The 72,089-nt window shown below is 33.5% G+C and overlaps 2 protein-coding genes across 3 annotated transcripts; one reads left to right on the plus strand and one right to left on the minus strand.

The window, feature by feature from the left end:
- Window positions 1-21,064: 21,064 nt before the first annotated feature.
- Window positions 21,065-35,955, plus strand: LOC107878430 (serine/threonine-protein kinase EDR1). Of its 2 annotated transcripts, XM_016725427.2 has the most exons (17): window positions 21,080-21,321; window positions 24,147-24,542; window positions 26,346-26,549; window positions 28,290-28,481; window positions 28,643-28,902; window positions 29,098-29,217; window positions 29,361-29,450; window positions 30,571-30,666; window positions 31,814-31,900; window positions 32,219-32,333; window positions 32,713-32,998; window positions 33,905-34,028; window positions 34,116-34,135; window positions 34,248-34,404; window positions 35,081-35,369; window positions 35,508-35,580; window positions 35,704-35,955. In XM_016725427.2, the coding sequence occupies exons 2-17, from the start codon at window positions 24,294-24,296 to the stop codon at window positions 35,784-35,786; spliced, it is 2,445 nt and encodes an 814-aa protein (XP_016580913.1). In that variant the 5' UTR covers window positions 21,080-21,321; window positions 24,147-24,293; the 3' UTR covers window positions 35,787-35,955. The 2 variants fall into 2 exon arrangements, with proteins under 2 accessions (XP_016580914.1, XP_016580913.1); XM_016725428.2 differs by lacking the exons at window positions 35,508-35,580; window positions 35,704-35,955 and having other exon boundaries at window positions 21,065-21,321; window positions 35,038-35,265.
- Window positions 35,956-36,034: 79 nt separating this feature from the next.
- On the minus strand, window positions 36,035-38,408 carry LOC107878431 (F-box/LRR-repeat MAX2 homolog A). Its single transcript, XM_016725429.2, has one exon. The coding sequence runs from the start codon at window positions 38,260-38,262 to the stop codon at window positions 36,145-36,147; it is 2,118 nt and encodes a 705-aa protein (XP_016580915.1). The 5' UTR covers window positions 38,263-38,408; the 3' UTR covers window positions 36,035-36,144.
- Window positions 38,409-72,089: the final 33,681 nt, after the last annotated feature.

The following is a 72,089-nucleotide window of genomic DNA, read 5'->3' on the forward strand; positions in this document are numbered from 1 at the left end:
GTTAGTGAGGAACAAAACTAACACTTAAAGACAACAAATACAAGTAAAAATCTCGGTCAAGACACAAAAAAAATACAATTTTCGGCCAAGAACACAAAATGGACAGATTGCTCACTTTTCTGAAATTTTCAATTTTCAACTTTTTAATTTTTATTTTTCAACTCTCAAGCCCAAGATTGATCTTGTTAGAACAAAATCAAAGATGGCTTTGATACCAAATGATACAAGAAAGACCAAGAACACACAAAACACACACTCAAAACAGTCCACGAGTTCAAGAGAGTCGAAGACCCTTTGAATGACCCCTCTCAGATTCAAGATCTACAACAAGAACATAATGTAATGAGGTGATTAACACTTATTTTCAGCGGACAACAAACTAGATTAACAACACGATAATGAAGAACACAAATAACAATAACAATATTATTAAGAACAACAAACACATGGCTACAAGAAACAAAGGGATAGATAGATAGACTACACAAAGATGTAATCTTAAGAACCCAAGAGTCTCTTCCACTCTTGGATCCTTAACACTATACACAATGATTCACCTATCTCTTATGTTGAAACAAGAGGGACCTCGATCCCCCAAGCATCCAATATTTTCAAGCTTGAATCCAACACGAGTGAATCCACACTCAAGTTGATTTCCCTAGTTACTATGTTCGGCCAAGAGGCCATTCTCCCAAGAGAGGGTGTTGCAATGTTACAACTTTCAATATTCTCAAAAACTAAGTAGTAAATGACCTAACATATTCTATTTATAGTAGGTTACAAAAATAGTGTGAAATGTCCAAAAGACCCCTTAGTTAAATGCTTCACTTTTGGCGCCCTTGGAATGTAGAATGTGAACTATTTTTGGAGCCTATTTAGGCCCTCCTTTGCACTTCATTTGAACACTCCAAGTCTCGGGTTCAATACATCTCATATATGTCCACCTTCGTGGTCGTACTCATATCAAAATGCCTCTTACATGTAATAAGAACTTCTAATGTATAACATATTGAAATATATATCAGAAGACTTATATTATACATTAAAATAAGTATGAGGGCAACTTATACATTTAAAAAATAAACTGCAGTAATATATAATGTAATACTACACATCTAAATTTTTCACATTAAACATGTATGACCTATAAGCTTGACAGAAGGTATAATGAAAACTTATACAAAAGTAAGACTTTCTAACTGTATAATACAACATAAAACATAAAAATGCTTATTATATGTAATAAGAACTTCTAATGCAAAACATATTGAAAATATATATCATAAGACTTACATTATACATTAGTCTTCCAAAATAACTAATGTATAATACCTGATATATTATATCTTATACTCTCAAATAAAAACTCAAGAATGTATAATATTACACCATACATATAAAAATATTAACATTATACATTATACATTATTTATCTATAAACTTGTCAGAATGTATAATGTAACCTTATACAAAATTGATAGATTCTAATTGTATAATTCGACTAAATACAAAAACAGTCTCTTCTATGTATATAAAAACTTATATTATACATAAGTGTGTTAAATAAAGTAATGTATAATGTATAAAATCTACACCTTTGAAAGTCGTGGTCATCCGGAATCATCAAGCCTCTTCTTACTAGTCAATTTTGAAGCTGACTTCTTCGAACTAGAACTGACCACTTCTTTCAATTTCTTCATGATTATCGGATCGTTTCGGTCCTTTGAATGATTCTCTACGAAATTGAGTTCTTCAAAATCAAATGTACCGGGAACAAAACCAACAACGGAAATATTTTGTGCTTGAGTATCTAACTGACTAAGTCCTAAACTAAAACTAGGATGTGAATTCATTACCAAATTTATACTATCTTGCTTAAGAACTAACAACTATAAAACAAAAAATACAAAGATCTGACTTTTAATATATGGAAAAACACGAAACAATATAACAATCAAACTAGAATGTAATTACAAAAGCAATTAGTTTCATAAAAACAAACATGCAACCAAAAAAGCATTGAAAAATTTTCTGATTTGATAAAGTTCAAAAAAAATATTCAAAAATTAATAAATAAAATCAGTAAGTTCAATTAATGTTTGAAAACTTACAATATGGTAATCTCTAAGTACACGATTACTTGATTTTAGGCGTGAAAAAAGGATTCAATAATGGAGGATAACCTGATTTGTTATGGGAGAGAAAAAAGGGAGGAAAAGGCGGCCTTTTTGGATGTCTAATATTAAAGAGAGAGAAAGTAAAAATTAGGAGATTTTAGTAATTAATTTGGGATTTATGTAATTAGTTTATCAATACGGGATTTATTGTAATAAGGTAAAGTTTCCTTGTGTATATATGTAAATTTTAGAATTTTTATTTCTCTTGGGCTCTTTTTTAATGAAGAAAACCTTCTATTATAGGAAAAATTATTTCTAGTTTTCTCTAAAAGATAGATATTTCATATTTTGATAGTTATTAAATAGATCTTGTCTATATTCTTGATAGACATTCACTATAATGTAAATACATTTATAACACTCCCCCTTGAATGTCTAATTGATAGATGATACACCTCGTTAAAACCTTGAAAAGATTTAGTAAAAAAAATCTAGTGAAGGAAAAAAGTACACATCTCTAACAATACGCATATAGGCTACCTCATTAAAAACCTTACCCAATGGGGCAAAACCTCGTAAGAAAAAAAGAGTACAACGCGTATTAACTAGCCCTAATGAGAACATCCTTGAACATTTGCATCCTGGTCTTGTGCACTATCTTCTTGAAAGTTACATTGGAAGATACTTGGTGAATAAATCAACCACATTATCACTTGAATGAATCTGTTGTACGTTAATATAACCATTCTTTTAGAGCTCACGTATATAGAAAAGCTTTAATGAATCGTGCTTCGTTCTATCTCCTTTTATGAATCCTCCCTTAAGTTATGCTATTCATGCTGCATTATTTTTATATAAAATTGTGAGTACATTGTCACATTTCAAACAACACTTTTTTTGAATGAGATGTATCATGGACCTCAATTATACACATTCTTAGCTTGCTTCATAAATAACTATTATCTCGACATGGTTCGATGAGGTTGCTACGATAGATTGCTTTGTAGATCTCCGAGATATGGTAGTACCCCAACATATGAACACAGCCTGTTTGAGACCAAGCTTTATGTGGATCAGATAAATACCCAACATCAGCATAACCAACAAGATCGGGACTGCAATCTTTAGAATAAAATAAAATCATATGTTTGATCCCATTTTGATGTCTCCTAGTAGTAGCAGAACTATATCTTGCTAACAATTTAATCGAAAAAGGTTATATCAGGCCTTGTAGTATTTGCATGATACGTGAGTGCACCAATTGTACTAAGACATGGTATTTCGTAACTAATCCAATTGATATATTCTCATTTCAACAAATAATCTATTGCTTTTGAAAACTCTCCAAGAGTTCTAATAATTTTCAAGCTATAAGCTTATACAACATAAGGATTATAAATTAGATTTCCAGAAACTTTTATATGCTTCAAACATTTTGAATCCTTAAAAAAGTTTTCATATAAATTTTGTCAATTGACAATATTCAATATTTCATGTGTGACATCTTCAAGTATCTGGACCGCAAATCAAATAAGTTTTATGCTTATCAAGATGCATCATTTCACGTCACTTGATAAATATTTCTACGTCAGCATGCTTAAATAAATGTAGAATTCAAATCCTCATAATCTTTAACAATATTGTGTCAATATTGTATCAAAGATATTGATGATATATCATTTCTTATCGGTTCACAATGTAACATAACATTTTGAGATCTCATCACTTCATTATTTTCAAGTATCTGAATCTCTCATAAGGTTTCATGAATATGTTGTAGGCTTTTCAAGAGCACATTGCCTTCTTATTATGATTATTTTCTCCTTATCCTTTTCAAGGATTATTTCATTGGAACAGATTGGTCTACCATGCTTCATGCATGCATAAATTTTGTCCTTCAGGAACACAAAATAGGAGCACTTGCAGCTTAATATGAGATGCTTTAGACATTGACTTGAATTATATTTTGAATGAGGATCTGATAATAATTCCTAACATATTTCATAGTTGCTTGTAATCTCCCCCTTATGTTAGGAAAACTAACATTGCTTGTGATCTCCCCCTTATGTTAGGAAAACTAACCTGCATCCTCCATCTTTTTTGAGAAATCCATCTTTGTGCATTATAATACATTTATTAGTCGTATACCGCACATCAAAACTATTTAGATGGACAATGCGTTGTTCCTGACTCAGAACCAATCTTGATGGAAAATTAATCATAATTTATTGATTTGATGCATACTAGTACTTTTGTATATAATACTTAGGGATCGTTTGGTGTGAGGTATTAAGACAAATTATTCCGGGATAAAATAATAGTCCCGAGATAAATTTTTTAATACATCATTTGATTTGGCCATACTCGGAATAACTTATTAGTTCCAGGATAAGTTATACCACATATTTGGTGGTATAAGTTATCCCACCTTAATTTATCCTTGGATAAAATTATAAAATGACAAAAATACCCCCAAATCCATTACAAACACATTGCTCCATTTTTTTTCATCTCCTCTTAGTTCTTCAATCTCTAATTATTACTTTAGAAATTGAAAAAAGATTATTGATATCTACTTGATTATCTAAAACACGTTATTTATGACAAATTAAAAAGGCTAAAATATCTTATTTTGGAACGGCGGAAATACATGACTAAGAAAAATTAACCTCTTATTAATTGAACTTTGCATTTTTTTTCACCCCATTGCTTGTGAATTTTATAAACTTATACACTATTTCTTATATAAAGGATCAAAATGCACAATTAACAAATTAAAAATCAAAATATGTTAGATTCATACATAATAAGGATCAAAACTAGGTACTATAATTTTTTATATATCCGACAAAATGTAGGTACTATAATTTTTTAAGCATAGAAAAACGAAATTCAACATCAACTTTTTCCTTCCAAGTGTTATTTTTGTGAATTGACAATACAAAAAAGTTTTTACTACACAATGAAAAGATTAATTAAAATAAGTAGATTTTATAATAATAATTACCATTCACTGGTAATCTGTAAAATATTTTAGCAACTACAAAGGTATTGCCTAGTTTTAATACACATCAGCGTTTCACAATCGACTTCATTGTTCAATTACATATTTTAAATTAAATAACTTTTTAATCACTTGAAAATTAGTGACATTCATGTCAACTAAGAGAGAAGAAGACTTTTGAGGTGTTTACTATTTTTTTACTAAAAAGTGATAGTTGAGTGATATTGTGATCATAAATAAAACATAAGTGATATTTGAAGAAAAATTATAAAACTTAGCTGACTATTTAGGAAATTCACCCCTAAAACTCTATTTTCATACAATAATTTTCATATTCATTTAAAAAAAAATCATAAAATCGAACTAGATAAAAAATAAATAAAATAATTTAATTTAATTTCTCAAAATATGTACAAAGTATAAACTATACTACATAATTAAAAGTTGAACTAAAATTAAACAACTACAAACGTAAAAAAGAAAAAATATAACTAACAATTAATAAATAAATTTATACTAATTAATTTTTATTTTCTTAATTACACATTACTACATTTGACAATTATTTAACTATGTAATTGTCAATTAAGAAAATTATTATAAATAGAATACATAAATTGTCTATTTTCATGTATTGGGATAGTTTTTAATGTATTGGAAAATGTTATAATAAATAAAGTAATGTTAGAAATTCAAATTTAGAATGAAAAGGGTAAAAAATGTCATAAAACTAACTAGTTTATAGCGTCAAATTTTATGACCAAAAAAATTTTTCCGATCAATTAATATGAAAGAAATTGTAGCAATCAACCGAACTCGTAAATTGCGTAGTGTGGATTTGGACCCGTTCAACATGAGTTGCCTTTCTTTGATTTCGAAAGTCAAAACAAGAAAATTGAGTTAAGCCCTATTTGGTGAACAACGAGGCTTCTAATTGTTCGCGTTTTGTTCTTTTTAAAACATATTTTTGACTTCAACCCCATTTGGCTACTTGTTCATGTCGGTCCATAGTTTAGCAAAGTTTGTTTTCCTAGGTAATAGCCACTTGGAAGAAATTGACAAACAATTAATTTATTGTTGGACCACTCATGACTAATCAAATTGTAGTTAAAAGTTTCAAAATTATTACTCCCTTTGTTTTCGTTTCATATTAATTGATCACCTTACTAAAGCTAGAAATAGCCACTTGAAAGAAATTGACAAGCACTTAATTTGTTGGACCACTAATGACTAATCAAATTTTAGTCAAAAGTTTTAAAATTATTACTCCCGTTGTTTCATATTAATTGATCATCTTACTAAAGCAAAAAAAATATTAATTAATTTTTTATCATATTAACTCGAAATTAATTCATTTGAAAGCATTAACACTTATTTGTGAAATTCTCAACAACAAAAAAAAATGTAAGGGACGAATTAGTAAAATTTCTTTTTTTATTTATGACTTCTTAATCACCATGTATAAGAGAATGCAAAAAGGGCAGCCTGGTGTGCTAAAGCTACCGCTATACGAGGTGTTCGGGGAAGGACCTCACCACAAGAGTGTATCGTACGCAGTCTTACCGTGCATTTCTGCCAGAGGCTGTTTCCAAGGCTTAAACTCGTGACCTCCTGGTCACATGACAACAACTTTACTCCAAGGCTCCCCTTCATATATAAGAGAATGTGTCCATCTAATATATGAGATGAAGAAAATAAGTGTTAGGTATTCTTAGGTTGAACATTGGAAAAATCTAGGAATGTATATCAGTTTGAATCTCATGAATTGTACATGAAGTTTGAATTGCTCTTGATGAATTATTCGTGGAATTAGAAAGTTAGATAATTTTTTACATTTAAAATATGACAGTTTGAACTTTTGTAAATCATTTCTACGATTTAAATTGATAAAGCTTTGAATTTCATAAATTGTTCTTGGAGTTTGAGCTTTTAAAAGATTGAGCTTAATAAATCATTAGTGAAATTTGGAACTAGGAATTTTTTCACGCATAAAATTGTGAAAATTTGAACTCTGCTGACCACTCTAAGGGCCCGTTTGGCCATGGATATTTTTCTCTTTTTTCTGAAAAAAAATTGTGGAGTTGAAAATTATGGTGTTTGGCCATAAAACTTTGAAAAATAATTCCGGAATAAAATTCTGAAAATGGAAAACAACCTTTTTTTGTTTTCCCTTTTTTTCACTTCTAATTTCAACTTTCATTATTATTACATATAACCTCAATCTTTAAATTTTTATACAAACCTTTCTTATTAACTAAATTTCGTAATTTTTTAAAAAAGATCAAATTCAATAAAATAATTAATTCAAGTGAAAATAATTAAGAATTTTCATCAACAAATTTAAGAATATATAAAATATATTTATATCTATCAATCATATTTATCAAAATATATTTTTCTCTATTTAATCGATTATGGTTAGATAAACTTATTTAGTTGATGCTTGTGATATTTTTATTCAAATTTTAGAAGAATAACAATCATAATAATTAGTTTGTTGTTAATTATTTTATCAATTGAAGACATATAAATTATTTTCTCAATATTTGGTTGTATGTTAGTAGGTAAATTAGTAATTGGGTGATTTTGATAATTTTTAAAAGTTGAGGGCATAAAATCATATTTAAAAAAGTTTTTTCAAAAGTCTAAAAAAAAAATTCAAAGATATAGCCAAACACAACTCCAACTCCAACTTCATTTTCAACTCCAACTCTAACTTCGAAAAAAAATAATTTTCATAGCCAAACGGCTACTAACATTTGAATAAGCAAATCTTATTTTGGTGTTCTTGAAGTTCATATTTTTGTCTTAAGCCCCATTTGACTACTTGTTCATGTCGGTCCATGGTTTAGCAAAGTTTATTTCCTAGGTAATAGCCACTTGGGAGAAATTCACAAATAATACTTGTCATTACAACAACAACAAATCCAACCCAGTGTATTCCACATAGTGGGGCCTGAGGAGGGTAAGATGTACGCAGTTTATATCACTACCTTCGGAGAAGTAAAAAAGTTGTTTCCGATAGACCCCCGGCTCAAGACAAGGACTTGTCATTAATTTATTAATTTATTTTTTGTTTTTACTTATTATTTTGGACAATTTAAGAATTTTTTTCTATCTTTTGGCTTTGGTGTCAGTTGTTTTTTCTCCAAATTAATTTTAAGATACAATAGTAAACATCATTTAATAAGAGGAGTACTATGCTAAAATAACTATGTCAATTACTGTTTTTCTTAATGGAGATGTTAAGTTAAAATATGACAAATAAATATAAACGGAGAAAATAACAATATTGATCACTGATAAGAATTTGACAAATACTAATAACTATATTTCTTCGTGACCGCTAATCAAATTTTTTTAGTTGACTTTTCAATATTATTTGGTGTTTAGCTACTTTTTAATATGGAAAGGAAAAGTATTTAATTTAAACACAAAAAAATCTAGGAATATTTATCAATTTGGATCTATGAATTTTTCTTCAAGTTTGAAATATTAAAGGATTGAATCATTAGTGGAATTTGAAACTCCAACAATTTTTCACACTTAAAATTTATTAACCGCTAGCTAAATTTGGTTATCATCTAAAAAATTATTTATCTTTCCTTATATTTATTATTGGTGGGCGCCCGAAAATTATTTGATTGAAATTTAAAAAAGACTAAATTTATTTTTTTTCTGGTAAACTGGACATATATATATAGAGAGAGAGAGAGAGAGTAGCATTACAAAGCAAGGGGCACTATTGGTAGAGGACCCTAGAGTAGCAGAATTACAACTAAAAACAGTAGTAGTAGTAGTGGGCTTAACATTATACTATTTACATAGGATAAACAGACTGATTTTCTAAACATAGTAGCTTATTATACATCTATCATGACACTAAACGATTACAAAAAAACATCATTAGTATTGTTGAGCAGATGAGAAGCGGCATCAAGAGGTGGAGAGTGCAAAAAGTTGATGTTTTTTGGCTGGGTTAGTCTGGAACCTATTCTTGACAAACACTCAGCTACCTTATTTGTTTCCCGAAAGTTACGTTGTACCACTGAATTCTCCATGTTCTTCAACAATAACCTGCATTGATTAATAATATCTCTAAAGGGCATGATGGGATAACGTATAAGCTGAATGACTTCTACCGAGTCGGTCTCAATTATAAGGGCAGTTAAATTTTGACAAAGAGCAAGCTCAAGCCCATTTTTAAGAGCTTCGATTTCTATCATAGTATGCCAGTGATTGTTGCTCGTAGCATAATAGCCAACAATCCAAGTGCCTAAGTAATTATGGATAACCTCACCTTTCCACATTGACCATTAGTCCTTAGAAAAGGCTCATCTATGTTTAATTTATAGGTACCTTGGGGAGGAAGGAACCATCTAACCTTGATAGGAATAGAACCAGTATGGTTACTAGGGGTAAGAACATAGCTGGTATATTCAAGAGTTTTATCACGTACCAAAGCAATATCAAGAAAATTGGTTTTTTATTAAAAACATTGTTGTTACGATTGAGCCAGATATACTAGATAGCAAAAGAAAAAAAGGTCATCCAATCTAGAGACTCATCATGGAAAAGAGGGGATTGAGATTTCAGAGAGTTTAGCAGTGATGATTTGTGGTGTCAATTTGGGAGATGTAAAATTCTATGTCCAAACAGAATTTTGAACCGCAAAACATCGAGTAAAGATATGCGCAGGTGTTTCAGGTTATAGATGGCAGATTGGACATGAAGGATGTGGAGAAATGCTAATGTAATAAAGATAAGCCGCCGTAGGGAGCCTGCCATTATAGTAGAGCCACAGTAAATGTTTGATTTTTGCCAAGGTATTCAAATTTCAAATCCAAGTAAAGGCATAGTTGTTGGGCGAATCTCGATCAATAAACTTATAAATGGATTTTGAAGAAAAAAGATCATTGGTGGTGTATGCCCCGTAAGGTTTATCCCAAAGGCCAAGATAGGGGTTAGGTGGGATACAATTTGCTTTCTAAGTGAAAATTGGGGAATTTCAAAGGATAATTACCCCAATCCTACTGATAACCTGTCTAGATATCCGAGAGACATAAGTCATCTTCATTTTTTGCTAAAGGATCATGAAGAATATGCCTGAGAATAGGAAGATTGGGAACCCAATAATGCATCCAAAGGCTAATAGAATTGTCCAAAGCTGGGGACCAGGCCGTAGCTTGAGTGCAAAGAGTCCTCCCAAATAGAACATTCTTCCAAATAAAGAAGGTAGAGGGTCTGTGACAAATATGATTGTATTTATGGAGAAGAGTCGTTGCGCAAAGAGAAGTAGAGTTAGTAAATAGTCTCCAAGCCAGGCTCATAATAAGGGATTGATTTTAGCATCGTCCTTATGAAGACCTAGGCCCCCATAATTTTTTGAAGAAGCGACTTTATCCTAGCTTATATAATGGAGTTTATGTTTTTGATCAGTTTAACCCCCAAAGGAAATCTCTTTGAATATTATCAATGGTAATACAAGTTTTTGGGGAAGCTTAAAATATTGCATTGTATAGGCTGAAATTGCATCCAAAGTAGACTTGATCAGGACAAGTCTACCTGTCGGAGAAAGAAATTTTGATTTCTAGTAAGCAAGCTTTCTACGTATATTATCTATAAGGAACTAAAAATCTGCATGTCTAGGTTTACGATTTAAAATGAAAAGGCCTAAATATTTATCAAAGTTGTTTGATAGGAAAATATCAAAAAGATCTTTTATTAGAACCCGAATATCGATTGGGAAAGAAGAAGATAAGATAGCCTTAGATTAAAAGAATGTTAAAACTATTCATACAATCATGAATATTGCGAATAGATTTAGTGTTAGCCTGAGCAGTAAGAGTTAAATCGTCGGCAAAAAATAAGTGAGAAAAAGAAGGGCCATTTCTACTAAGAGTAATCGAATCCCAACACAGGGTATCTACATGATGAGTAATATAATTTGAAAGGAGGTCCATACAAAGAATAAAGATATATGATACATATGATCACCTTATCGAATACCTCAAGAAGGAGAGAAATAGTTAGTTTGGGTACCGTTTACTAGGACAACGATATTACTAGTGGAGATACACCTCATAATGAGAGTTGTAATTTTTTGGGGAAACCTAAAGAATATGAGGGTTCGATAGACAAAAGACCATTCATGACGATCGAAGGCTTTTTTCAAATCATGTTTAAGGATAAAACTAGCAGCTTTATTTTTAGACTTAGTAATACGAGTAACAAGTTCCTGCACCAGAATAACATTATCACAAACACGTTATCCTTTAAGAAACTGGCTTGATAAGGGCTAATGATGTTAGAGAGGCATGGTTTAATACGGTTGGCAATAATTTTTGTATAAAATTTGTAAGTTATGTTACGAAGACTAATAGGCCGAAAATTCTTTAAATGATTTGCATTTGAGAATTTCGGAATGAGGCACGGGAGAGTGTCATTCATGGAATTAGGAAGAGTTTGAGTAGAAAAAATCAAATGATATATGTTTTTAACCGAAGGTTCAACAATACTCCACTGTGATTGAAAAAAGTAAGGGTGAAACCCATCTGATCCCGGGGCTTTAAAAGGCTTCAAAGAAAACAAAACTCCTGAAGTGGATTGTCCAAATTCGAGAGGTCAAGCTTATGAAAACTAGTATGGGACTTTCGTAAATGGAACCAATCGGTAGAAGTATGATCAGTAGTAAAGCACTTAGAGAAATAGGTAAGAACATGGGTTGAAAGCTTAGCAGGATCAGTTATCCAAATATCATTAGAGACCTTAAAGTAAGAAATCTTATTTCTATGATGCTTATTGAGAACAGACAGGTGGAAATATTTGGTGTCCGTATCTCTTTTGCTAAGCCAGTTAATACGATAACGTATTTTTCAATAGTCCTCCTCCTTCTTAAAGATATCATTAAAATCCGTTTGAAGCCTACATTCTAGATTTTGAAGGAAAACATTAAAGCATACTTAGGGAAATTTTGAATCACTGCGAAATGGGCAAGGATACATTTCTTAGTATGAAAAATATTATCGAAACATGATTACTCCAGTGTAAAATTATTTTCCGGAAGGCAAGAATAACATGAGTGAGATCATTAGTATTCCAACTTTGATTGATAATAGTACTAAACTCCGGGTGATCCATCTAATACTTTTTCAACCTAAAGGGTCTTCTCCAATTACCAGAGTATCTATTAGTGAGGGAAATAAAAAGAGGGTTGTGGTCAAAATAGGTTTTCGAAAGATGAGTAACATGAGCATTCGGCTAATTTTCAACCCAATTATTAGTGACAAAAACCCTATCAAGTCTTTCCAAAATAATGTATTAACTTTTTACTATGGTTTGACCAAGTATATTTGCTACCTTTATAACCTAAATCCATAAAGTGACAGGAGCTGATGCAGTCTCAAAAATTAGAAATTCTAGAAATATTTATAGATCAACCCCCCCCTATCATTCTGGGAAAGAATTTCATTAAAGTCTCCAGCCACCAACCAAGGACCAGTAATAGCGTGAGCATAACTAATAAAGTTTTACCAAAGAATTCAATGATTACAATAACCAGTGCTAGAATAAATAGTAGAAAAATGCCAAGTTAAGTTATAGGGGCTAACCTTAATCATAACATGGAGTTCCTGGAGGGTTTGTAGTTTTCAAGTAACACTGACAAAGTTAGTATGCCAAAGTAGTACTATACCACCCGATCTTTCCATAGCAGGAATTTCTTAATAATCATCAAAACCAAACTCATGCATGAGCCCTAAGTGATCACATAGCTTAGTTTCCAACAACGCAATAAAACACGGGTTGTGAGAGTTGAAAAGATCTCTAAAATTTCTCCTAAAGTTTTCATTGTTGACTCCCCGAGTGTTTTAAATAATACATGTATCTTGATACATAGGAGAGAAAAAGTTAAGAGGAGGTTGGGAATTATCGCCAGGAGGAAACTAACTACACCAAAGTGTTGGAATCATAACAACCGCAAACTTCGCCAAGGCATTGTTTATGACAGGTTGTAGGTCGAAAGAGCTCTTTAGGAGTGACAAAGATGGATATATTTTTTGTCCTCATCTTTGGAAAAAATTATGAGTGTCGCATTTTTGAAGTTTGAGATTTTCATGAATAAAGTTGTCCTCTCTAACATGATCCCTAGTTCTCCTAATCCTGAAGGTATTGACGTGTGGAGGTTCAAAAACTGACCGCGATGGACAAGGATCAAATTCCATGAAAAGAAAAGTGGATTCACATTGACTATCTCCTGAGGAGTAAAGAACAGTGTTTGAGCAATTTCGTTCATGTTGGAAATTGATTCAGTAAGTGTTGAAGGTTCCACTGAGACTACAAGGTGTGGATGAACTGTGGAGTCGTGGACTGCACTAATGGATCCATAACATTGGATAGCTACATTTGATTCACAAAGTAATCGATCATTTTTTTCATGCCCTTCGAAATCAATTGGGCTAAGAAGTTTTGATTTTGGAGAACAACAAGTGTCTCTACTCCGTTGATATCCATAAAAAAGAGAGTTGCATGTCCTTGTATTGCTCTTTCGATCCAAGTTAAGGGCTGATGGAGGGGATGCGTAGGTTGAGTGACATATACTAATGGATGGTGAGCTGCTTGCAGCGAAACTGGAGAAAGTGAATTCATTGGTGTATGGTTGAATGGACGAGTTAGAGAAAATAGTCGTACCTTTTGGCGTAGAGGGAGGGGATGAGCTCTGTTCATTTTCTAAGTATAGAGACTTATTTATCTCAGGTGGGGAAGAGCAGAGAAGTGTTGGAGTAGGTTTAGAATTTAATGCAGTAAGTGTTGCAGTGGAAATATAATCATTGTGATTTATTAGAAGTTCAGAGGAAATATGTAAAAGATCTGAGATTAGATTTTTCATAGCATGCATGTCATTAACGTATGACAAGTGTCTTGCCAACTGGAGAGTTTGTCCTTATTTTTGGGGAGAGAAAGTAAAGGGGAAGACAACTTAGCCCTAGAGTAAGAAGAAGTAATTAAAAAATTGGTAGAATTGATTCCACGTCATTTAAAAACTCAGTATTAAGTGTCAAAAGGAGAAAGTTGAGTTTGCAGAGGAAGTCCACAAGTAAGATTATTTTTAATAAAAGGGTTTGACTATTTTCCTTTTTTTTCTTCGGAGCTTACTTTAGTGCAGTGCTGCACTTCCGAAATAGTAGAGTGAGAAACAGAAGTATTTGCATTCAAACTATTAAATTTATTGGGGTGAAGAGGTAAGGAGATCCCCCCATTAGTTATATGAATTAGGACTAGTGGTGTTGGTAGAGACTTTTTTAGTACCAAAAACAAACTGAGAAGTAAAATTAAAGGGGGTGGAGGCATACCTATTGTTGAACCAAATTGAGGGTTTATCTGAACACCTTTTGCAGGAGGTGTATCTGTCTTGACTGGGTCCAAAACGAAAGGTGTTACTGAACCAATTGAGAATTTACCATAACAACTTTTACAGGGGATTTATCTGTCTTGACTAGGTCTGAATCGGAGGGAAAAGATGGAGGTCGGTTAATTTTTTTCAATTTATTATTTTTCCTTCTAGGCGGAAACTTGACGGTGTGCCATTCCTGTTGAGGCGGAAGAGGAGTAACCGATGTACCGTAGGGATCTTGAGTTCGTGGCTTCGTTTGGGAATTATATTATTGATATGAATAATCTTTGTTTACATGGCCAAAACGACCACAACTTGTACACAAATAACTATCTCCCTCATAAAAAAATTCTTCCTGTGAGTACCTATTTGGATGGTACTAAGAACTGGTTCGTCTATTGCAATTTGTACACAAAAACGAACATATCTACCATGTAAAGTTGAACTGGTACAAGCATCTACTTTCAATAACTTGCCAATTGCATTACCAGACTTTTTTAAGATAATGACATCATAAAGTTTTGTTAGGAAGTGCGGAAGTAGGACCCAAACGGTTGTGTAAGCCACTCGTTCATTTTATGGTACAAAATTGGGCTCCCAATTCTTAATTGATAGATAATGTCCATTAATAAATCAAGGACCATTTTGAAGAACCAGAGAGACATTAGTTGGTTGAGTAAATTTAGCAATGTAGAATCCGAATCCAAGATCTATTAGGGGAAAACCTCTGGAAGCTTCCACAAAGACACCAGCTTTTCACAAAGATATTGATGAATAACCTTCTCATGTAATAATTTAATAATTAACGAGTGTTTTCAAGGAGAACAAAGTCTTACAGTATCATCCTTGGAGAGCGTAATAATTTTTATCACATTGGACAACTCCTCAACTCCTTCATTAATGGATACTTCGGGACAAGCCCTATTATTAATATCAACACAGTCTTCCATTGGTAGGTCCGCCATAAGATCTGAAGCAAGTAATTTTGATTTGAAAGACTTTAAATGTGGTGGATTCGAATCGGGTGGCTCAAGTGGTGTTAAATTAGGATCTGGAGTGTTTGAAAGATTATTTAATGTCATGTTAGGGTTTTTAGAAAGTAGAGAGAAGGGAGAACATCTCTCTCTTTGATAGATTTCACTGAAAGACTAAGTATTTGATGTTAGGTTGAAAATAAATATTTGAAAGTTAAAATTGTGTGTCATATCATGAAAATGATGAAAGTTGATTTTTATTGAACAAAAACTTTTAAAAACTTTTAATACTTGATCAAACTTCAAATTATATATTTCCAATATAAATTAAATACAACAAGCTAATTTAATAAACAAACGCTTATATGAAATAATCACAAAATATTGTTTTAAATATTTCAAGTCTCATTCATGGCAAATGTCTATTATCTATAATTCACCTTTTTTTTATCACAACTTTTTAAATATTTAAAAGTATTTCATTAATGAATACTTAATTTATATGTTTCATTTTCTATGACAAAATTTATTAACTCATGAGAAAGAATTTTCACAAGTTAAACATTTAAACATACAGAAGGCATCCTTGTGATTTTGTAACCTCTGACATTTAACATGTAACTAATTTAATAGCACGTGTCTCGCATATGTAATGTTTGATTATTTAAAATTGAAAAATGCACTATTTTCATCCTAAACAATACACGAAATTGCTGAGATACACTCAAACTTTAACAGGTTCCTATTACCCCCTTGAACTAATTAAAATCGTATTTTTGGAATCTTAGTGCCTACGTGGACCTTCAGTGGATTCACTGATGTGCCATGTAGGCACTAAGGTTGCCAAAAATACTATTTTAAATAGTTCAGGGGGTAATAGGACCCTCCTAAAGTTCGGGTGTGTCTCAACAATTTCGTATATAGTTCAGGGTGGAAACAGGGCATTTTTCCTTTAAAATTAAATAATTTTATCTACTGCAAAGATTTTTAATAAAGTATAAAAAATCCAAATCACTTTTCAAAGATCATTCACACTTTAATACAATAATGTAAACATAAATATATATTATAGTGTAAGCACATAATATTTTATCGTCAAAAGTTTAAGTGGGTTAAGAGAGATGCATTGATTTGAACCATATTTGTGTATGATATTTTTTTATATTTATGTTTTTTTTTCTTATTATTAAAGTCAAATCTTTACAAAATTATTGATTACATTTTACTACGTACTTAAAACTTTTTAAAATTTGGTACTTCTTAAATTTTTCTTATTCTAGCGCATTTCCATTTATTTCTAGATTTTTCAAATCTTCTTAAAATCAAATTTAGTAGATTTATAATTCTTAAACTAATGGAAAAAGTATTAGTTGTCATTAATAATGATGACTTATAATAAAAAAAAAATTACCATAAATATATTTAATTAATTTTTAACTCTTAAATATTAGGAAAAAAATAGTGAAAAGACGATTCTATCCAAAGCAAAGACTTTTAGTGAATTACAAAACGTTCAAACAATAGTTCTGAGGTCCTCACACTTTTAATAACATTATAAATTATAAATTATAAATTATAGATTATAGATTATAGATATAGATTATAGATTATAAATTATAGATTATAGACAATAAATATATTTTTAGACATAGATATAATTTATAGATTATACAAATGGATATAGATTATATATAGAGATTTATAATGTAATTTTATTGGACATAAATAAGAAGTGTATAAAAATGATACAAAAAAAATACTATTGAAATAAACTATTAGACCGTCTAACCTCATATTTTCAATTCTTATCAATTTTTTACATCCCATCTATTTAAATTTGTTACCTTACTCTTCTTCTAGTTTATTTTAACGATTCGTATAATTATAAAGAAAGACTTGCTTATACATCTTTTTGGTGTACATATGGTTTCTTTCAATCCAAGCCTATCATTATATGGATCGATCAATCTACTCTAGTTCGCCTTATGTCATTCAATTCTTAGGAAATTCACGTTTAAATTTGATAACTTTTTAATTACAATATTTACATGACATTTCTAAACCACAAAATTTTAAAATCTTAAATAAAATATATATTTATTTTAAATTTTAAATTTTAAATTTTAAATTATAAAATTCAATTTACCAACGGAAACAGAGGGAACTACATTTACTACTCCACGACTTTGCATGACTATTCATTAATAATACGTTCACTTAAATTGGTGTGAAATAAAGCTCTTTTAGAATAAGTAGGTGCTGATTTAATTAAAAAGGGCCTTTTATTTTCAAAAGAATAGAGTGCTCCGCCAGCTGAGAGCTGAATTAGGGGAGTGCGTAAACTGAATTAATCGATAAATTGAAAAGAAAAATGTTATTAATTTATTGGTATCTGATTATTGGATTAACAATTCTATTTTTTTTATTCAGCTATTGATTAGGTTTTCGATTTTAAATGTTAATTAAAGGTTAAATAGATAAACTAATAAAATTATATTAAAATTTATAATTATATAATAGTGTATTTATATTTTAAGAACGTACCCTATTGTGTTTGTATTTTATAGTTGTGGTTTTAGTATTGTTATTTTATTTCTAAAGTCGATAGCTTGGTGGAGTTCTATCCATCTGTATAAACTATAAAGTTACATTGATTTTCTTTTTTTGAAAAATCGTTATCGGTTGCTGCGGCATTCAGGTTCGCTACTTAATTAAAAAAAGAAGAAGATATTTTAGTAGTATTGTATTTGAATTTGTTTCTACTTGTATTTTGTATACGCTTTTCTACATAAAGGTAGTGTATATATGACCATATGAAATTAATAAAAGAACATAAAAAAAAATTATAAAAATATTTTCTTATCAGTTAAATTAAAAATTAAATAAATAAAAATTAAAAGTAATAAAATAAAAACCAATAATAAATATTTTATTAATTTAACATATTTATAAATTAAAAATTAATAATATACCAATAAAATCGAATTGAATCGTCCAAAAAAAAAAAGTGTGTGTTTTAAAAGAATTCACGCGGATGAAGATGTGGATGTTGGTAAGCCACCCCAACTTTGCCAGCTGCCCCTGTCGGAGTTAACAGGCAAACCAACCCAAACTTTCCTCTCCCTTCTCCCGCACGTGACTCACACCTCTTTTCTCCTTCAAATCACACTCTTTTCCCCTCTTCCCCACCACCCCACACCCCCACACACCCCACACTTCTTTTGATTTAATACAAAATTTAAAAAAAAATTATAATTTTAAATTAAAATTATATCAAACATATCAAAATATATTTTAATCTTATACTTTTAAACATGTCATGTGACACACCTCTTTTCTCCTTCAAATCACTCTTTCCTCCCTTCCCCACCACCCCCACACCCTTTTTTGTTATTTCTCCGGTCAGACATAATGATCTATTTTAATTTGACATAAAATTTTAAAAAATTAAAGAAAAGTATGATTTAAAATTAAAATTATGTTAAACATATTAAAATATACTTTAGTCTGGTAGCCTTAAACATGCCACACATGAAAAATTAAAAATAAAGTATTATTAGAAAAGAAAATAGATCATTCTTTTTTAGACGAATTAAGAAAATGATATCCTTTTTGAAACGAAAGAAGTAATATTCATTAGTAGGAGTAATTGTTGGGTTCGAAATCGAGAGGGTGTCATGCAGAAGATTAAAATTTATAAATCAAGACGGTGATAATTCAGATGACAAATAAGAACATTCTAAAGAGACATATTATTGATATGATCTGACCAATTGACCTACATATTAAAAATTAAATAAAAAAACATAAAAAATATTTGAGATAAAAAATTTCTCTAAACAACACTCTTTAAAGATTACATTAAAGATGGTATTGTGTTGTTTATATTTAATAGAGATCCAAAACCTTTCTGTTAAAAAAGAGGTTGGATAAATATGATTTTTTTTTATATTTTTCTTTTAGGAAAATTTTAAGTAATTATAGTATTGCCTTTATTATCCTTCTAGGAAAAATAAAATTTAAATTTGGTAAGAAATTGAGACAAAAACCCTAAACATAATATATATTTGACATAATGTTAAATGCTTCTTTTGTTTATGATTAAAGATTTTGGGATGAAGAACTCACTTTTAAATCATCTTTGTTATAGAAAATTTTGTTCTTCAATTTGAGACTTTTCAAAGTAGAAATAAAGTCAAAATTTGAAACTTATGAGCATGTTATTTTAGTCTTTTAAGTTTTAGATTGTACGATAGTAATTTAAAGTTTAAGAAGTCGCTAAATTTATAGACAAATTATGTTGGAACTAGTTATATTGAGATTGTTTAGCTTGTCATTACAATTGACCATTTGATTTGCTCTTTTAAAAATAACATACATCACATAATTTATAAGAAATAATTATTTATTGATAAAAAGGTTAGTCTGATGGAGTAATATTAATTTTTTGTGTTGAAAATAATATGTATCACATAATTTTTATTTTTATTTTTTGCTATCTTATTTAGTAGGTCTTGTAGCCTCTTGTTCGTAGTGTTTTGTATAGTTAGTTTAGAATGTCACTCTACGGGTGTTTTGTTTCCTTTACTATATAGCGGTATGATGTTTCTTTTTTGTTGGTTGCTTTTGTGATTTTTGTTTGCTCATATTTGTTATTTATCCTGAGCCGAGGGACTATCGAAAATAACCTCTCTACTTCAGATAAAACAGTGATATGAACTGCGTACACTTTATCTTTTTTAGATCACACTTTGTAAAAATATATTGAGTATATTGTTATTATTTAGTGCAAAATAATATAAAAAATTTTAACAATATCTCGACCAGAACAATTGTATTTGAATTCAATCAAGTCAATAACAGAGAGGCTAGCTATACTTTATCAAGCCAGACAAATCGACCCACAGCGTGTGAGGAACCAACGAAAGTATAATATATTACTATATTTCTTCATTTCCCGAAATTATGGAATTTAATTCCCAATTGCATTGACCATTGACTAAAAACCAACTCTCTTTGCGTGGTGCCTTCCGAATTTTATACAATACGCATCGCCACTTGTACCTCAATATACAAAAAAATAAATAAATCACAAGTTCAACAAATCCGTGTGTATAATTTAAAAAGCAAAATAAAAGGCCATCGCTTTCCTGGAGGATGCATCAATATACCAATTAATAAGAACACCAACGAATTAAATATTCCTTCATTCTTAATAACAGATTTTATATTTGAGTTTCTTGAAAAATATCATAGATTTTTTAAGTAATTTTCGATAAAAAACTTAACTAATAACGTTTGATCAGATAATTTATTATTATTTGACAAATATTTTTACTATTATTTTATATTTTTGTTAACTTTAAAAATAAAGTATATTTTTTAAATACTATAATTAAAAAACATATGATAAACTTTTATCCAAAAATAATTTATCAAAAATATTTGAAATTTTTTTGATCAAATTTAACTTATTAAAGAGCATTTTACCTCAACATGAACTTTCTGAACGCAAATTACAATTTAGTCGGTCCTTATGCTGGTTTCGAATACTGGCTGAAAAATTAATAATTAAAAAACAATTACTAATAAGAACACAGGTACCCAAAAATATAATCAAACACAATCCCCGCCTCTGTCTCTCTCTCTCTCTCTCTCTCTCTCTCTCACACACACGCACACTTTCTCTCTCTAGAATTTGGTATCGGTGTATAAACTTTCGATTGAGACAAAGAAACTGAATCTTCCGGCGATTTACGATTCCAAAATGCGGTAATCGCCGGATACTAAACTTGCTTCAGATTCATTTTTTTTTCTCCAAGATCTACTCTACTGGTAAATTCTCCGATCACGTTTCTTTTAATTTTTTTTTTGTTATTATTTTTGTATTTATGAATTTCAGATTTATTAGGTTTTATTTGCATGCGTTTATGTTGAATCCACCTTGTTGATTATCTAATTTTTGTTATTATCTTGATTTTTAGTTGTTAGGAGGAGTTTTAATTCAATGTTCGGATTCAGAAATAAGTAGTAACTGTATTGGTGCTGATTATCGACTGGACGCAAGTTTGTGAAAGATGAATTGCAAATCAATTTTATCAAACTTGTACTGAATTGATATTGCGTAGTGTAGTTTAGTGTGATTCAATGTGATTTGGGTAGTACATTTGTTAGTTTTGATCTTTTTGACGAAAATTCAGCTTGTTGATTATCTTGCTTTGAGTCCTCGGTGAGTTCTTGTGACGAATTCTGATTAAATTGCTTGTGTCAAGCCTAGTGAAACGGCTGCATTCAAGTTCATGAAAGATGAACTATTCATCGATTTTTATATGTTGCTTCGATAGTTAGAACCTAGATCATATTAATTTTTTACTGAGTTAATATCGCATCTTGTAGTGTAGTTTGATGTGATTTGGGTAGTACAATTGTTAGTTTTGACTTTTGATGCTTTTGACGAAAATTTCATTTGTCAGCAAAGTAAGGGGGCTGATTATCTAATTCTTAGTATTATATTGATTTAGAGTCTTCCATGAGTTCTTATGAGAGTTTTGATTAAATTGTTGTGTTAAACATAGTGAAACAGTCAGTGTTCGTATTAAGAGAGGAGTAGGAACTGTTAGGCTTGTTGGGTTTGTGGATATACTAGCCATAGTATTGCAGTCTCTGCTTGTGATACATATCATAGTTTGGTGTTTATTGTGTTTAGATTAACGTACTATAATGTTGTTGTTCTTGCTTTTATCTTGTAAACTTTGCTATGTTTTCTTGTTAGTTGCTATAATTTATCCACTTTTTCCTTCTTCTTTGTACGTGGATTTGCTGCACTTGAGCTGAGGGCTTTTATGGAACAACCTCTCTACCTCCAAGAGGTAGTGGTAAGGTCTGCATACGCTCTACCCTCCCTAGATCTCACTTGTGGGATTTCATTGGTTATGTTGTTGTTACTGCTTCGGTAGTTTGAACCTAGATGATATCAAACTTGTACTGAATTAATATTGCGTAGTGTAGTTTGATGTGATTTGGGTAGTACATATGTTAGTTTTGATGTTTTTGACGAAAATTCAGCTTATTGATTATCTTGCTTTAAGTCCTCTGTGAGTTCTTATGAGGAGTTTTGATTAAATTCTTGTGTTAAGCCTATTGAAACGGTGAATGGTCGGAGAGTAGGAACTGTATTACTGCTGAATTTGGACTGCGGTTTGAGTTCATGAATGATGAATTTGCAAATCAACTTTATATGTTGTTTTGGTAGTTAGCATCTAGATGATATTAATCTTTTACTTAATTACTATTACGTTGTGTTGTGTGGTGTGGTTTGATGTGATTTGGATAGTACATTTGTTAGTTTTGACGCTTTGACGAAAATTCATTTGTCAGCAAAGTAGGGTTGCTAAATTCAGCTTGTTGATTATCTTATTCTTGGTATTATCTTGGCTTTGAGTCTTCCGTGAGTTCTTATGAAGAGTTTTGATTAAATTGTTGAATGAAGCCTAGTGAAACGGTCAATGTTCGGATTAGGAACTGTCTTGGTGCTGAATTTTGACTCTAGTTCATGAAATATGAATTGCAAGTCCGTTTATCTGTTGCTTCAGTGGTTAGGACCTTGATGGTGTCAAACTTCTACTGCATTAATATTGCATTGTGTAATGGAGTGTAGTTCGATGTGATTTGGGTAGTACATTTGTTAGTTTTGATGCTTTTGACGAAACTGTCAGCAAATTAGGTTGGTTTGGGAAATAAATAGTAATTTTTCGAATTCCTGCTCATGAAGGGGAATTCTATAGGTTTAATGCATATAATGTTTTTCTATTCCATCTGAGCTGGTGTACAACTATTTGATAAGCGTCAAAACTCGGCACATTTTGAGTGTTAACCATAGTGCATTTCATTTAAAACGTTTCGTACCGGAGGAGCAATGTGACACATTCTTAGAATCAGGTATCGGATATCTTTATTTTATGTTGATCAATTCTCCAATGCACTTCACTTCACTTCACTATAGTGCATTTCATTTGAAACTTTGCGTACTTGAGGAGCAATGAGACACATAATCTTAGGATTGGGATTTGGGATATCTTGTTTTTATGTTGATCAATTCTCCAGTGCACTGCACTTCACCACCTTAGATAGTTTAACATAACAATAATCTAAAAGTTAAATACAGATGGAGATCATTGAACTTCATCTTTGGTTAATGGTCCCACAACTTCTCACATGTGGTGTTCTAGTTCCTGTAGCAACAAAAAAAAAACACAAATGAACGGCACTAGATTCGCTGTACATTATTGTGCTGTGAGGAGACCAGGAGACAAATTAAAAAAGACCATTCTGGAAGCCAAAGGCTCAAGCAACTTCGTAAAGCTGTAGTATCGCTATCTGTTTTTTGTCAGTATAATTTGGTAGTGTTGATCCTTTCAAATGTCATCCTTGTATTCATCTGATTCTTGAAATGGAGACTTATTATCTACTTTGACTCCCTTATTTCTGCTTCAGTTGGGAGCGTCAGACGTTCCAATATTTTAGTGGTCCTTCAGTAGTTTTCGCTGTCGTCCTGCTCTTTTTCCCTTACAAGTCCTCTGAATACCTTTTAAAGTAATCGTATAGTGCCGTCTTTTTTCTAGAAGCATGTTTGTTTTTATTCAAATGTTTTATATTTGCAGATTTTACGGCATCCATCTTGGGCTGGTTGGAGGAGGAGAAGCTCGTTAATAATGATAGTTTGTCTAAAAACAAGTGTGAGATGAATAAGCTCTTTTGTGGGGTAGTAGTGTCTGGGAGATGTTATTGCAATTAAACTATCTACTGACATGGAAGAGGCACGGGATGAAGTTGGGCCTTCAGAGCAGAGGTCCCCAGGGGCTTCATGGTGGCCCTCAGATTTCGTTGAAAAGTTTGGATCTGTTACCCTTGATAGTAAAGAAGAAGATTTGAGGAATAAGGAACTGGGTGAAAATGAAGAATATAACAGGCTTTCATGTCAGACTGCTTCACAGATTCTCTGGAAAACTGGAACACTGTCAGAACCAATTCCAAATGGTTTCTACTCAGTTATTGCTGTGAGCACCATAAAATTTTCTTTTAGATTCTATTCTTCGTTGCTTGTTATTTGATTTTGATAATATACATATCATTTGTTTGTTAAAAGCTGAACTAATGGTTAATTTAGTATTCAACTTTGGTAGCGAGTATCTTATATGCCTTGAAGAGGAGGTTACACAGTTTGATTTTTAGTTATGGAATGTGCATATTAGGCCTAATGCGGCCTATATCGATGTTGTTAATGATGTTTAAGTGCTTTGTATCTTGTAGAACTTGATCAAGGCTCACTGCCAAGAAAACAGTTAAACTTTCGAATCAAGGCCAATCTATCCCATTGAATCAAGTTGATATTTCCTCTTCTTGTCATGTTCAAATAGGTGAAATTCTCCTTCTGCTCGTGTCATCTTAAATGCCAGAGAGGAAGGTCTATACTCTGTAGTTTATAGTTCCCGTTCCTCTCTAGGGTATGCGTTAGCCTTCCTTCCCTTTCCCTTCATATCGACAACTCCTACAGCACAGGATGTGATGTTGCCAGCTGTTTCTTTTTGTTTCCTTGGGAAATATAGTCTATGGCCATTTTTTCTCTTTGAGACCATGTTAGTGTAGGATGGGGGGAAAGCAGAAATATCTCCAGTCTAAGTCTCAAAAACAGAAAAAGAAAGAAGAAGAAGAGAAGTCATGCATTTGAATCTTTGTTTGTCGTAAATGTCAAAAATCTAATTTGAGAATTTGGAAGCTTTTTATCCTACGGTATAATTTTTCCCATATTCTCTTTCTTGACTTTATGTTTGTTATTCAGGATGCTTGTAGCTTGATTTTATTATAATTTTAGCTCTTCTTTCACACTTCTCGACTAATTTAGTAGTGGAAAGAAATGGGCTAGACTAGAACACATTTAAGTCAACATTCATTATGGTTGTTATTCATTTGAAAAAAAAAAAATCGCTCCAAAATCGTGAATGAGATTGCGTCTTATCCTGTCATGCCTTACATGCATAATGAGAATAGTTGCTGCAATATAAAAAAGGTTCAAAGATGAGAATATTCTCATCATGAACTCACGAGAGCTAGTGTTTTTACTAGAATCTCCAGCCAAACTTCCTAGAATATATCTTTTATGACTAGATAGAAATAATGATTGCAGGGTTACTATAGCAGATTCCAACTAGTTTCTGGTTGAGGTGGTGCAGTTGATTATTTGGTTTTTATTAATCCTTCTGTATGATGATATCTGATGCTATAAATGTAGAAATGCTAATTTTGACCTCCTGTTAACATGCGTTTATACTCATCTTGGAACTGATGTACTTGCATAAGTGAGAAACATTTGGTACCTTAATCTTCTCACTTCAGAGTCTAGATTTTATATATATATATATATATATATATATATATATATATTTTTTTTTTTTTCTTTTTAATAAGTAAAGCACCCAGATTCTGTATTTCCACATGACTGTTGGATCGCCACTGTTGTAAGCTGTCCGGCCATCGCCATTAAGGAACATATTTTGGCTTTCCTGTAAATTTCTTATCTTTTTTCTTTTATAGAAGGTACACATATTTGTATATTGTGGACAGACTCCATCAAATGTGTGTAGTCAGCCAAAATATTTTCCTGTAAACTTCTCTGACTGATATATTTCTCAATAGTCAGTTGAAGTTACCAATTTCAAAAAAAAAATTTCTCAATAGTCAGTTGTTCAGGGGCCTTGAACTTATTTCTTTGTTCCTTGTATTTCCCAACTGGCATTTAATTTTGACTAGCAATTGGTTTGATTTTATTTGAATGCTCTTTTCTTTATCCCTTTTTGGTTCAGGAGAAAAGGCTCAAAGAGCTTTTTGAAGATATTCCCACTTTTGATGAACTTCAGGCACTGGAGCAGGAGGGTTTAAGAGCAGATATTATACTTGTGGATGCTGAGAAAGACAAGAAGCTTTCTATGCTGAAGCAACTGATTGTTGCACTAGTGAAAGGTTTAAGCTCAAATCCTGCAGCTACTGTAAAAAAGATAGCTGGATTGGTGGGTTTTCATACTTTTTTACTTTTTCTTCACTGTGCTATAAAATGGCACAATATTTTCCTTTCCTTTCTTTTTTCTATTTGTTTCCATGTCAAATACCTGATTTTTTTATGGGGACGTTTCTTGAGTGGCCGTCCTGTGAATATAACTCTGTTTTTTGGGTTGCACCGAGATTTTTACAAGATCTTCTGGTGATTATTTTTTTGTTGCTGCTGCTGTTCTGTCCAGAACTTTTTCTTTCCCTAAGAGCCCTCTATGTTATGTTTATTTTTCCAATACACTCACAGCAACCAGCCATGTGATTTGACGGTTTTTTAATAGCTTTGGTCTAACTCCTAAATTACATCTAGGCCTCTTTTAACTGTTTTTGTTGATTTCATGAGACATTCTGTAAATATATTTTCAGTAATTTTGATGACCACCTCAGCTTTTTTTAATGCTGAAATACGAATACCTGCAAATCACCAAATCACCAAATATAGACGTGTTCAAGTCCTTAGTATGAAAGCAAAATTGTATAAGGAAGATATATTATTGTCGATCTATCGTGTGTGCTGTTTAGCTAACTCATAAATTTTTTGACTTAAACTTTTTATTCTTCTTGTGGTATCCTAATATCTCTTTGAGTCAAATTGCTGAAATTTGCATGTGTTAATGAACCCATAAGTGGGTTGATGTATCTTTTGTTGGGATAAAATTGATTGGTGATTTAAACTTACATAAAATTATACAGTTTCATTTATCGTTCTACCTGTTAATTTTTAACTCAATATATTAAATTTCAGCCTCAGTGCCTTCGTGTTTCCTTCTATCTTGACTACGGTGTCAGTTATATTTTGCAACAACCCCCCCTTTCTTTAATAACATTACCCTATGAAGATCTTCTCATATTTAGTTACCAAAAGATTAGTAAATATTCTGTGTATCAGCTGACGTCATATTATATAGAGTTATCCGGGGTAATATTCTATTTGTAAAGAGCATGAATTTTTTCTGTTCGATTAACTTGTGAATTGTAATGCATATATGAATTGTAAAGATTTACTTGCTCATTTGAAGGAGAATATTTGGTCTCAGCATATATATTAGGGGAAGAGTTTAAAATGTGTTGTTTACTGTTAAATGGATATGTGGGGCCATGGATTGCATTATAGATTTTTACTCAAAGATAAAGGATTCTTTACCTCACCTCTGAGGGTAGTGGTATGGACTGCGTACATTCTATCCTCCCCAGACCCCACTATATGGGAATATACTGGGTATGTTGTTGTTGTTGTTGTACTCAAAGATAAAGGACCTTTTCACCGTGGTAGAGCAGGTTCCAGTCTGGAGCACTTACCCATTTCCTTACCAATATTTTTGCTACTGTTGTTTCTTTTACTTTGCTTATCTTTACTATTTTTACTGCCAATACTTTCTTTGTTCATATTTTCATCATGGCTTTTGACTCTTGCATTCTTTGCAAACTTGTTATGAAGAAGTGATTTTCTTGAGCGGAGGTTCTATCTTGAACAACCTCTCTACTCCACAAAGGTAGAGGTAAGGACTAGTACACCCACCCTCCCCGGATCCCACTTTTAGGGATATACTGGGTATATTATTGTAGTCAAAGATAAAGGACGAAATTGATGCTAAGCATCTTCCATGAGCATACCTTTTTTTGAAAAAAAAGTTGATGTTAGACATCTTCTGAGGACGCTTTTATCATTTTATCTGTTGTTTGAATGACTCCTTACATAGGTGTCTGATGTTTACAAACGATCGAACTGTGAACTAAGTCCTGCTAAAGCTGCTCTTGAGGAAAGCTCTCACACTTCTGACATCCGAGGCATCCAGATGTTGGGTCACATAAAGCATGGCTCATGTCGTTCTCGAGCAATATTGTTCAAAGTATTAGCGGATACTGTAGGTCTTGAAAGTCGGCTTGTTGTGGTGAGCTTTGAAAATTGTAGTTCTGTGAATTCCATGTTTTATGTCTAAACTCAGTCCTGAAATGTTGCACTGCTAGTTCTTATGAATTCTCACTTTATTTTCTTTCATTGCCATATTTTTCGTGAAATTTAACTTATAATGTTTTTATGTTTCCTAATTAGGGGTTGCCTGCTGAAGGAGCTTCCGAGTGTGTAGACTCATATAAACATATGTCTGTTATAGTTGTGTTAAATTCTGTGGAACTGCTTGTCGATCTTATGCGTTTTCCTGGTCAACTTATTCCTCTATCAATGAAGGCTATTTTCATGACCCACATATCTGCTGCTGGAGAGAGTGATTCTGCAGAAAATGATTCCTGTGATTCACCATTGGAGCCTAACAGTCCTCTTTATGGGTTTTCAGAGAGAATTGATCCTGAGAGGTTAGATTGAAATCTTTCTCACTTTTTATTTATTATTGTTTAAGTTTAATTGCTATAATTCTTTTCATCTTTTGTCTGTTGCATTATCATTGTTGACACTCTGTAATCTGCAGGAAGTTTGTTTTTGCTGGTGAAGCTGCAGTTTCATTTCTTCTTTTCCCTAATTCATTTTGAATTAATCTTTTTATTCTACAGTTCTGAGAAAGATGATGCTCTTCAATACCAGAGGAGACTAGAAGCATCTTCAAATGCCGCAGGACCTTCATTGAGGAATATGATGTTACGGTCTAACACTTCAATTGATAGAAAATTGAGGTATGATTTCGCTCGGCTAAAAAATTATGCTTTTACAAAATAACATTAACATTTCATTGTATTCTTTTTGAGCAAAGGAAATTCGGAATGCTCTTTCTGTTCCGTGGTTCTTATTTTCTTATTGATATATTTCTGTGTATCAGTTTCTCGCATAGCGAACCCAATATTGCTACTGCAGCTTGGAGAAGGAGCCGAAGAAAAGTTATTACTGAACAAAGGACTGCAAGTTCAAGGTTTATTTTTCTATGGCCACGACTCCTATTCAATTGATTTTTCCATCATATTCATTGAAGCTCTTCATCAGTTTTCCAATTTTGGATGAGATCATACCAGCACCCTCTGGATCAAATCAGTTTTTTGTTCTTTAAATTAAATTACTGAAAAAATAAAATCATTTGAAGTCAAGTCCTCTGGTTGTAGTTTTCCCTTGAGCATCTGTCTGACTATGTTTCTGGTGTGACTGTTAGCGTATGGGTATATAATGGACGTGTGACTAGATATTCCCCTGGGCGATTCTCTTTTTTGATAAGGTAATGTAACAAAGGAAACAAATGATTCTCAAAGAACTTGTGCTGCACAGTAAAGGATGCCATTCACCCCTTGCATAAATTTGTACGGTTGTTTTATAACTATGAATTTCTTGTTTACAAATAGTTAGCTTGGTTTTTTTCCTTTTTAGCTGGTGGTTATGGTGTGAGTAGTAGGATTTTTGACTTGTTTTTATTTTCTTCATTGATCTGTCACTTATTTATTTATTTTTGTTACTGCAACATTTTGTGTTTAATTTGTGACACCACTTTTGAATAGACTATATTGAACTTAGCATTAGTTTTAGAAACTGATTCCTTCTTTTCATTGTTTTGAACCTGTCTTCTATCAATGAAAAAAGAACCTGGCATTTCACATGTTCTTGTATACCATTTATTTACTTTTATCACTGAAGCATTTTGTGGTTAGATTGTAACTCCAATTTGAATCAACTAATATCGAGTTGGAAAATTTTAGAAGGCTCTTTGAGATTACCCTGATTCTGTCTTTAAACATGTCTTTTATAATCCATGAAAAAGAAAATTTGGCATCTCACATGTACATGTATAGCATCTTGTTTTAAATAAACAGTCCTAGATGTGTGGTTATATCTTTGAGAGCTTCTCAGTTTTTTCTTGTCAATCTCCATAAATCAAAAGATATTTTTGTCATGCTAAAGGTGTGTCAAACAATGTTATGGAAAATTGTAAGACTGCGAGGTGTTTTTCAAAACATCAAGTGGCTCTCTTTATCTCCATTAACCAGAGCTGCTCATTTTAGTGTAATGGATACTAACTATGTTCTTGTCTCACTTCAAATCTGTAGTCCAGAGCACCCTTCATTTCGAGCACGTGCTCGCTCTATGCTTAGTGGTGATACCAAAACGTGCAGAGATTATTCAGATGATGTTGCTACATCAAGGTACTTAATACTGGTCTTGTTTTCAGTTTGCTGTGAGTTTATGCCAGTAAATCAGTAGAACATTGACGTGTATAAAGAACTCAATTGTTCTTTTTATTCCTGCCGTTATTTTTGGTTCATCTTGCATGTTATTGTCATTCATATTCCCAGTTCACAATCCTTTGGTTCATTTGCTTCCATTGTTCCTTTGGTTCATTTGCTTCCATTGTCAATCCGCGAGGTCAATGCTGCTTAAATGAATCGTTGAATGCAGTGTTTTGATGTTAGTTAGAGCATGTTTTCTGTAGAACACAAGTGCATACCTCAGCAGCTAACTCATATGAAATATTTCTGTTGATGAAATTCCACTAATATTATTAGTATCTTAAACAGGGGTATTTGGCTTTTTAATCGGTTGTTTTGGCTACTAGATTTTGATGAAAGGGCTTAATAGGTGTTGATGATGGGTTTTACATACCTGATAGTTAGTACGGGGTGCATATGGAATACTAGTCTTGGATGTTAGTGTGTTGGCATTTGGTTCTATTACCCTGATAAGTTTTAATTAATTATTCTAAATATATAAGATTAGCTATTATTTGCTCCTTAAATATTTGATCCAGTAATTATGTTTCTTAAAACTATAACTCGGAAGCGGTTCATATTACTGCAATAATGATGACACATTTCATTTTAGGAATCATAAAAGAGAATAAAGAACAGATTGGATGAAAATAAGTCTCCTTTGCAGAGGAACTAAAAAGACGTAACAATTGAATTGCGATGACCATAAGTTGCTTGGTAGAGGAATTTGGAGTACTGGGTGTTCCATATTATCTCTTTGTTTGCCTCCTCTTTCTGTGGAGAATCTCAGAGTAGACTTATAAAGTTACATAATTTCTCCCTTTAAAATAGGATAGTGGTCTGAACTATTCATTTTTAATCTATTTGACACAGCCATTTTTTTTTGACGTTTTATGGGATGAGTAACACAGAATTATAAATGTCTGTGAGTTCAAATTTTCAGAATCTCTTCCCTTCTAATATATGCAGACTCACTAGATTTACCTGTTTAATAGTGGATCAATTTGCAAAGACTTTTGAACATAATAAAACCTTCGTCATTGTCCAAAAAATCGCCTAATGGACTGACAGTCTCTATCCTCAGGTCAGAAGGGGCATCAACATCAGAACCACGTAGGCTACGAAGAAGAAGTATTAGTATTACTCCAGAAATTGGTGATGACATCGTAAGGTAGATATTTTCATTATAATGGTCAGCATCATAGATGTCTTCTTTCGTCGTTTATTGGGTCATCGTTTTGGTATTAATTTGTACAAGAACTTATTTGACGCTAAATTTTGTTATTATCTGTCTTTCGTGAAATATTCCAAGAATGTTAGTAAGAACCGAATGTAACTCTATGAAGAAAGAAGAATTTATTGCTTAGAACTTGTGGCTGGATATAATGTACTTTCATCAGAATATGGAGGCTGTCAGAAATGTTTCTAAGAAGACAGCAACCAATTCCTTCTTTGACTTGTGCCATTTTTGTGTCATGAATGAAACCAGGGCGGTTCGAGCAATGAATGAAGCACTGAAGCAGAATCGAAGAGAACAAGGGGAAAATAGCTCATCCCCTCATACTTCAAGTGACAGAGGTGGGGCGTTGGATCTTCAAAAAAATGTATGCTACCTTCTCTCTGGTTTTGAGGTTCCTAATACTTTGATGTCTTTCACTCTGGAAACAGTTAGGTTTTGTTACCGGTTCAAATGAGCAGCAGTATATATTCTTGTTGGATTTTTCCCCCTGATTCTGCGGCTGTCCTTTTCTCTAGGAATCTTGCACTCTTTTAATTTTGCCCACATGAAGTTGCATTTGAGTATCTTTATGAGTTGTTTTCTTCTTACTAAATGGATGTTATAATCTTAGTTCATGGTAAACATAAAGGGAACTCTCATTATTAGAATATTCTATCTTAACCCTAACTGAGTAATATAAAACAGTAATTTGATGCATGTCTCCTTCTATTTCATTGGTGTTGGCTAACGATTTGTACTTTTAGGTGTCTGATTTTCACCATGACCACCATGAAATATCTGGTGGACAGTCTTCCTTGTTTCCATTGTCAAGGGAGCACATGCGCTCTCAGAAAGCAGTATCATTACCCTCGTCTCCCCATGAATTCAGGAGGCAGGATCCAGAAGGAGGGGGGCAGGTGAATGACAAAATGGTCTCAACCTGGAATAGGATTCTGGAATCACCCATGTTCCTGAACAAGCCTCTTCTACCTTTTGAAGAATGGAATATAGACTTCTCAGAGTTAACTGTTGGCACTCGTGTTGGCATTGGTGAGTTTATGTAAAACCATTTTTCCAAGTGGCACTGTTGTATATTATTTTTCATTTTATTTTAGTTTGCTAGATCATTTGGTTTCACTTATTGCTTCAATACCAGTATTGAGTCCACAATAAACTGATTTGAGACTCTTGTCATTGCTCCTTGGTCTAATGCCTGCCAACTGTTATACTATTTCTGGTGGATCAAGCTGTGTGAACTTCAATCACTTTGTGCTTTGAGTTTGGTGTAGAAAACAGTTTGGATTTGCCACTTTCATCAAACTATCGTAGGAAAGAGGTTACAGGGATTTTTATGCAAAGAGCACGCGATGAAGGAGAGATGCAATGTAAAATAGATGGTCTAGAGAGTTTGTTATCTATGAGGTCACATCATCATGCGTAATAAGTGTGTGCAACTGCATTGTGAAAGAGAAGTTCCTTTTTGCAAAAGTATGGGCTTTAGGGAGCGAGGTGATTAGTTATTTTGCGAATGATTTCTAACCATTTTCTGGAAAATTTATATCTCAAAACTTCTTTTGAAGTCATCAAAGGTGGAGTGCTTTGTGGGGAGTCCTATTGACGGTGAACTTAGGAATGGGGATATAATTGTAACTAGGTGGTGTGTTGTTCAAGGAAGGAACATGGGTAATCTGTTGGTCACCTTTAATTGTAGGTCCGCCTCATACTTATGGGCAGTGATTATGCTATATTAGACATTTGGTGGATACTCCCAACTCCCAAGAACTGACACATACATGTCTAGTGGTAAGAGTGCAGTACTTGTATTTTTGGTATGAGGAAATTCCTTGCTTGGATAGATATATCTTCAAATTGATCAAGGACCAAAGATGTGCTTTCCTATGTTCTGTTGATCTGCATTTTCTTCCACACTCCTAAACAATCTGGCTATATTTACAGGATTCTTTGGAGAAGTTTTTCGAGGTATTTGGAATGGAACTGATGTCGCTATTAAAGTTTTCCTGGAGCAAGATCTTACGGAGGAAAACATGGAGGACTTTTGCAATGAGATTTCTATCCTTAGGTATTGTGTCTTTCTAGGATTGGGCTCAACTCCTTTTGGGTTCAAAATGTTCTAACATTAATTTTTTTTTTCTTTTTGCTTTCTCAGCCATCTTCGGCATCCAAATGGTATTCCTCTTCTCTTTTCCTTTCAAGTATTGATTTTTCTTTCATACTTGGCTTTATGATATTGCTCCTTGTTTTGGACTACTGCATATCTAACTTCAGCCTATGGCTGCAGTTATATTGTTTCTTGGTGCATGCACAAAGCCTCCTCATTTGTCCATGGTTACTGAATACATGGAGATGGGATCTCTATATTATTTGATCCATTTAAGTGGTCAAAAGAAGAGAATTAGCTGGCGGAGGAGACTCAAGATGCTTCGTGACATATGCAGGTTGGTTTTTTGTTGATCTTTGGTGTTGCTAGATAACTCAGTGATCCTTAATGCTTTTTAGCAATTATATCTTCTAACTAATGCTCCCGTGACATTTTGGTTAAAGCTTCAATGATATTTGCAGGGGTCTCAAATACAAAATTATAAAACGCAGTAAAACTCTTTAAATGTCACTTGAAAAATTGATTGGCCTTGATATATTTTCAGGAAGTGTCCTAATACTACTGCGTACACTTTACCCTACCCAAACCCCACTTTGTGGGAATACACTGGGTATGTTGTTGTTTTCCTAATACTGGGAGCAAATACTCTTATAATGTTATGTGGAGAAACGCAATTAATATTACATTTTCATACTTATATTAAAATTAACAATCTTTTTTGCATGCCTTATTGAAACGTGTGATGCTTATTGTTTAATTTGGATTCATCTTTGTTCGTGCAATTAAACAATGTTTTGCATGATGCAAGTTCCATGACCCTATGAGACAGTTCTTTTTCTAGGAATGCTGATTGCAATCCCTTCAACACATGTTAATTACAGAGACCCTCTATTGGTTTTTTAATTACATAATGCTTCAAAAACTTTTAAATAAATACCTCAACTGTGCTTCTACTTTTATATTTCTCAAGGACGGGATTTATGATTAGTTTCTTGCTTCTGTTGGCAACTAAGAGGGTTGATGTGCATACATCGGATGAAGATAGTCCATCGTGATCTAAAAAGTGCAAACTGCCTCGTGAACAAGCACTGGAGTGTCAAAATATGTGATTTTGGTCTCTCGAGAATAATGACAGATACACCTATAAGAGATACTACATCAGCTGGCACTCCCGAATGGATGGCTCCAGAACTCATCCGCAATGAGTCTTTTACAGAAAAATGTGACATTTTTAGTCTTGGCGTGATAATGTGGGAGCTTTGTACTCTAAACAGACCATGGGAGGGTGTACCGCCGGAGCGGGTATGCTAAATTTCACCTCCATTAAATTACATAGTAACTTTGTCATGGTTAATTGTTTTTTCTTATGTCTTGGGGGTTAGTGTCTTATTTCCACATGGCTACATCAAGTAACAGCAACTGCCTTGTGCCCACTTTCAGGTAGTTTATGTTGTTGCCAATGAAGGATCAAGGCTAGAGATACCTGAAGGACCCCTGGGCAGACTAATTGCAGGTATTTCTGGCGAAACGTATAGCTAAATTCAAAGGACCCATGTATTTCACCGTTCTTCTGTTCTCCATAATGTTCTCCTTTTTAGTTATTTCAAGTCCCTGACTCATTGTTTTTCCATTTCAGACTGTTGGGCAGAGCCTAATGAAAGACCAAGTTGCGGGGAAATTCTCACCCGACTGCTAGAGTGCGAGTATTCACTTGGATAGCGCAATTTGTTTTGTTTGTACAGAAACACATGGTAGAGGTGTTAACAGTGTCCGGCTCAAGTTGTAACTTCTGTGTGATTTTCCAGTTTTAGAAAATATCGTGTTTGTAGAAATATAGTTGAAACATTCAACCTTTTTGTGAAATCCAATGCAGAGTTCGTTTTCCTAATTCTAGTCTCTGCAAGCAAAATTTGAACCCAAATTATAGTGATCCTCCTCTTTGTCCCAATTGCACAGTGCATCAGTAATCAATGCACAAAACCCATATATGCATATAAAGAGATCTGGATCCCATAATCTAATACATAATCTGACGAAATGACATGGAAAAATTGGGTTGAGAATTTAGTTCCTTGCATCAATCAGATATTGGGCGCCTGTTTAGGGCAGCTTCAAAGCGGCTCAAGGAGTCAGCCCTCATCTCTGTACTCGTGTCATTCTCTGGTGCTGGATAGTAATCCTCTCTCAGTTGTACATCTCGTAAGTTTGGGATCCTAAGAAGGAACATCATGAAATGTTCATGTGCTGTTCCATGGATGAAGAGTTTTCTGAGAGTAACGCATTCTTGTAGAAGCCCAGCTGCTGGTAGGGATAGACACCTTTGGTTAACGTCCCTATCTTGTGGTGGCCAGTAATCAAGTTCGGTAAGGCTCAAATTTCCTATCCCAAACAAATAAAACCTTTCCCACAAGCTCAAATCCATCTGTCCTGATGGCGCGGTGTGTGCATAACCTATGGTATCTCCACAATCCAAATGCATCTTGGATAGCATAGGATAGTGTAGAAGAGTGCTCAGTCCAAATTCTCGCTCCGAAGGCTTTGACCAAAGCCTGCAATCTCCTTCAACCCTAATTTTGATCTCCTCTAAGTTAGGACAGTCTTCAAGACCCGCAGCTGTTAAAGGAGTCAAAAGCTCACCAACGCCAATCCAAAGAGAGAGGGATTGCAGCCGATCCCATGATCGTCCACTATATCCATTAGCATGGCCATTGACTTCCTCATACAAACTATTAAGATCATAGGAGAACTTGCATCTCTTCTGTTGTTTAATCATGAACACATCTTCCTCGCATCCGAATGTATCCCCAGAACCAGCAGAGCTGCTTGATCCTTCACCTACATCACTCACGTTAAGATCAAACCTGTATCTATAACCATCAAGATCTTCAAATTCTTCAACACTATCCCACACGCAATCAATGTGTAGCTTTTGGATCCGTTCTTGTATTGGTTCCAATGCTTTCAATGAAGAAGAGGCTCCAAGATTCTTGCAGCTAGATATCTTGACATCAACCAACGTTTTCTTAAGCAAAGAAACCAGCGTCCTCATGCCGCTCATAGTAATCTTGTTACAACCTTGAATCTCAAACTTAGCTAACCTCCAACACCCTCTACCGATAGCTATCAACCCCATATCATCCAAATCCCCCACATTCCTTAGCGACAAAGATTGAAGCCCTTGACAAAGAGCCACCCCATCCAATTTCCATTCAATTGGCATAGAAACGCCACAAAATTGCCCCAACTTCAACGATCTCAATTTAGGACATTTTTTACTCAAAACTTCCAATGCAGGACCGGTATCTCTAACACTATTACAAACATCTAAAACAAGCTCTTCAAGCAATGGAAGACCAGAAAATACCTCAATCAAAGTCGAAACACTAAATTTCGCGTCCTCTTGAGTAAACCCCTCATCATTTGGATCACTTCTAGAATTCAACAAAGCTGAAGTATCCGCCAAATGTAGCACTGACAATTTCGGACAATTGTTAGCTATACAAACCAAACATTCATCACCAACAAACCCAATGTACCTACAATCAAACATACAAGCAACACGAAACTCCTTCAAATTAGGACAAGCTCGCGCAATCGCCATAACCTCCTCCGACTTAAACCCTTCAGGTAAACACGAATTCAACAGATTAAAGCTCGTTAGACTAGCCGCAGTAGTCGGATAACATTCAAGTGCTGCAGGAATATCTTCCGTCCAGCAGTAAAAAGTCGACAAATCAATCGAAACTAGCCGCGGATAATTTTGAAATAGGATATCAAGCTCTTCCCCGGGTGATAACTGGGGACGCTGGTGCCACCTAACTAGCTTAATTTCCTTTACGCCCGGCCACACGCGCGGCAGAACATCCCTCCCGTAAACAACTAGTGAAGTAACAGAAGGAAATGAGTGGTTCAGAAGCTGCGCGATTTGTGATGTGTCTGCACCTCCTGTATATGGTCCTCCCCATGGTGACAGAAAAGAGAGGTCGACGTGGGTGATTGATTGGAAGCAATTGGGCAACATGAAGAGATGACCGATGTTGCCACGGAGCGTGAGGGAAGAGCGCGTGATGCGTTCGAGGATACGGAATTTCCGGGAGACGAGGGAGGTGGAGTTGCGGCTGCGGACGTCGGAGATGGTGGAGATTATGGCGTAGAGGAGTACGTCGGGGAGGTCGTTAATGGTTGTGGTAGACATTGATAGGCTTACTTATGGAGAGAATTTTGAAGTGAAGAGATTTTAGAAATTATCAGATATTATTTTTGGTAAGTGGAAATAGGGGAGAGGGTTTTTCGGAAATTGGGTTTTGGAATTTGAGATGGGGAGGAGGGGGTTGTGACAAATGTGATGATTGGTATTTCATAATTTGTTTGAATATTTTAAAGTGCGCTATACGTCCGTACATTTTTTTATAAGGAAAGAAGTGTCAAATTTAACCACTACTTTAAAAAAAAATTAATTAAATACTTTCTCCGTCCCAAATTATTCGTCTTAAATTGAGATGACACAATTATTAAGAAAACGATGATTAATAATTTAACTTTACCATTCTGCCCCTATTAATTGTGTCATGTTATTAATTCCAATATTGATGGAATTATTATATGACTGATACCAAAACACTTTTTGCATGAATAATTAGGTTTATAGGATTACCAAAATCTTTACAACATTTTTCAAGATTTGATAATTCAATGTAAGTGATAAGGAGTAATCAATTACTAAAGGTATAATGGAAAAAAATGTCTTGTCTTGATTAATGAAAAAAAACAAGTAAAACGAGAAATTAAATTATAAAATTTAGGACGGGTAGTTTGTGACGGAGGGAGTATAGCCTTTGTCAAGATTAAATTTACCATCGCTCTAAAATTTTGGGTTAAATTTACTTTTTTACTTTAAAAATTGATTAAATAATCTTTCGTTATATATTAAGGTTAAATTTACCATCAATTTCATATTTTGAGGTTATATTTACCTCCTTGTTACGAAGACCTTTTTCACTTGTACCCTTCTTTTAACAGAAGAGTTCAAGTAAATGTTAAATGACCTTTTAAAAAAAATAAACCATACCCTAATCTAACCTTCCGATTTGGGCCACAAATAAATATACCCTCCTTCAGTTTTGTTGGTCGAACTTTTTCGACGAACAATATACTTTTTTTTCAACATACAACGTTGGTAGGTTGTTATAAATGAACGAAAAGCAAAAAAGAAATGAGATAATGCAGAAGTATGCAACTAGAGAAAATGTCTATTACAAACTTTGCTCCTGTTCAATTATGTTTAAATTTTAAAATTTGATATGTAATTCCATGTGCGTTCAGATTCTACATAAAGAAATGATGAAAAATTTATGTAGATCCAAATTATATATAAAAATATAAGAATGAAGAGATGTAACAATTGACACACAGGGAGATCTCTTAATTCAATCATTCAAAGGGTCTAATTTGTTGCATTTGATCGCTAAGTGCCTTTTTCATGAGCTCAACATTGATGTAGATCCATGAACTGATTGAAAAGTATATTTGTTTGTGTTTGCACTAATGCTGATTCATTTTTCATGAGTTATGCACTATTTGATATATATAGTGGCTTAATCTCATTGAAAAGGGGGTTTATATCTGTTTGTATCTTTTTGATGGCTCGAATCAAATGAATAAATTAGATTAGAGTGTATTATATTAAAAAATGGGTCATTTAACACTGATTTAGGCTTTTCTATTAAGGGAATGATACATGTGAAAAGTTTCTTTGCAACAAGGGTAAATTTGACCCCAAAGTATGATATCGAAGATAAATTTGACCCCAAAATATGATATTGGAGATAAATTTGACCCCAATGTATAATAAAGGATATATTTAGATAATTTTAAAAGTAAAAGATAAATAATTTTAAAAGTAAAAGATAAATTTGACCCCAAAATATGACGAAGAATATATAATCAATCTTTCAAATTAGAAAAGTAAATTTGACCCTTTATCCCTTTTTATATGATTTATTCTTTTTCTTTTTGTTTTGTTATGTTTTATTTAAATAGAAAAACTATTAGTATAACCTTTCTATCTTCGTACGATAGCAATAAGGCTGGGCTATTGTAATTGTTGTTAAAATTTAATAAAAAAATTATAATTATAATGTCCGAATTACCATACACACATAATAGTTAATTTTATGAAATGCCTATTATTTTTGACTAATAATATGTGTTAGGAGAGTTTATCCATCAAAATTAAAATGGATGGACAAACTTACCTAGTAGAATAAATATTTAGAGGATGATTCCATTCATCTATTTTTGAAATTTCAATTTTTACTTTTAATAACTTTTTAATTGTAGTATCTCATCTTAGCTAGGAATGTGTAGTATATAAGAATTAAGATAGAAGGCTAGTAGATAGGAATACGTACTTGTTAGTAGGTGGGAGTATTTTTCTTTCAATTATAGTGCTATGTTTGTAGTTCTTGTTCTTGAATTTGTGGTTGATATCTGCTGTTTCGGTATAATCGTTGCAGTATTATATCGTGGCTCTAGTACCTCTGTTACATCTTTTGCTAGATTGTTGTTTGTCTTGGACGGCCAGGGTCTATCAGAAACAATCTCTCTACCTCACTTCTGAGGTTGTGTACGGACTACGAACTGTGCACACTCAACTTTCTCAAGATCCCACTTTATGAAAATATACTAGGTATATTGTTGTTGTTTTAATATCACCTGGTATATTTAATGAATTTTTTTTGTTTCTCATTCGGTGTCCGATGTCCACATAGAAGCTCAACTAATCCGGATCCGCGTCGCATGTTTAAGTTCATAATATTGTAAATATCTCCCTATTTAATTTATCTCTTCTTTTACATCTTTTAAGTACTTTTAATTATAAAGTTATCATCTATCATACCTCTAATTAGTGCAGCCTACCAAACTGACATGCCCAAAAAATCGGGCCGTGTAGTATGGAACCTCAAGCCCACATGAATCGGAGGTCGTCCCGATAACCCAACCTAACCATCATCACAACAACCACAAGGTCCGGGTGAATCCCGACCTTATAATAAGATAGCAAAAATATAAGGCCAATAATCACTACTTAGAAAATATCTAACATTTCATTAACGTTAACAATCTAGCCAATACACAAGTCCACAGTCATTCACAAAAGCCTCTACCAAATCGAAGTCAATAATATGTCGGGACATGCTCCTGACAATAGTCAAGTACTAAATCTATACAAGTCTAAGACATAGAATAACGTGACTTTGAAAGGTAGGTCTTCCAGAGTATGGAAGCTCATTACTTCAAGATCAATGTCCAAATCGCTCGAACGTCTAATCACTGCGTAGAAGAAGAAGATGCTCCAGCCCCTATATCACGTGGGGACATAGCGTCCGGAGAAGGTTAGAGGTTGGAGCATCATCATGTAACCTAAGGATAAGGATAAAATAACACATTTGTTCAATCCAGGTCAAATCATTATATACAATCATATCTACACAAGCATAGGCATATATGAAGATACATGTATATATAGTTACACAACATGCCAAACCATGGAACAAGTTATAACATACATTCTCAAATCATTCATTCATGAGTCATGGAGTGATGAGCTTTCAATCTTCCACATTACCAATTTTATAACCATGAACTTCTTCATTACCTTATTCATTGGGGATCTGAACCCCTAACCAACTCAACCAATCCAACCAATTTAACCAAGTCAACCAATTAACCGATTTAACTAATTTAATCAATTCATTAGGCAAGGGACTCGAACCATAAGCAGTCTCATCGGACTCGAACCACTAGTCATCTCATCGGACTAGGAACTCAAACCTCTAGTCATTTCCTTGAACTAGGGACTCGAACCACTAGTTAACTCATCGGACTAGGGACTCGAACCACTAGTCATGTCATTAGACGAGGTATTTTAACCTCAAGAGATCGCTTTAGGCGAGGGAGTCGAACCACAAGTCATTTCATTGGATTAGGGACTCAAACCACTAGTCATTTCAATGGGTGAGGGACTCGAACCACTAGTCATTTCATTGGACGGACGACTTAAACCACAAGCCATTTCATTGGACTAAGGACTCGTACTACTAGTCATTTCATTGGGTAGGGGACTCAAACCACAAGCCATTTCATTCCACACTTTAGCTCCACACATAATTTCAAGTTCAAACTTAGGGAATTGAAACCCTTTTCTTAGCCATCAAACCAACATGGTCATAATTTAACTAATTACATGGCTAGCAACACCAACACAATACCAATTATCAACCTATAATACCCCAAAAAATCCAAACCAATATTAGAGCCATGTACCAAGATCATGCATAGTACATCATGGTTCTTTTATAGTTTTATGAGTAGGTTAGATGTATATTAAGGCTTCAAATAACTCCCATCTATCAGACGAATCAAAACATTCCTCACCGATCGAATTCTTGAGAAAGATATTGCCATAGTCAGATTCAAATGAGCATATATCTTATTATACTTGGAATTTTTGAGCTCATGACCTATAAACAGATAAATAATTGAATTATCTTTTCAACGATACCAATTTTTCCTAAATCCAATATCGGAGCAAAGAGTTATTCCTATTTTACTCCAGTATGTCAGGCTGGAAACTGTGTGACAACATTCGTGGTAGCTTACCACATTTGTGACTCCCTAACATGAAGGTCGTCAGCCTTAGGTAGAATCCAGCTCCTGTGTGACGACATTCATGGTAGCTTACCATATTTGTGACGCCCTACCACAAAGGTCGTCAGCCTTAGGCAGAATCCAGCTCCTATGTGACGACATTTGTGGTAGCTTACCACATTTGTGACGCCCTACCACGAAGGTCGTCAGCCTTAAGCAGAAACCATCTCCTAAGTGATGACATTCGTGGTAGCTTACCATATTTGTGACGCCCTACCATGAAGGTCGTCAGACTTAGGCAGAAACCATCAGTTCCAGCTCCTGTGTGACGGCATTTTTGATGGCTTACCACACTTTTGACGCCTTGTCACAAATATCATCAGCTATGATTTTCAGCAACTGGGAATTTATTTCATAAGGGTATTTTGGTATTTTTCCTTCACTTCCCACGACTTATAACCCTCAAGAAACGTATTATCTTCCATTCTCTTTAGTTAAAACATCTTAAAAACCGTCTCTTACACTTTCAACCACAAGATTAGGGTTTCCTCTCAAGATTATCTCCTCAGGAACAAGAGCATTCTTTCTCAAAGGGGTTAAACCCTAGTCAACAAAAATCAAGGGCAGGCCTAAGGATTTCTTCAGGAACCTTCAGAAACATTAGATCTCTTTCAAGATTAAGCTTTAAGGTATGCATAGTGTTCATCTATGGATTCAATTCGTTCATAGAGTTCAAGAACCATGCTTTTAAATGTTATTTTGTAAACTTTTGTGGTGATATAGGCATGTACACGTTGATGATTGTTGTTTAAGTTTCAAGATGATATTTAAGGATGTTTTTCATGAAATATATGTGATTGTTGGTTGAAAATCATGAACTTTGGGTGGGTTGAACTAATGCAAGTATGAAATCCACCTATGCCTTAAAGAATACATATAAGATGTTTGATAAAATGCCTAGGATGTTAGAAGTTCATATTTACATGATTTTATGATATCTAAATACAAGTCCATCTTAGCGATACGCTTCAATATAAATGCCCATGTTATTTATGTATTCTTATGGTGATGGCATGAAGTATGTATGATGATGGAAATATGAATTTTTTGTGTGAGTTATATCCATGCTTTCCCTACCATGTTTGAGGTGTTGATTAAATACATGAAGTATACTATCCCCTACTTATGATATAGCGAATTGTGGACTCCAATCTTGTGATCAAGTCATGTCATGTGTGTTAGTTTTCTTCTATCGAGTCCTGGGGGTATTCGTACCTAAAAAACATAGTTGTGTGCCTAGAGTCATGTCATGTTATCACGATAATATCAGTCAAGCTATAATCTATAGAACTCAGTCAGTCACGTGACTCAGGAAACCTCAGAAATCTCATGATCTCAGTTAACTCTCAGCTAATAGTACTACTCCATCAGTCAACGAAATTTAGCAAGTTCCACTTACGTACAATCAGTTAAATCATGTTCAGTCTCTTCAGATGGGAGTAGGAGTTAGCACCGAGTGAACCTAAGGATGGGAACTCACCTGTATATGAGGGTGTGATTCTTAGCAGTCATCCTTGCGTTCCAGAACTATGTAGCCAACATAGGTTGAGACATCGCAGCCTGTTATATGAGGGTAGATGAGGTGGCTTAACCTGTTATATAAGGGTTTCCACCGTTCTCACTAGAGTTACCTGTTATATGAGGGTTGCTCACATGTTATCCTTACCAGTGGTGCTGACACCCTTCCAGTCAGGGCAGAGATTGGACCCCATCTTAGCCATAATGGCACATATGCGGCATGTCGATTAAACAACTACCTCCCATAATTTCAGTATCAGTATCAGTAAAAAAACTCAGACAGTTCTTCAGATATTAGTATACCAGGACTATTAGATACGGTCAAATTCAGTTATAGCATGGAACTCAAAGAGTTCAACCAGATTCAGGGCTGTCAGATACATTCATCCATGTTATCAGAACTACGATTCCAGCCATGTATTAGCGTACATATTTAGCCATCACGTACTCATGATCTTAGTTACTATGTATGTATATTTGTACTCTTACGTTCATATCAGTCAGTCAGTGGTATTATTTATGCACGTAAACCCTTGCATTAGCCTACCTCACCCATATACTCAGTACTCCAGTTGTACTGACGCATTTGCGCTATGGTGCTTTCTTTTCATGTTACACCATAGGTTCAGAGGCACGAGTCCCAGACCAGCAGTAGCAGTCGCATTTAGCATACAGAGTTGCAGTGAGTCCTTTCCATTCGAGGACGATATTATTTGATTTATTCATTTATTTCTTCAGTTCAGTTTTACGGAGTTAGTTGGAGACATGTTCCTTCAACTCTTTATTTCAGATAGTACTTAGAGGCTTTCGGATTTACGCTCAGATTTAGCTTTCAGATTTAGTTTTTAGTTGTTTTGGGTATTTTTCGCCCATATGGATGTTATATTATTTCAGTTGAACCTTATGACCTATTGTGCATGTTTTCCATATTATTATGTTATGAATTGCAGTCTACAGGTACAGATATTAGCCATGGGTTAGCTTGTGGTCCCTCGGGGTCATAAGCATTGTGTAGCATTCTGGTTCAGATAATTAGGGCGTTACAAACTTGGTATCAGAGCCTAAGGTTCAATAGAGTCCTAGGAAGTCTGAAAGCCGCATCTAGTAGAGTCTTGTACATGGGTGTGTTGCGCACCATATTTATGTACAGGAGGCTATGAGATGTTTTAGGAACAGTTCCCTTTCTTTAGTATTCATGTCGTGCTAGTAAGCATAATTTTAAGTCAGTCTCTCAGTCTAATCCGCTTTTCTCTTATTTCAGAAATATACCTCTAAAGAGAAGAAATTAGTCAGCTCCTCAGCCCGAAGATCCTTTGGGCGAACATGTTTCTCATGCGGAGTTCAAGACCTCATTTACCACTCTTGCTCAGTCTGTTTCTGCCCAGAATGAATGACCAACAGTCGTTCCGGCCAACCCAGTGGCCAATTCAGCAGCAGCTAGGATTCAGGACTTCACCCGAATTAACCCTCCATCTTTCTTTGGGTCTAAGCCAGACGAGGATCCTCAAGAATTCATTGACCAAGTCCAGAAGGTCATTGATATCATGGGAGTCACTTCTTCTCAGAGTACCGAGTTAGCCACATACCAATTGCAGGATGTCACTCACACTTAGTACAAGCAGTGGTTAGCAGAAAGGTTAGAGGATGCAGGTCTAGTTAAGTGGAATAATTTGTCACCACTTTCTTAGATAGATTCTTTCCCCAAGAGCTGAGAGAGGCCAAAGTTCTTGAGTTCATCAATCTCAGGCAGGGAAATATGAAAGTTAAAGAGTATTCTCTTATATTTACTCAGCTAGCCAGATATGCCCCTCATGTGGTTGTGGACAACAGGGATAAGATGAGCAAGTTCGTGTCAGGGGTGAATGATAGGGTGGTAAATGAGTGTAGGTCTGCGATGCTGAACAATGATATGACTTTACCTAGGCTCATGACCCACGCTCAACAGATAAAGGAGCAGAAGGTTAAGACTAGGAAGAGGCAGAACAAGAGAGCAAGAGCAGACAGTTTCAGTTTTTCTCAGCCCAAATCAGAGGGAGGAAATCATTTGCAGTTTCATCCTAAGTCAGCAGTTCTAGCCCCTTTCTCTGTTAGTGGCCCAGTGCCGACGTTCAGGGACGGCAACAGAGACAGGGCACCAGGCTCTAAATCTCAGAGCAGTGTTAGCAGTGCCTGCACTTATTCTTATTGTCAGACCTGCGGTAAGCACCATCAGGGTACGTGTAGAGCGGGTCAAGGCATTTGTTTTGGTTGTGGTAAGCCAAGCCACAGAGTTAGGGACTGTCCTAAGCCAGGTCCTCAGGATCAGTAGAATCGTTCCACAGCTTAGTCTGGTTGCCCGAACCTGCAGGGTGCCACTTCCAGTGCTACTAGTGGGAAACGCCCAAATAGACTCTATGCTCTTCAGACCCGACAGGATCAGAAAAATTCTTTCGATGTCGTTATTGGTACGTTATAGATTTTCCATGTTCATATTTATGCTTTGCTAGACCCAGGTACATCCTTGTCTTTTGTCACTCCATACATAGCAGGCGATTTCAGAATCAGTCTCGAAATTTTAGCAGAGCCCTTTTTAGTCTCTAACCCAGTCGGTAAAACCATCATAGCTCGACGGGTATACAGGAACTACCCATTTATGATATTTCAGAAATCCACATCAGCAAATTTAGTCGAGTTAGAGATGACTGATTTTGATGTTATTCTCGGCATGGATTGACTTCATTCCTGCTATGTTATAGTCAACTACAGAAATAGGATAGTTCAGTTTTAGTGCCCGAATGAGCCCGTCCTAGAGTGGAAGGGTAGCACGTCGTCTTTTAGGGGTCAGCTTATTTCCTAACTTTGGGTAAGGAAAATAATTTCTAAGGAGGGGGTGTATCATCTCGTGCATGTTAATGATTCCAGTTCTGAATCTCCCAGTCTCGAATCAGTCCAGTGGTTAATAAATATTTAGACATCTTTCCCAAAGATCTTCCAAGCATTTCTCCCGAAAGGGAAATAAACTTTGGCATAGACCTTCTCCCAGTACTCAGCCTATTTCTATTTCGCCATACAGAATGGCACCAGCAGAACTCAAAGAACTGAAAGATCAGTTGAAGGATCTCTTAGACAAGGGATTCATCAGGCCCAGTGTATCCCCATGGGGTACGCCAGTCTTATTCGTGCTCAAGAAAGACGGTTCTCTCAGAATGTGTATTGATTACCGTCATCTCAACAAAGTCATGGTCAAGAATAGGTATCTGCTGCCTAGGATGGACGACTTACTTGACCAACTTCAGGGTGCCAATTATTTCTCCAAGATAGACCTCAGATCAGGCTATTATCAGCTCGGAGTTAGAGAATGTGACATTCCGAAGATAGCTTTTCGTACTCTGTATGGTCACTTTAAATTTCTAGTCATATCCTTTGGTCTTACCAATGCCCCTGCAGCTTTCATGGACTTGATGAACCGGGTGTTCAAGCAGTACTTAGACACATTCGTCATAGTCTTCATAGATGATATTCTGGTCTATTCTCCCACAGAGCGTGATCATTCAGACCATCTCATAATTGTTCTTCAGACTCTCAGGGATCATCAGCTGTTCGCCAAGTTAAGTAAGTGCGAATTTTGGCTAAGATCAGTAGCATTCCTTGGCTATATTATTTCTGATGATGACATTAGAGTAGATCCTCAAAAAACCAAAGCGGTAAGAAATTGGCCTCTCCTCATCACTCCATCAGATATCAAGATTTTCTTAGGTTTGGTTGGCTATTACCGACAGTTTTTTGAGGGATTTTCTTCTATTGCATCTCCTATGTCCAGATTGACTCAGAAGAAGGTCAAGTTTCAGTGGTCAGAACCTTACGAGAAGAGTTTTCAAGAGTTGAAGACTCGACTCACCTCAGCTTCAGTTTTAGCATTTCTCAAAGTTTTCGATGGATTCATAGTATATTGTGATACACCCAGAGTAGGTTTAGGTTGTCTCCTCATACGGTATAGTCGAGTCATAGCCTACGCCTCCAGACAGTTAAAGCCCCATGAGAAGAATTATCCTACTCATGACCTTGAGTTAGCAGCAGTTGTCTTTGCTTTAAAGATTTGGAGGCATTATCTATATGGTGTTCATGTAGACGTCTTCACAGATCATAAGAGCCTTCAGTATTCTTTTCCTAGAAAGATCTCAATCTTCGTCAGAGAAGGTGGTTAGAGCTCTTGAAGGATTATGACATGAGTGTCATTTATCTTCCTGGCAAGGCCAATGTAGTGGCCGACACACTCAGTAGACTGTCCATGGGTATTGTTTCCCATGTTGAAGATGGTAAGAAGAAATTAGCTCAGGAGATTCATCAACTTGCCAGACTAGGCGTTCGCTTAGTCGACTCTTCAGAGAGTGGTGTATGTGTTCACATTAGTTTAGAGTCATTTCTAGTTTCTGAGGTAAAAGAGAAGAAATACATGGATCCTAGCCTTTTCAAGCTAAAAGAGTCAGTTTAGAGTCAGGAAGTAGAGTTTTCTCCCAAGGGGGAGATGGTGTTCTTCGTTGTCAGGGCCGTTTGTGTGTTCCCGGTGTAGATGACTTGAGGCATCAAATTCTTGCAGAAACGCATGGTACGCGATACTCTATTCATCCAGGGGCCACTAAGATGTACCATGACTTGCGGGAGATCTATTGGTGGAGTGGAATGAAGAGAGATGTTGCAGAGTTTGTGGCTAAGTGCTCTACATATTAGCAGGTTACGATAGAGCATCAGAAACCTAGTGGTTCTATGCAGGAGTTAAATATTCCTACTTGGAAGTGGGAAAAAGTGAACATGGACTTTGTGATGGGTTTTCCTAGAACACGTTATCAGCATGATTCAGTTTGGGTCATTGTAGACAGAATGACCAAGTCAGCTCATTTTCTTCTAGTTCGTACCTCTTACTCAACCAAGGATTATGCCAAACTCTATATTAGGGAGTTGGTTAGATTACACAGTGTTTCACTATCTATCATCTCAGACAGAGGTATCTAGTTCACCTCTCACTTCTGGAAAGCGTTCCAAAAAGGTCTTGGTACCTAAGTTCATCTCAATACAGCGTTTCATTCTCAGATAGATAGTCAAGCAGAAAGGACCATTCAGACTCTAGAAGATATGCTAAGGGCGTGTGCAATTGATTTCAAGGGAAGCTGGGATGACCACTTGCCTTTGATTAAGTTTGCATACTACAACAGCTATCACTCCAGTATTCAGATGGCTCCATTCGAAGCTCTCTATGGTAGGATATGTAGGTCTCCAATCGGTTGGTTTGAAGTTAGTGAGACCGCAGTCATAGGGCCTGACTTAGTATTCGATGCCTTAGAGAAAGTTCAGTTGATCAGAGAAAGACTCCGGGCTACTCAGAGCCGACAGAAGTCTTATGCGGATGTTTATAGAAAGGATCTCAAATTTGAGGTCGATGACTATGTCTATCTCAAGATCTCTCCAATGAAGGGAGTGAAGAGATTCGACAAGAAGGGAAAGCTCAATCCTCAATATGTCGGTCCCTTCAGGATTCTCAGTCGCTTTGGCAAAGTAACCTATGAGCTCGAATTGCCTTCAGATCTAGCCTCAGTTCATCCAGTCTTCCATGTCTCTTTGCTCAAGAAGTGCATAGGTAACCCAACAGTTGTAGTCCCTATTCAGAGTGTTAACATTCAGAATAGCCTCTCTTATGAAGAGATTCCAATCGAAATCCTTGACTATCAGAGTGTAGGCTGAGGAACAAAAAGTCCCTCTAGTCAAGGTTCTTTGGCGGAATCAGTCCATGGAGGGAGCTACTTGGAAAGCAGAAGCAGACATGCGAACCAAGTACCCTCATCTTTTCTCCGCTAATTCAGGCTTAGCTCGAGGTAACCATTTTCCTTAAGCTTATTTAGTTACATGTTCAAAATTCCAGTATAAAATTGGTATTAAGTATCAGTGCATAGCTTATCATGCATTTATGAGTTCAACTTATCAGTCATGCATCAGATATGCATGTTCAGTTGGGCTATATTCAGTTTAGAATTCAATTAAGTCCTAAAATCATGTGCCAGTTGAGCATGATCATTGTATGCATCATTTTATATTTTCTCCCCACTCAAGCAGTCATTTTTCGAGGACGAATGTTTCCAAGGGGGAGATATTGTAATACCCCGAAAAATCCAAACCAATATTAGAGCCATGTACCAAGATCATGCATAGCACATCATGGTTATTTTATAGTTTTATGAGTAGGTTAGATGTATATTAAGGCTTCAAATAACTCCCAGCTATCAGACGAATCAAAACATTCCTCACCGATCGAATTCTTGAGAAAGATATTGCCATAGTCAGATTAAAACGAGCATATATCTTATTATACTTAGAATTTTTGAGATCATGACATATAAATGGATAGATAACTGAATTATCTTTCTAACGATACCAATTTTGCCTAAATCTGATATCGGAGCAAAGAGTTATTCCTATTTTACTCCAGCATGTCAGGCTGGAAACTGTGTGACGACATTCATGGTAGCTTACCACATTTGTGATGCCCTACAACAAAGGTTTTCAGCCTTAGGCAAAATTCAGCTCCTGTGTGACGAAATTCGTGGTAGCTTACAACATTTATGACGCCCTACCACAAAGGTCGTCAGCCTTAGGCAGAATCCAGCTCTTGTGTGACAACATTCGTGGTAGCTTACCACATTTGTAACGCCCTACCACGAAGGTCGTCAGCCTTAGGCAGAAACCAGCTCCTAAGTGATGACATTTGTGGTAGCTTACCACATTTGTGATGCCCTACCACGAAGGTCATCAGACTTAGGCAGAAACCATTAGTTCCAGCTCCTGTGTGATGATATTTTTTACGGCTTACCACACTTTTGATACCTTGTCACAAATGTCGTCAGCTATGATTTTTAGCAACTGGGAATTTATTTCATAAGGGTATTTTGGTCTTTTACCTTCACTTCCTACGACTTATAACCCTCAAGAAACGTATTATCTTCCATTCTCTTTAGTTAAAATATCTTAAAAACCCTCTCTTACACTTTCAACCATAAGATTAGGGTTTCCTCTCAAGATCATCTCCTCAGGAACAAGAGCATTCTTTCTCAAAGGGGTTAAACCCTAGTCAACAAAAATCAAGGTCAAGCCTAGGGGTTTCTTCAGGAACCTTCAGAAATATTAGATCTCTTTCAAGATCAAGCTTTAAGGTATGCGTAGTGTTCATCTATGGATTCAATTCGTTCATAGAGTTCAAGAACCATGCTTTTAAATGTTATTTTGTAAACTTTTGTGGTGATATAAGCATGTACACGTTGATGATTGTTGTTCTAGTTTCAAGATGATATCTAAGGATGTTTTTCATGGAATATATGTGATTGTTGGTTGAAAATCATGAACTTTGGGTGGGTTGAACTAATGCAAGTATGAAATCCACCTATGCCTTAAAGAATGCATGTAAGATGTTTGATAAAATGCCCAGGATGTTAGAAGTTCATATTTACATGATTTCATGATATCTAAATGACTAGTCCATGTTAGCGATACACTTAAATATAAATGCCCATGTTATTTATGTATTCTTATAGTGATGGCATGAAGTATGTATGATGATGGAAATATGAATTTTTTGTGCGAATTATATCCATGCTTTCCCTACCATGTTTGAGGTGTTGATTAAATACATGAAGTATACTATCCCCTACTTATGATATAGCGAATTGTGGACTCCAATCTTGTGATCAAGTCATGTCATGTGTGTCAGTTTCCTTCTATCGAGTCCTGGGGGTATTCGTACCCGAAAAACATAGTTGTGTGCCTAGAGCCATGTCATGTTGTCATGATAATCTCAGTCAAGCTATAATCTATAGAACTCAGTCAGTCACGTGACTCAGGAAACCTCAGAAATCTCATGATCTCAGTTAACTCTCAGATAATAGTACTACTCCGTCAGTCAATGAAATTCAGTAAGTTCCACTTACATACAGTCAGTTAAATCATGTTCAGCCTCTTCAGATGGGAGTAGGAGTTAGCACCGAGTGAACCTAAGGATGGGAACTCACCTGTATATGAGGGTGTGATTCTTAGCAGTCATCCTTGCGTTCCAAAACTATGTAGCCAGCATAGGTTGAGACATCGCATCCTGTTATATGAGGGTAGATAAGGTGGCTTAACCTGTTATATGAGGGTTCCCACCGTTCTCACTAGAGTTACCTGTTATATGAGGGTTGCTCACATGTTATCCTTACCAGTGGTGCTGACACCCTTCCAATCAGGCAGAGATTGGACCCCATTTTAGCCATAATGGCACATATATGGCATGTCGGTTAAACAACTACCTCCCACAGTTTCAGTATCAGTCTTAGTAAAAAAACTCAGACAGTTCTTCAGATATCAGTATACCAGGACCGTTAGATACGATCAAATTCAGTTATAGCACGGAACTCAGAGAGCTCAACCAGATTCAGGGCTGTCAGATACAGTCATCCATGTTATCAGAACTACGGTTCCAGCCATGAATTAGCGTACAGATTTAGCCATCACATAATCAATATCTTAGTTACTATGTATGTATGTTTGTACTCTTACATTCATATCAGTCAGTCAGTAGTATTATTCATGCACGTAAACCCTTGCATTAGCCTACCACACTCGTATACTCAGCACTCCAGTTGTACAGACGCATTTGCACTATAAAGCTTTCTTTCATGTTACACCAGAGGTTCAGAGGCACGAGTCCCAGACCAGCAGTCTCATTCAGCATACATAGTGGCAGTGAGTCCTCTTCATTCGAGGACGACATTATTTAATTTATTCATTTATTTTGCATTTCAGTTTTACGGAGTTAGTTGGAGACATGTTCCTTTAACTCCTTATTTCAGAAAGTACTTAGAGGCTTTCGGATTTACGCTCAGATTTAGCTTTCAGATTCAGTTTTCAGTTGTTTTGTGTATTTTTCGCCCATATGGATGTTATATTATTTCAGTTGAACCTTATGGCCTATTGTGCATATTTTCCACGTTATTATGTCATGAATTGCAGTCTACAGGTACAGATATCAGCCATGGGTTAGCTTGTGGTCCCTCAGGGTCATAAGCATCGTGTAGCGTTCCGATTTAAAAAATTGGAGTGTTACACAACCATAGATACTTACAAGGCCATTACCCCATTTAAAGCCATAAGCTTATCCATAGCATAATTAACAAGGTTATTATCAACCATTTACAAAGCATTCACAGTTATTATATTATTATTATGACTCATTCATATTCACTAGACCAATTTCATAGATATAGATTTGACCTTCACGGAACCCTTTACCCACTAGCCACTTCAATAGACAAAATGCCTTGAATCAATTCAATTTGAAGTCGTTAATACCCACATAACCATTCACATTTCATTAGCAAGCTTTCACCAGATTCTAACCATATTTAGGCTCAACACACAAATCACGTTCATTTTCATATTTAGAGGCTTCAACACCCTTATTAGTCATTATCTCAACAAAGTCATTCAATTATACAATACATGGATCACAATACCTTTATGATATCATTTATCAACACTCCATGCTTATTGGGCCATTGGCCTAGTTCAAAACATCACCGACATGTGACTAAACAATTCACGTAGATATTTTTGCAAACACCTTATGTGTATATTTTTAACAAGGCTATTTTCATGGTAGAAATTATCAAATTTAGGGTTACTCAATACCCTCAAGTTAAACCACATACAACAACCACCCACATAGGTACATCATCATTAATAATATGTATAACCACAAGTCTAAGCCAGAATCATAATTATTCATCATTAAGTAACACAACCCTTTTCATTTGATTGCAAAACCACCATATGCACTTACTAATTCAAGTGTAAAATACCTGGGTTTAGAGTTAATGTACAAGGGGAAGAGGTACATGCCTTAAACAAGACGAATCACCAAGAACTTAACTCCTCTTTTTCTCCTAGATGAGCACCCTCCAAACCCTAGCCTCCAATCTTGTTCCAAGAACTTTGAGAGTGTTTGAGAGAGAGTTTAGGGTGTTAGATCCACTCAAAAATATTCTCAGGGAGGCCATATACACTTATTTAGTGAGAAGGCTTAGGGTTTAGGATGTAGAAAATGACCACAAAGCGGTTGGTTAAAAGCTAAAAATTGGACCCGTCCAAGGGTACGACTCACCATACGACTCATTAAGGGAATCGTACCCTAGGGTACAAGTGGTACCCTGACTCAAACCCTAGGTTCTTCCTAGGTCTCACACACTGTTAAGGGTACTAGTGTACACCCTTGAGTCGTATCCAAAGGGTACAACTCAATCCCTAACTTGTATACACCAATCGTACACAAGACAGTTCACTCCAGTTGAGAGTTCACTCCTTACGATCATGTTGGGTACGAGTCGTATAGTTAAGGTACGATTGAGGGGTGGGCCACTTGTATAGGGGACAGTATACTATCCTTCCTAGGATGCTTAAGGTACGAGAGGGGAAGGGGAGGTTGGATACAACCCCTATCCAAAGGGTACGATTGGCTTGTCCAATCGTGTCTTGGTCATCATGCTCAAAATAAATTTTTTTTGCAAAGCCAAGAGTTTGGGTGTTTCACAAACGATCCTAAAGGCATAATACATAAACAGGACCTTTAACATGACACCAAATTATAATAATGCCCTTTAACTTTGCCAGTGCACAAGTAGGCTATTTAACTATATAAAAGTTGAACAAAAAAATACTCTAATTTTGCAACTTACATGCGTGAAACTCAATTTCTCCTACGTGAATTAGTAATCCACTCAGATGCTTCCACCTAATAAAAAAGACACATTATAACTATGACCTTTAACTTTGTCGGTGCATAAGTAGACCCTTTAACTATACAAAAGCTGAACAAAATAAACTCTTCAATTCTAACTCTGACACGCGTGGTTTTGAGTGTATACACGCATTTTGCCAGGTAGGATTGAAGTTTTTTTATTCAACTTTTGTATAGTTAAAGGGCCTACTTATGCACCGATAAAATAAAAGATCATAGTTATAATTTGGAGTCAAGTTGAAGGTCCTGTCTATATATTATGCCATCCTAAAATTTTAAAACGCCTAAATAATTGATGCCATACTCATTATGGTGGAGTAGAAAGGCTTACCTCTAATACTCCCTTGCTAAGAGTTCAACATTAGATAACGAGGGGTCCGAAATCAAAATGATGTGCATGTTTTGTTGAAAAAAAATTACTCCTTTCGTTTTATTTTATGCATCATCTTTTGATTGGACATGATATTTAAGAAATAAATAATGACTTTATCAAATTTACAAAATTATCTTAAAGTCACTTTACTATTTACTTTTTAGTTGTCTTTTCTTATTAGGTGGACTCAGTAAGAATAAAGTGGGGATGGTGCCATTAAATAGTTGTCAAATAAAAAAATAGGACGTTCTTTTAAGGACGAACGAAAAAATAAAATATGTCACATAAATTGAGATAGATAGATTACATAAAACTGACACATGGGGACCCAAAAAGAAAAGAGAGGGATGGATTTTTCATAACGCTCAACTTACACGTTAATTTAAGTGCAAGACGGTCATTGTCAATATATTTATCCAACAGAGTTGGGATCGAATCCACGAGAAACAATGTGAGTGGCGATTGAGTAGGTTCGGAATAAGAGTTACTAACTTAATTCAAACCTATAGTACAAAATGTTTTTTTTATGTTTTCAAATATGAAAGTAATTCTTGGGCTTCTAAGAGATTAATTTGAGACTAAGAATAATTAGAGCGTAATCAATTAGGAATGGATCTTGGGATTATGCTATCCTAGGGGCAAGATATGCATGAGTATGTAAGGATTTGATGCAAATTCTAGTTGTTGATGATAGGGTAAGCTAGGTTTAAAGTCCCTGAGGCTAGTTTTTCAACAAAACCACAAAGATGTCACTCGTTGACCTTTTAGAGTACCTAACGAATGTGCAGTTAAAGCCACCCAATACCTCAATTAGGCACCCCTATTTCTAGGATGGAACCCAAGGGATAGTCAACCTCCTAATCACCCTTATGTCTAAGATAGTGAAAAATTGACAAGACAAACCCATGAATTGTCTGCTATTGCTTTGGTTCCCACATCCCTCGTTCAAGGATGATGTGGATTCCTATAGTTCATCCAAAACCCTTCTTTCAAAGATGACTTAGAGCTTTCTAGAGTTTGGAGTTTTCACCCATCAAACCCATGTAGGTATTTGGGGTTTTCACCTACAAATTCCAACCAATTTAATCAAGCAATAGAAGAACCAATCATTAATAAACTAGAATCTACACAAATACATCATAACCTACACATATTTGCACCCTAATCAAGCATAGCCCAAAGAGATAGATCTAGCAACTCATACTAATAATCAAAACAAATAAACCCACATATTTCTTAAAGTTATTCATAGGAACAATAAAGAGAGGGCAAACCACACTTTAGACTCAAATGAATCTTCAATAGACAAAGACAAATCTACACTTGGAAGTTACTCTAATGTCTTCTCAGCTCAAATTAGTACAAATTTGAGCTCCAAGCTATAAGAAATTACAGAAACACTAGACTAAGGATGGGAGGTAGGGTTCTAGAATAATGGATCTAGAATTAAGGGGTTTTGAGCCTTAAATGGTATTTGGGGTCGGTTGTTCAAAATGACGTTTCTGCCCTTGTTCCATTTTTCGCCCTCACGTGATCGCGGAAGATTGGTCGCGATCGCGGTTAGTCTATCGCGATCGCAGTTGGATGACTAGCTTGACTCGGCGCGATACATGATTCTGCATCAGCTTGTCCAGCTGTTGCACTTCAATTCCCTTTTTGATCCTTTTCAGCTCAAGTTTTCTTCTTTTCTTCTCAGCACTTGTACACCTGCAAATATGAGAATTAGTACATTTAACCCCAAATATGTCTCATTTTTAATTTCAAATCATAGTAGCGTACACAAATATTTAGTGCAAATGAGTGGTAAATTCACTCATCATCAATACCCCCAACTTAAAGCTTTGCTTGTCCTGAAGCTATACTACCTCTAACCATAAGACAATGCACATTTATGCCCAATTAGATGACGCAATGATCATAATGACTGCAAGCATAGTTACTACCACAAGTAGCTCTTCAAACATGGGCAAAGCTATTCTCCAGACACCCCTCAACATAAAAGTAATAATTAAGGATAGAAAGAACTTCAAAGAGTAACCAAGAAACGACAACCAATACTCTCGAAGTGACTCACTTTTGACCAAAACTAAGGTATACTCAATTTGCCTCAGTACTCGAAAGGTGACAAAATTATCCACCCCAATTTGTTCACATGCCTCCTCACAAGAAAGAAAATTCCACACACCAAGCTACTATATGTGCAACAAAGAATTTAAGTGCAAAAACTCTCTCCCTCACAAAGGAACTCTCTATGTTAACAAGTGTCATACCTATGATTGCCCTTATTTTCAATCGTCACTATAAAGAAAATAAATGGTTGGGGATCTCAAAGGACTTTTTAAGCTTGTAACGTTGGTTTGGGTTAGGGTGGGATATCATTTGGGACAACTCGGCTACACCCTCACTTGAACATCCACATCGCACTATTTAATACGCCTTTTTGACTATGGGTTATCCCTCTTTGTTTTCACTCTTTTATATATGCCTACTTTTTGCTTCCATTGTTCACTCATTTTCTTCTATTTCTATATCTAGCAAATTTTATGCAATTCTTTCCTTTTCTAGTCATTTGTTTTCAATGCTTAGGCACTTAGGCATTTTACTAATAACTTTGTGGCCCCATACTTACTTCCATCAATCTTTACACCCCCAACTTAGGTTTTTAGCCTTAAGTTGCATTTTCAAGTTCAAAGTGGGTATGTTTCAAAAGAGGAATAAAAAGAATGGTTCACGGCTTGTAATGTGTTTATCAAAGAAAGGTTCAAAGGCTCAAAATGGATAACTAGGGCTTACATTCATGCATGGATAGACTTTTTTTAGGCTAAGTGGGCTTCCAATGTCACAAATATGGCCTAAGATCATTTCTCCAACCAAATACAAACAAAATTAGCTTTGAAAGACTAATGAGGAAAGTTCTAGATGTCACAAGTTATATATGAGATATAGACAAATTAGCTCACTACACATGACATACAAATTTGCCAAGAAGTCTCAATTGCCCCTCCGATTAGAGACAAAAATGGAGTATCTATCAATATTAACACGTCAAATTTTATGGAGTCATAAAAAAAGAAAGCATTTTGTTTCAAGGTCACTCACATCCATGCCCTTACTTCTTTTTTTTTTAAAAAAGTTTTGAATGGAGGGGGTTATTTGTTTTGCATTTGCACCATGCTCAATTTTCTAAATCACGGCTACAACCAAAGTCTTAGCCTCACATTTTGGCTTAATATGGGAAAACCAACCATATGGTTACTCAGACTTCACCAATGGTATGAGTGCAATTCTAAATTTTCAATGCTATAGGTACTTAGACTTCCCTAGCATTTATGACCTTGATACCACGGGTACTCAGAATTACCCTGCATCAATGACTCAAAACCCAAACACGATGCTTTCTCTTTAAGAATGTCGTCACTTAGTCTATCATAGGGAAAATCTCACCCACACCATTATTAAAAAAATAGAAAACCAAAAATGAAAACAAAAAACTCACAAAATTTTAATGCTTCGCGCGTACTAAGTTCAAGTATTTCAAACCAATGAATACACAAAAGGGTAGGGCCACAGCCCTACTATAAGACTTATAGTGACCTCACTACATAATTTAAAAGCACAAGAAGGGTTAAAGGGATCCTTGAAACTACATTGATAACCATGTTGAAATCTGGATAGAGAGGCACGATCGTGGCCTGATTGGTGCTATCGTAGTGTTATGATCGCAGCTTGCAGCCCGCGATCGCGGTACCTAAGGCCATTTGCTCCTCTGTTTTGCCCTATTTTTCTGCATGGTTTCTACACTTCAAAACTTGGTTTTCCCTTGTTTTTGGCTTTCTACCTGCTTTAAAGAACCTACAAAACATTAGAATTTTGTGATTTTTTCAAAAGTAAATCATGTAAACATGAAAAGGATGGGTTGCCTCCCATCAAACACTTGATTTAATATTGCGGCACGATGCTTCTTCAATCCTCATTTGTGTTGCCACTTAGAGGATTTGAATTTCCTGCCAATTTTCTATCATTACATCTTTGAGGTGCATTGGGCAAATTTAAGGACATGATGACATATGTTCTATCATGCCACTTCGAAGACTTAAACCGTTTGCCCAATTTTGCATAGAACTTTCGTGTGGGCTCGTTGGGCAACGATCTTAAGCTTCTTGGCCTTTAAGATTGGGATCTTAGCATGCTCTTTTGGAATATCAAACTCCAAAATATAGGGATGGAGTTCTTCACCCCAAAATTCATCATTTGCTTAGGTAGATAGACTTTCGTCAAATCTACCCAACATAATGTTAAAAAATAATTAGAATGGGGTCCTTTCCTTAATTTTGGAATTGCATCCATCTTATCACCCTCACCCTGAAATGGACTAGAGCCTTCATAAGGGATTTTCTTGGCTTCTTCTTCCAACTCTAGTACCATTTCTTCCTTTTTGGCATCATCTCTTATGTTTTGGTTTGGTTAGTTGGGAAATCATTGAGGATTCTTTAATCTCAAACTTATTTAGAAGAGTGGGCATGGTTATGGTATTTGAATGATTAAATTTCATGCCCACATCTTCTATCTTCTTGATTTCCTCTCCAAATGCCTTAGTGGATCAGAGTATAAGAATTGTTTCCTCATTCGCCGTTGTTGTCAACTCCAAGATACGTTGAAGTATTGCTTCAACGCTACCTTTTCCCATTCTTCGTTCTTCCCTTTCTTTCCCATATGAACTATAAAAATCAAGAGAAGAACTAGTAACCAAGTTAGTATAATGCAGGAAAGGGGCATTTGGACAACCACTCCCATGTCCATCTTGACCACCATACAAAGAACATACATGCTCCCTATAAGATTGAGATAGTGCACACATCTCTCTTCGAGGAGCATATCTACAATCTTATCAAAAATGGGGTCCATTAAAATATGGAAATGGATTGTCACGATAGAATTTCCAACCACCGAATTCACGTTCATTCCAAGATACCATAGTAATAAATGAACAAAAATAAAAATCTACCTAAAACAAGAAATAAAAGAAAATTAACAAAAAAATATTTACAAGTTTGAACCAAAGCAAGTAAGCTAAAATTCCAAACTAACTCATACACCAAGTTGTTCCCCGACAACGGTGCCATTTTTGATAACTCTCAACTTACACATCAATTTACGTGCAAGGCAATCGTTGTCAATATATTTATCCAACAAAAGTCGAGATTGAATCACGTGGAACAATGTGAGTGGCGATTGAGTAGGTTCGGAATAAGAGTTACTAACTTAATTCAAACCTATAGTACAAAATGGTTTGGGTTTTTTTTGATGTTTTCAAACCTGAAAGTAATTTTTGGGCTTCTAAGGTACTAATTTGATACTAAGAATAATTAGAGTATAATCAATTAAGAACGGATCTTGGGACTATGCTATCCTAGGGACAAGATATGTATAGGTATGTAATGATTTGATGCAAATTCTAGTTGTTGATGATATGGTAAGCTAGGTTTAAAGTCCCTGAGGCTAGTTTTTCAACAAAACCACAAAGATGTCACTCGTTGACCCTTTCGAGTACCTAACAAGTCTATAATTAAAGCTACCCAATACCTCAATTAGGCACCCCTATTTCTAGGATGGAACTCGAGGGATGGTCAACCTCCTAATCACCCTTATGTCTAAGATAGTGAAAAATTGGCAAGACACACCCATGAATTGTCTACTATTGCTTTGGTTCCCACAGTCCTCTTTCAAGAATGATATGGATTCCTAAAGTTCACCCAAAACCCTTCTTTCGAAGATGACTTAGAGCTTTCTAGAGTTTGGAGTTTTCACCCATCAAACCCATGTGGGTATTTGGGGCTTTCACCCACAAATCCCAACCAATTTAATCAAGCAATAGAAGAACCAATCATCAACAAACTAGAATCTACACAAATACATCAGAACCCACACACATTTGCACCCTAATCAAGCATAACCCCAAGAGGTAGATCTAACAACTCATAATAATAATCAAAACAAATAAACTAAGATGTCTATTAAAGTTATTCATAGGAACAGTAAAGAGAGGGAAAACCACACTTTAGACTCAAATGAATCTTCAATAGACAAAGTCAAATCTACACTTGGAAGTAACTCGAATGTCTTCTTAGCTCAAATTAGTATAAATTTGAGCTCCAAGCTCCAAGAAATTACAAAAACTCTAGACTAAGGATGGGAGGTAGGGTTCTTGAATGACGAATTTAGAATTAAGGGGTTTTGAGCCTTAAATGGGATTTGGGGTCGGTTGTTCAGAATGACGTTTCTGCCCTTGGGCCATTTTCCGCCGTTACGCGATCGCGGAAGATTGATCGCGATCGCAGTTGGCTGACTAGCTTGACTCGGCGCGATCGCTGGCGTTCGCAGTTGGCTGACTAGCTTGACTCGGCGCGATCGCGATAACTGACAGCTGGATCCTGATCCTGCATCAGCTTGTCCAGCTCTTGCACTTCAATTCCCTTTTTGATCCTTTTCAGCTCAAGTTTGCTTCTTTTCTTCTCAGCACTTGTACACCTGCAAAATATGGGAATTAGTACATTTAACCCCAAATATGTCTCACTTTTACATTCAAATCATAGTAGCGTGCACGAATATTTAGTGTAAATGAGTGGTAAATTCACCCCTCATCAATTTGGCATAGCGGCCCCAGTGAGAGGCTAGCGCAACGAGTTATTAGCATAGTGATATTTCATCATTATGCATGGGCTGTGAGATCTCGCAGCCACATGGATAGTTTAATGTGTTCATAGACATTTGACCTTGAAATGCAGATTACGTTTTCATCAGGTACTACTCCTGTTTGAACCGAAATTTGAAACTAAACTCCTCCTTAGAAGGATAAATGACACGATTCGAGTGAGATCTTATAAAGTTGTCGATTCATGCATGGGATTCAAACTATTCGGAGAAGGAAAGCCACCACGGTTCCTCTCTTCTCGAGATAGAGACATTTAAAATTAATAAGTTTCTTCACTTTGAACATATCTCTATTGAACGCTCACTCTATTCAATAACTTTCCTATTAATGCATCAATTGGATGTTTTTCTTTTTTTCACTGCTTCAACTTAATAATGAGGTTTGTTGGATATCAAAAATTACAATAATATTAAGTGGTGTGTTTATCCGAATTATCCGAAGGTATATTTACTCAGAGTATATTCTTATATATAAAAAAGAAATACTCAAAACTTTAGAAGGTGCACGAATGAGTATCGATTTGTCTCCTAAACAGAATTTCTTTTTTAATTCACTGTTTAACATAAAGTTCTATTAAATATTCTTTGGCTTTAATTGATAAAATATCCTAAAAGATTTTTGTGCTCGTATAAGTATCTTTGGAGATTGAGATTCAGGGGCGTGTAATTAATTAGCACTTACGAGTTCATTCGATTTTAGTAGTTTTAATTTAGAAATGAGTTAATGAGGTAGAGCTCTAAACTCGAATTCATATATAAATAGTTATCGTTTTTATTTAATTTCCTTGTCTATTTTCTTTTTTAACAATTTCTTTAAAAAGGAATTTTTTATTTTTTTTTGACAACTCTTTAATTCTAATTTTACATGTATCATGTTTAAGATTACAAAATTGAAAAGTATTTTAATACGTATTTTACATATCTTTAATTTAAGACACTAAATTTATTTATTTTTATATAATTTTCTTACGCTCGATGTCGAATTAAAACCATAAACAAATAAAATAAAAATAGATCTAAATTCGATCCGTGATGTTGAAACTCCATGCCTAATCACGTTCACAATGTTCTGAAAGAGAGGAGTAGCTATTACCCTCCTGAACTTGCCGAGTTTTATTTATGATACACCTGAACTTTGACTTGTCCTAAGTACCTTGAACTTGTTGTTTTAGTAAGTCGCGTGACCCTTTTTTATTGATGCGGCAAAATGTTTGTAGTCACACTCCATCAAGCGCGTGATGGAGTATTTGTTGGGGCCAAATCAATATTTTTCATGATTAAAAAACGAAAAAAATCCATTTTTCTTTAATTTTTTCAAAAATTTTAACTATCCGTCTCCCTATTTATTATCCCTCTTCCTCCATTACTTTCAATCTAAAAAAAATTTCATCCATTTATTAATTTTGTAAAACTCCAGTTTATTAATTAGTTTATGAAATAAAAATTTCATCCGTTTATTAATTTTATAAAAATTACGCTTATTAATCTAAAAAAAAAATCATCCGTTTATTAATCCAATCTAAAACTTCAGTTTCCATTCCTATAAAACTCTTTCAATTTTGTAATCTTAATTATACATATCATATGAGTTATTTTAACTAAAAAAATGTACTAAATATCGAAGCAGATATTTTAAAAAATAATAACAAAATGAATACTAAAGAAATTAAGACACATACTTATAATGAAGAGAATGTAGTTATATTGATTATCGATTTTTAGTCCCTAACGATTTGATTTTCGATTTAACCGATAAGAAAATACTCATAAAATAAAAAATAGAAAAAGTAGTAATTAACATGAAAAAAAAAAATCGAATCTTAGTCGCAACCAAAATCATACTTATTGGGTGTAATATATATATATATATATATATATATATATACTTTAGCATAAACTCATTAGGTTATCGGTTTACCCAATAAAAAAAATAAAATCGAATCAATGACCAATAATTTTTTTTATAAAATCATTAAAAGATTGTTAATCCTATAGCAATAAATCAATAACATTTTTATCGGTTTGATTTTTGTACTTCCCTAACTTAAATTGCAAGAAATAAGAAACGTATTTGTGCATGTCAGTCTCCTCAAAATCCTAATCGAAACACTAATCGAAAACTACTATAAACATTAACCGGAAAAAAATAGTTTCATATTTTTAACACACATAAAAAAATATAGATTTTTAGATAATAGCTTACTTGATCGACAAAAATTCAACCTTTCACTATTTTGGAGTAGAGGAAAACTGAAAAATTTAATTTTTTTAGAGAAAAATCGGATAATTAAAGGTAGAAGTGAGTTGTTTTTTAATATAGGATAAATATAAGGAAAGTGAATGGTATTTATCCACATGGACATCTACATCAACACTTTTTTTCACGTGTACGCACATGATGTAGACGCACTAAACAGTTAGCTAAAAAGGGCGTTGCGACTTACTAAAACAATAAATTTGAACGCAGGGTAATGCATGGTTCTCTCTATTATGAAAAAGAACTTTTGTTACTTTAGAATGACAGACTGTCACTCTGATTATGATTTAGTTTTTAATATTCTATGTACTTCGTTTTAATATATGTGAAAATTGACGTAGTTTAATTTCACATAAAATTTAAGAAAGAATGAGTATCCTTTCATATAAAATATAAGAAAGAATGAGGATGTTTGAAGTTTGTGTTGTGAAATGACCATATTATTTGTGTGGTTATAAATTATTTTATTAAAAATAAAAGAAAAATTATGAAATTAATTTATTTTGGATAATAGCTAGAAAGATGATGTACTTTTTGAAATGGAATAAAAAGAAAAGTATGTCATGCAATTTAACAATAAATTAATACACAAGATTCTTCTATTCTTCTTTTTTATTTTCTTCGTTTGATTTTACTTGTCATATTTTAACTTAACATATTTATTAAGAAAAATAATTAATAACATAGTTATTTTACTATAGTACTCCTATTAAATGATATTTATATTGTGTCTGAAAATTAATTTGAAGAAAAGACAATTAATATTGAAGATAAAATAGAAAAAAAGTTATCTTTTTTAAATATGTCAAAAATAATAAATAAAAATAAAATTACAATTTAAAATTTTAATTACAAATAAAAGCTAACGACTAGAGTACTTTAGTATGTGAAGACTTTCACTTAGTGTGTTTGGTATGATGGAAAATACCTATTGTTGCCATAAAATGTTTGGAAAACATTTTCTACAACAACTTATTTTCCTCAATTTGAGGGAAAATGACTTCTCTCATGGGCCAAGGAAAGTCATTTTTCAGAAAATGACAAATGTGACTTATGGCTCCACCCCCACCCCTCTTTCCCACCCCAACAACACTCATATTCACATGACTTAAAAAATTCATATTTCTCAAAAATTTACATTACTCGGAAATATTTTTCACTGTGTTTTGTTTCAATTTTTCACTGCTTGAAATAAAAAATAGTGAAACCCGAATTTTTTTTATTTCCAATGTTCATTGAATGTATTATTATTTTCATATGCATAGAGGAGGACTTACCTATGTTACTTTTGGTAATTGCATATTTCATTTTATCATCGATGTAACTTGTTTCACGATGTTGAATAAGTTTGTCGTCCCGTTATATTTCTATTGATTATAGTATCTTGAGATTGTTCAATTAATAGTTGCTTAAATTTAGTGAGTCTAATATTTTAGTATTCGATATTGATATTATTTGTTATGCTTAAATTAGTTTTTACAATTTGTTGAGTTGCTAGAGGCACTGACATACTAGTTAACAGTTAATAGTATTTTTTAAAAAATAAAATTTTCATTCACCAATCAAACACTAGAAAATATTTTTCTAAGAAATAGTCTCTACTCACCAACCAAACACCAGAAAATATTTTTCAAAAAATATTTTTTACTCACCAACCAAACATAAGAAAATAAATAGAAAACCAACTTATTTTTCAGGAAAACATTTTCGATCATACCAAACACAGCCTTAATCTCTTTAGAATTTCCATATTTTACCAAATTTATGGTATCCACTGTTTTTACCAAATTTTGAGTGAGATTCCATTTGTTAATTTTATAGCCACATATTAAGGGTTCACTACTCACTATGAAAATGGAGTAACAAAAAAGTACAATAGTACATCTTTCTTATCCACATCTCTTTTTTTTTTTTTCTTTTTCTTTGATACTGTATATTGGAGTACATGGTTTCCCTTCTCACCTAGTCATATCATGTACAACCTTTTATCCCTTCATAACCAAAAAAAGAAAAATGAAGAAACTATCAACTTTTGTCCTTTACGCTTGAATATCTAATTTATGTGTCGTAATTTAATTGAATGCGAAATTTTAAAATTAAAATTTTTTTTCAATTATGAGCTTATATTAAAAATATGTGTATTATTATGAATTTTATAGTCTTAAATTTTCATATAAAATATTGAAACTAAAAAACTACTGAATATAGAAAGAAAGAGACTTTTGTTTAGAACAAATCAAAAACGTAATTAAAATACTTAAATTTAGACAGAGGTAAGGAAAAAAACCCTTATTGAGTATATATTGAGAAGCTGATTATAAGATAAATGAAATAATTTGTTTTTGACTAATTGTTTTCTTTGGGAGTTAAGGATATAAGTGCACCTTCATGCCTTAATCGGTAGGTAAAAAACTAACTATTCGAGATTTTGTACTATGCAATTGTAATATGTCCAATGTGATCTTAGACTCCCTCCATTTCATTTTAGTTAACCTTCTTTTTAAATATATTTATTTTAATTTAATTATTTTTTTGATGAAATCAAAATGATTTTTAGATGTTCTTCTAATAATATCCTAATCATTAAATGGTCAAACAGATTATATAACTCAAATTTATATATTTAAAATATAATTAATAAAATTAATTTAATAAAATTGATCCCTTATAAATATTATTTTAATAAATATGTCAAATTCATAAGTTCAATTAATATGAAACAGAAGAGCAAATAGGATAAGTCCTGAAGAGTATAATTGTAGTGCACATACACACTTTCATGATATCCTATTTTATTGAAAGGTGGAATGTTGACCATCTTACTATCTAAACGCACTAGATAGGGTGTCCATAAATCGAGTTGGTTCGATTTTTAATTAAAATATAACCAAATCAATAATATCAATTTTTTAAATCTATAAATCAAATCAAACCAATATGCAATCGGTTTTTTTATTTCAGTTTTAGTCGGATTTTTTTTTTCGATTTTCTCAGGTTTTTTACAATTATAATGTGGTTGAAGAAAAAAATTAAATGTTTTCACTAAAAAGATAAAAAAAAATGATCATAGAGTAGTTGTAATAAAAATTAAGTTGGCAAATTACTAAAACGTCTAAACTACTATCTCTCAAAGTAATATTATGTGGATACCTAAGTAGTTCAATTTCTAAGTCACTAGTCACAGTCGCTTGTTTGAAAGTTTCCTTCACATAAAATGTGAGCACACAAAAAAATGAAGAATTAGACAACTTATTAAAAAACTTAACTCCATACAGTAATTAATTATAACATAATTTCATAAAAAGAGAAAGAAGAGAAACAAACCTAAATCACAACTTGACGAATGAGAAAAGTAAGATGAGAAAATAATGAGAATTGTCTGAAAACTTGGAAAGTAAAATGTAAAAAGTAAAACAATTAAAGAGTTTTAAGTTTTTATATTAACTAGTTAAACCTCACGTGTCTCGCACGTGTAACATTTGATTATTTAAAATTAGATGATTTTGTCTATTGCAAAATTTTTTAATGAAGAGCAAAAAAATTAAATCACTTCTCAAAGATCCTTCACACTTTAATAAAATAGCGCAAACATAACATATGTTTTATTAAAATATTTAATAAATTTTCAATTCTTAAATATTGAAGAGATAATTTTGTCTAAAGCAGACACTTTTAATGAAGGACAAAAAGTTCAAATATTTCTAAATACCGAATCAAATAAAAACGAAGTTGAAAGAAAACAAACCAAACTGAAATAGTTCGATTCGGTGTTCGATGTCTACTTTTTAAAATTGTAAATTAAAGAATTGAATTGAAATTTGATAAAATCGAATCAAAGAGCAGAACCTGTACTTCTAATCAACGCCTTAACAACATAACTCGTGCTAATATGAATGAGAAATAATTTTTTTTTTTAAAAAAAGACAAATTTAAATCCTCTCGTAATCGGCACGATGTCTCTACCACATACTCACATAATTTTTCTTTACCGGCACATCAAGCGAAAGCCAACAATTGAAATTACAATAAATTATACGATAAAAAAACGTTAATAAAAGATGCATAATATTTAATATTGTTGACCTACAAATTAAAAACTAATAGTAAAGAACATAAAACTAATCTTCTCTTGAACAATTAAATTGTGAATGTTATTCTATTATTTATTGAAAAAAAGGAATGCTCAATATATAAATGTACGTTTTTTTTCCTTTTAAGAAAGAGTTGATGAAACATGGAAGAAATCTAATCTAATTTGAGAAACTTTTTTCATAAAAAACTAATTATTATAGAAAATCAAGACAAACGAAACTTAAAAGAAAAGAAAATTAAGGACTCCTAATTAAATCAAAAACCATACTTAAAAGAAAGAAATTAGGTTGTATGCTAACTACAATCTGACACTACTTTTTTTTCTTTTTGAGGTGGGACGTGTTTTTTTAGTAAAAATAGTTAAATAAGAATTTGATAAAATAATAAAAAGACATTTCTTATTATGTATTTAAAACTTTTTAAAATTTAATACTTATTAAATTTTTCTTATTCTAAGGCTTTTATATTTGTTTCTAGATTTTTCAAATCTTATTAAAATCAAATTTAGTTGTTTTATAATTCTTAAACTAATGGAAAAAACATTAGTTGTCATTAATTCTGACGACTTCTAATAAGGAAAGGTTTTATCATAAATATATATTAATTAATTATTAACTTTTAAAAATTAGAAAAAAATATTGAAAAGACTATTTTGTCTAAAGCGAAATTTTTTAATGAAGGACAAAAAGTTCAAACAATATTTCTAAGGCCCTTCACACTTTTAATATATTATAGATAGATATAGATTATAAATATAAATATAGATATAGATATTGGGCTTTGTATTAATTTGTTATTAATAAAAAAATACTATAATTAAAGGTCCAAGAATATATTTCTATTTTCTGAATATAAAAAAATAATAAAAGTAATTAGAAAGTAGATTATAAGTAATATTTTTTACGTATACAAAATTAAAATTATAAATGTATTACGTCGGTTCGGTTTGATTTTATTTTTTCTAATACCAAATCAAACCAAGAATGATCGATTTGTTTTTGCCAACACCAAACCAAACCATAAGTCGGTTTTTTTCCTCGATTTGGTTTAATTCATCGGTTCGGTTTGACTTAACAGTTCGATTTGTACACCCCTAGCACTAGATAACAAATGCTCGTGTTACCACGGGCTCAATATATATTATTTTTTAATTTTAATTTATATGATATAGATAAAATTTTGATAATTATTTATATTTTTAATATTTTTTTGATATTTTAAGTTGTTAGTTATTGTTATTTATAATAATCTTTTGACATTGTAATTTACTATTTTAAGTTGTTAACCATTATAATTTATAATACTTTTCTTGTCCAAACTTTTGTAGTGCTGATAGTAAATTATATTTTAAAAATAATTTAAGTTTTTAATTATTGTGATACATTTTCTTCTATTCCAATTTAAGTGACACTTATATAATTTTGAAAGTCAATCAAATATCACGGTTGAAGTCGTAAAGCAGACATGTCTTAAATGACTCATAATAACTTAGTAGGAGTGATATAGCAAAATTAATATAAAAATAGTTGTGAAAATAATTTAGACGGGCCTCATATAAGATGTCAAGATAATTTTAAACATTAATAGTTAATTTTTTTTCATCTTTTTTATTAAATATTTTTTTTTTAATACTTAGATGACTCATAATAATTAATTAGAGATGAAATAGTAAAATTATGATCGAAACAGTTGAAACAGACTTGTCATAAATGTTTATTAATTTCTTAATATGTAAATTATAATAATTAATAAAGGAATAACCTATTAGAAGTGATATAACAAAATTAACATAAAAAATAGTTGTGTAAACAATTTAGACGGGCCTCATATAAGATGTCAAGATAATTTTAAACATCAATAGTTAGTTTATCATTTTTTATTTATTTTATTTTATTTATTAATATTATTAATTTTTGTAATACTTAAATGACCTATAATAATTAATTTGGGATGAAATATTAAAATTACGATTGAAGTAGCTGAAGCACACATGTCATAAATGTCTATTTTATTAAATATTATTAATTTTTTAATGCGTAAATGACATATATTAATTAATTAGCGGTGATATGGTAAAATCACGGAGGAAGAGGGCATGACGACCGTCTCCTGCTTCCCTTCACTCTTCCATATACTAGTTTAATGTACGCGCTTTGCGCGTGTACTTATGTCGAGTAAATAATTTTTTTTTAGAAAAAACGTCAATCAACATTTTAATTAAGGATTTACTATAATAAAGAATCCAAATATTTTCTAATATTAAATAAAATTCATTTAATGTAAGATTGAGAGGGCGATTAACGTACTCTTTAAATTCCTTTAAGTTTTTCAATCACTATCATATGCAAGCTTATTACTTGATTTGTTGACATGAGTAACTAAATTGGTTGTCGACGTTCATTTCATAAGATACAAATTTAAAATAATAATATTTTAATATAATACGTGACTTAAAAGAAAATTTATCTAACTTATGTGTAATAAAAATGAAGCTTGCAACAGATGCAAATTTCAGTTTTTGAAAATAACTAATTTATTATTTGATCTAAGATTATCCTTAATAACAAACATTACAATAATTCTCTAAGTAACCAACAAATGTACCACACCAATACAAAAAAGTTACATATAAAAGTGTACATGTGTTGAATATATGTGTAACGGTAATGAATAAAATATGCAAAACAAATATATTTTGTAAAATAAAAGTAAATATTATATTTAATATCATTACTTTAAACATAATAAAGAAGAACAACACATCCAATTTAATTTTAAAATAGAATTTGAAAAATATGGAATTTAATTTGAACATAATAAAGAAGAACAACACATCCAATTTAATTTTAAAATGAAGTAGGAAAAATATAGAATGTACACAAATTTTACCTTATTCATTGTGAGGTAGAGGTATTATTTTCCATAGACCCTTGAATCAAAAAGAAAAAAAAGTGTGAGACATAATTACAAAAAAAGGAAATAACAAAATAGCAAAATACTAAGATCTAATTAACCAAATAATTCTAGATAATCATATTTATGTTATACAATGTACATAGGTTTGATTGTACCACAAAGTCATTTCTTAGACAACAATGTTTCAACTTTAAAAGTGAAAAAGAAATCGTCTGCCCTTAGAAACTACCTTCTAATTTTGTCTTTCTATATTTCTATTTATGAGTTTAATTATTTTATGTCTAAGGTGTCTCCAAAAAAATTTTCACATCAACTAGTTCATATTGACATTAATTACCCTTTAATATAATATATTTTACAAATTCTTAATCTTTCATGGTTTAAGAGTCTTTATTTTATCACAATTCTTTCTACATATTTTAGGAGAAATATAATAAAATAATTAAATACAAAATTAAATAAAAATAGTAATGAACAATTTTATCTATTGTTTTAAGGACTTCAAACTTTATTAATTTATAATTAAGATTAATAATCTATTAATATAATTCAAAATAAAAAAAAGAAATAGCTTTTATTATGGCTCATAACTAATTATAATAACGTAAATTGAAATTAAAAAATTAAACAAAAAATTGAGAAAAATAATAAATA

Source organism: Capsicum annuum, chromosome 7 (genome assembly GCF_002878395.1).
Source record: "Capsicum annuum cultivar UCD-10X-F1 chromosome 7, UCD10Xv1.1, whole genome shotgun sequence".
Lineage (NCBI taxonomy): Eukaryota > Viridiplantae > Streptophyta > Magnoliopsida > Solanales > Solanaceae > Capsicum > Capsicum annuum.

Coding starts and splice junctions, on each gene's coding strand:
- LOC107878430 (XM_016725427.2), top strand. CDS start 24,294: ATGGAAGAGGCACGGGATGAAGTTGGGCCTTCAGAGCAGAGGTCCCCA. Junction 34,136..34,247: donor CCATCTTCGGCATCCAAATG/GTATTCCTCTTC, acceptor CTATGGCTGCAG/TTATATTGTTTCTTGGTGCA. Junction 35,370..35,507: donor AGGGTGTACCGCCGGAGCGG/GTATGCTAAATT, acceptor GCCCACTTTCAG/GTAGTTTATGTTGTTGCCAA.
- LOC107878431 (XM_016725429.2), bottom strand. CDS start 38,262: ATGTCTACCACAACCATTAACGACCTCCCCGACGTACTCCTCTACGCC.